At 46.6% G+C, this 71,752-nt stretch overlaps 2 protein-coding genes across 2 annotated transcripts in view; both read left to right on the top strand.

The window, feature by feature from the left end:
* The window catches only part of RANBP17 (RAN binding protein 17), a 220,383-nt gene extending 214,650 nt beyond the window's left edge, over positions 1 to 5,733 (top strand). The window contains exons 27-28 of the mRNA XM_063125294.1: positions 2,580 to 2,707; positions 5,071 to 5,733. Coding sequence (XP_062981364.1) covers positions 2,580 to 2,707; positions 5,071 to 5,167 — 225 coding nt within the window. The 3' untranslated portion in view covers positions 5,168 to 5,733. The remainder of the gene's footprint in view (positions 1 to 2,579; positions 2,708 to 5,070) is intronic.
* A 31,314-nt stretch (positions 5,734 to 37,047) lies between these two features.
* On the top strand, positions 37,048 to 45,871 carry TLX3 (T cell leukemia homeobox 3). Its single transcript, XM_063125856.1, has 3 exons — positions 37,048 to 37,471; positions 39,332 to 39,575; positions 45,657 to 45,871. The coding sequence occupies exons 1-3, from the start codon at positions 37,048 to 37,050 to the stop codon at positions 45,865 to 45,867; spliced, it is 879 nt and encodes a 292-aa protein (XP_062981926.1). The 3' UTR covers positions 45,868 to 45,871.
* Positions 45,872 to 71,752: the final 25,881 nt, after the last annotated feature.

Raw genomic sequence — 71,752 nt, 5'->3', positions numbered from 1 at the left:
TAAAAACATTCAAAGTATAAAACAACAGTATAAAACCATAATATAAAATACAATATAAAAGCTCAACCAGATAAAAACCAGCAGCAATGCAAAATCACAAATTTAAAACACCAAGTTAAAATTTATTTATAGACTGCTAAAATGCTTTGCATAACGTTATGCAAAGTATGGACTGGTTTTTTATACAGTAGATTTCCCCCCCTGGATTGTTTCTTTTAAATTTTTTGGGCCAATAATTTAGAATTTTTGTTAACAAATTCATTTTTTTATTACAATAGTATAATGATTATGCTATTTTTTTTAATTCCAAAGTGTTGAGTTCATTCTGCTTTTGTAGTTGTATATTCTTTTGCTAGAAGTCTTTTTATGTTCTAGTTCTAGGCTGCTTATTTTCTTTAACAATGCTTCTTTTTTTACTTTTTCCATGTGCCAATAGCTATTCTCACTGATGCAAACTCCACATATCACTGCCTTTAAACAATTCCCTATAATTGCTTTTGAGATTTCTGGAGTGTTATTGAGTTCTAAATATTGTGCGATTGTGGTTTGCATTTTTTCATGGGATGTTTGATTTAATAATAGAGATCAGTTTAAGGAACATATGTATATTGTTCTTCTGTCCCCATGTGCAACACTGTGCATACGGAGGCATGATCACAGGACGTTATCTATCCAACAGAGACTTGCTTTGAGTTTTGTAAAAGTGTTCTTGACACAAGGATGTAATCTTGTATGCTGTAAGTGTGAAGAGAAATGGGACTAATCTCTTTTTCCTGGGTGAAGCATTCTCCATGAGTCTATGAGGTCATAGTCTTCTAGAAGTTTAGCAAACTTGTTAAAATCTTTATTATTTTAAAGAACCTTTTCCCCTTTCCTATCCAGTCTTGGATCATGTATCACATTAAAGTGTATCCCCCCCTCACTCTCAATGATTTCTCCTGTTTAAATTCATTCAATCTATGGAGAATTTAATTTAAACTAGTTGATTTGAATTTGGAGCATATATTAATCCTATAGTTAGGTCTATGGCTAGATCTATTTTAGTGCTTTTTATTGATATTGAAATGCACTGAAATGCACTGGTGTGTATGAGGAAAGTTCCAGTCAGGATCCTCCTCACATGGAAGTGCTCTACATATGTATATCCCCTTCTCATGTGTGCCAATTGGCAGGATGGCCAGCATGGGTTTGGGCTAGCCCATGCAGTCCTGATAAACACCCCCCCCCCCCTTGCATTTTGTGAACATGTGGAGGAAGAGCTTCTCAACCTCCCTATTTTATTTATTTATTTATTTATTTATTTAAAACATTTATATCCCGCCCTATATCATTACGATCTCAGAGAAAAAACATACAGTGTAAAACAATAAATAGGCACAGTTAAAAACAAATTAAATCATGATCCAAGTTAAAACAATATATAATTTAAAAGCAATAGATACAGTTAAAACAGTTAAAACAATGTGCCAGTGAGTTTAACCATCAAAGGCTTTGTTCAAAAGTCATGTTTTTACTTGGCGTCGAAATGCAATCAGTGTTGGCGCCAATCGGGCCTCCCAAGGGGAGGGCATTCCACAGTCGGGGTGCCACCACAGAGGAAGCCCTCTCCCGTGTCCCATCATAGCGTATATGTTGCATTGGTGGGATGCGGAGAAGGGCTCCTCCAACAGATCTGAGGTCTCGGGCAGGCATATATAAGGAGAGGCGCGCTCTCAAGTATCGAGGTCCCAAGCCGTTTAGGGCTTTAAACGTCATTACCAGCACCTTGAATTTCGACCGGAAGCGTATAGGCAGCCAGTGCAGTTCCTTTAAGACCGGTGTTATGTGGTCCCTGTAAGATGTACCTGCCAGCAGTCTAGCTGCTGCATTTTGCACTAGCTGCAACTTCCGAGTCGTCTTCAAGGGCAGCCCCATGTAGAGTGCATTGCAGTAGTATAATTGGGAAGTTACCAGTGCATGCACTACTGTGGCTAGGTTGTCAACGCCTGTGTTCTTCTTCGTGGTCTCTATGCATCACACATATGGGCTCTGCGCCCGCGCGGAGACCTGAACCGGAACCTCAAATAGCTTGGTATAACATTTTAGGCAGGAACCATCCCCCAGCGCTACTGCGCATGTACACGCGGTTCCCGCCCATACCTCAGTTCTGAACTATCTGGCCTCAATCCAGAGTCATGCTGAAGTCCAATAGAAATAAATGAAACTTAACTTAGTTGTGCCTAACTTGTTCCATTGCCTTCAGTGGGACTTAAACACAACTAGATTGTTCTGGACTGTGGCCTCTGTGTTCCGTTAATCTTATTTCACCCTGCCCTCTTAGCACTGGGGCTTGTTGGACCCACATGCTTTCTGCTTGGCTTCATGCTATTGCCTTGATGCGGACTGATGTCTTAGAAATATCTGGGAATGCTTTCCAGTCATAAAATGGCATCATTCTGAACTGCAGCTGGAACTAGGCATTCATAGTCCCTAAACTGAGCTCATTTATACCCAGGGTTTGAAAAATCTCATCCTAAAACGTCTAGTAAATGCTTGTTTCCAACATGTTTATTCTAATTATTTCTCCTTTGTCTTCCCAGTACTTTAGTGAATTAAGAGTTGGCTTGATAAACAGTCAGCCTGCTGATAAACAAGAAGTGCTTCATCAGTGCTTTAGGAACTTAATGGAAGGAATAGAGCAAAACCTTTTGGTAAAGAACAGAGACAGGTAAGCTCACCATGTCCTGAACACACAGCTAAAGATAGAATGACAAAAAAATCTATAAAATAACCTTAAATAGAGACGTTTCCAGACAATTATTTTGCACAGAATAAATGCACAATTGTTCTGCAGGATCCAGATATTTTTGCTCAAACAGAAAATAAGAGAACTTGTCAGTGCTGTTGAATTAGGATCGCCATCAGCATGGCACTGAGAATAAATCCCAGGATGTGTTACCCTCCAGAGCAGATTTTGGCGCAGTGAGGGGGGCTGCAGGAGGCAGAACAGCAGGAGAAGTGTGCATCACATGAGCAGAAATCTGCTTGTGCAACTTTGGGTTCCACTCTCTGTTTTCAATGAAGCGTACTCCCAGGTAATTGTATATAGGATTGAAGCCTGACTCTCCATCCAATCCACCGAAATAAAAGTTACTTTTATCTCTTTATTTGGTTTTTTTAAAAATAGGCTTTAGGGACCATTCCAGTGTAATATTTTCCTACTTAGAAGAACGCAAGAAAGCATAACCTCCAAAATCCTCACTAACAGCAAGTTCCCCATTCCAGAACCGACGTGGTCTGCTGCTTTCATGTGGTTACTTTCATGTGGTCACTCCACTCTGGTAATGTTTTAATTCAAGAGATTAAAAGGGTGACCACATAGGACACACTGCTTCCCTTACTGCTCCTGAAGTAGCCCTAAATCTCAAAAGTGAGAGATTATTAGGTACTTCTCTCTGTCTGACCACCCATGTTCCTTTGCTAAAAGCCTTACGCCATCAAGGGTGCTTTTAGCCCTTCATCCCCCACATCAGATGAGGGATCTAATATGAGCAAATAAGGTCTAAACGCGGAGAAAGACAGACTAACATCAATGGGCTTGTTATCCTTACATTAGATTATTATTACTTGAGACAGTACTGGGGGTGGGAAGTCTTCATGAATTTTATGCAATTATGGGAATTAAAAAACAAAACTGATTTAGGCATACTTGCTTGTTTGTAATCACTTTAGTATTTTTGCAAAGCGCACTTTTAAGTCTGTGTTTGCACTTATAAGGCCTAGAATATTTTATATATATATATATATATATATATATATATATATATATATATTGGGGGACACACAAAAATGATGGGATTTTGGAATCCCTTTATCCCATTTCTACTCCTTATTTGGCAGTCTCTGAACTCTTCCCTCCATCCTGCATCCTCACCTGAAATTTGTACGCTTGTCACAGTTTTAAAACCAGTTTGATTTAGGATTGTAAATGTGGAGCTGTTTGTAAGATGAGGATTCTGTTGGGCCCAAAGAGTAGTGGTAGACTTTCAGCTAATACAAAAGCAACATTAACTCCACATAAATGTTTATCCCTATTGGGCAGATCAGAGGGAGGGACTTGGAAGTTTGCTCTTAATTTTAGAGCAATGCTGGTACAAATCCAAACCCAAGATATAATTATGGTTAAAACTGTAGTTTCTTCAGAGAGTTGGGCCTTCTAGACCTAAGGTTTATCTCAGGGTCATCCCTGTTCTTGTAAATGACACACAGGATATCCCGGGAGCAGGCAGGGACGACCCCGGGATAAACTTAGGTCTAGCTAAGGCCTTGGCCCTTTTCTACACCTGTCCACACAGGGGATCCCGGGAGCGGGCAGGGATGATCCCTCCATTTGCCTGGGATAACCCTTAGGTATAGAAAGGGCCTTGATGTTCGTTTGAAAGAGGAATCACTATTCATAGTGTATGTTTACATTCTTCTCACTCTTGCCTCTGGTCAACAGGTGGTGCAGGGTTTATTGTTTCAAAAGCTTGCAAAACCTATATTGTGAAAGGCGACAGTGTAGAAAGTGAAACCTCTTCAACTTCTCTTCTGTGAAAGCCCAGGCATAATGTGTTGAGGTAGAAATGGTCTGAGGAACAAGAGAAGAAAATAGATTTCCCTGCATTGTTTAACCAGATAATTTAGATTTTGGCTATGCCTTGTTCTGTTGGAATCACACTTTGGGGGCTTTTATTTTGTGAACCACATAAAGAGTTTCAGCTCTTGGGTGGTATAGAAATGTAATAATTTCCCTTCAAGTTCAAAAAAGAAAAGAAAAGAAAGACTCTGACCAAAACCCCTGCAGCAGACTCAGTTATCAAAATGTGATGACTGTGTCCAGAGGTACTACAGGATGGAGTAGAATTTTGATTAGGTACTGTTCTTGAAGGAGTTAATTTCTGACAGTTTGGTGGTAAAGGAGAAGTGTTTTTAAAAAAGAATTCTAACACCTTTTGCATGATATGTCAGGTTATACTAAGATTTATTTTTAATATTTCTCCTAAATGCTTTAATTGAAGGGTTACTTGTTTGGGGTCTTCTTGGTTACAGATTCACACAGAACATGTCCGTCTTCCGCAGAGACATGGCTGAAACCCTGCGCTGTGAGGGAGCATCAGAAACAAGCAGTTCAGAAATGATGAGTTGATGCTGATCTTGAAATGTGTTAAAATAATAATGAACAGACTTGGAAGGTTGGAGCATAACAATATATTGTTAGATAAATTTTGACTTTCATAGAAAATATTTTTTTAAATAACTTCTGCCTTTTTATATCTCTGGCATAAATGTAAGGATTTGTAGCACTGGGAATGATGTAAAATCCAACTTGGCCTAAAGAACCATTTTGAACTTCCTTATCTAAATTTCTTATTCCTTTTCTCAGTGAAATGGTGCAGATACAGTACTTAACCAAAGAACAAACTAAAATACTTATTCCCCACCCCACCCTTGAGATTGCATTTGCTAGTAGTTTTCAATTCTACAATTGAGCCAATAAACAGTTTCTCAGAGAACTTTAAAAAGCCAGATTGTCATCTGACTTTTTCTCTCATCTTCATCCAAGCCCTCTGAATGGACAGAGTGCATTTAAACAATGTGGCTATATGTAGATTTTTTAAAAGAGGGTTTTACATATAAGTTGCACTGTTGATAAGGAAAGTATTAACAGAATGAAAATTAACTCTTCTGTATTAAATAAATAAAGATGAAAATCCAGAAAGTGGTCCTTTGGAAAGCTTACAGATGGTAATACATCCTTTAGTGGAATGTGAATAAATCTTTGTTTCACACTCATGCCTCTTGAATGTTTCATTCCAAGTCCAAATGCCAGTCCCACAATTTGTGTTTGTGAAGTACTATATATGGCATTCTTTGAACAAGAGTTAAGTCAAGTGCCACTGTAAAAAGCTAGCAAATAACAGAACTTTCTATCCTAGGATATATAGTGTGTAAATAGCGCACAACACAATAAAGCAGATTCATCTTCATCTTTACAGGATTTGTAAAAGGTTCCGAGTTGTATGCCTAAATAATTGCTTTTATATGTTAAGGTTCATACTTGAGAGATCCACTCTAATTTTCTAGAACAAGTAATTCCCATCATGTGATCTCGTAAGAATTACTGGTGAAGTGTGCCAACCAGGTATCCTCCAAATGTTTGGGCCTTCAACTTCCATCAGCCGCAACCAGCATGGCCAATGGTCAGGAATGCTTTGGTCAGTTGAAAATGTCTAAAGGACACCAAGTTGGGGAAATCTCCAGATGCACTGAGTGTGTGATTTTTTTTTTAACAAATATTAAAGATTTCTAGTTGCTAGTATCAGAATCTACCATCAAAAGCTGGTGTTTGACTGTTATAGAGCACAGCATATCTTCAGCACTAGCAAAGTGCAATGTGAAATCCAACAGCAAGGATCCTGTGCATGTTCATTGCAAACTGTATTCTCTTGACTTACTTTGAAATACTTCTATTTTTAGAACAAATATTTGGTGGGTGCTTGTATTGCACACAGCCTATTTTGTACAATTAGCATTTATATCATTTCACATGTTCTTCTATGAGAAATTGATTCAGTTTCCTGAAAATCATGCTTCTGTTTATTTTCAAATCATTAACACATCCTTTGAATATGTGGTTTTTCTTTTTTTCCTAGGTAAGTAGCATTACATTAGTATTTCTTAGAAACACTCTCTCTCATAATGTCCTTTCCTTATTTTCCTGTTACGGATGTTACTGGAGCTAAATAAGACACAAACAATCTAATGAAGCAGCTATTTTATTTGGCTTTCACTTCACTAACCACAGGATAACAAAATGGGTCTAGGTTGCATTTCAAAGCAAAAATGACACTATGGTTCCACTAATTTATTTATTTACAATATTTATATACTGCTCCCCATTCAAGCGGTGGACAAATGGAATAAAATAATAAAAAGAGAATAAAAACACATTAAAAGTACATTTTTAAAAGAAATAAAGAGCAAAAAAACCAACAACCCTGCAGCTGGTCATTAAAGGAAGGCTTTTGGAACAATAACGTTTTCAGGAGGTGCTGGAAAGAATACAAAGTTGATACCTGCAGCGAATTCAATAGGATGGGGGCGACCACACTGAAAGCTTTTCCCCTGGTGGACTCCAATCGTACAACAGGTCTGTGTGGAATCACCAGAAACATGACCTCAGTGACCTGGCAGGTTGATACGGAAGAAGGCGCTCTCTCAGGTATCCTGGTCCCAAGTCGTTTAGGACTTTGTACACTAGTACAAGAACCTTAAACCTGACACAGTGAATTTGTGGTTTAATGAGAGGTATCGACCACATAATCTGCAAGCCATGAGTGTGCATGTTCAGGTATTCCAAGGAATACCCTTGATGTTCAGTAGGTGTGCTGGATTCTTTCAGCTCAGCAGTGACTTTGGCTGAATGTATGGAGGATAGCTGGGTGGCTTTTGACAGGTCACACATGGGCAGCCTAGAATCTCTGTCATCAGCAGATACATCCAAGACTTGCATTGACAAAAATAGTTGAGGACACTGTCCTTCCCACCCACCCCTCCAACCCCAACCCCCCTCTTTAAGCACTGGGGTTGTTTCAGCAATTGAGTGCATGCACGAACTTTAGGGATGGTTTTTCAAGGTCAGATAGCTTGAGAGGGAGCAGATGGCCTACTGCTAACTCCTCTGCCAACACACCTACACTCTGTTTAGGAGCTGTGGTTGATGATGCTGACAAAAGACCTCAAGCATCATTAGCACTCAACAAGCCCTAGTCCAGGGTGATGGTATGGACTGGAAAGAAGTCAGTAGCGATCCAAGCAAAGTATTCATTCAAATATATCTATGCGAGAAACACCTAAAACAAGCAGGTCTGCTCATCAGGGAGCCATAGTTGGACATGACACCTGAAGGGCATATGCATCTTAAATGGCTCAAAGTACGGCATGTAGGAGGGGTGCAAAGGAATCACCCCTTTTCATCAGTGAAAATCTCTAAAAGACATTTACTTGGCCTTAGGGCAGGGCAAAGGGAATCCCTTCGGATGGCTCTTGGAATTCTGAGCACAAAGCTCAGAACTGTTTAAGCCCATTCCTGACACACAGGGCTGAGTTCCAACACCACGAGCACAACATGATAAAATGAGCCCCAACCCTGATCCTCTTGAGTCACTGTTCCAAGCAGCATCATATAGACTGGCTAATTATGCACCTTTCAAAATTTTGGCGTTTGAATGTTTTATTATTTTCAAACCAAACCAAACAAACATTACAAAAAACAAAATCAAACAACATAAAAAACATACAATTCATACACAATTAAGATGGACTTCCAATTCCCTCCACAGCAAAAAATATGTAACAATATTTTCTCTTACTCCATAATTAAAATAAGAGTTTCCCTCTTCCGTTCATTTTAACATTTTCTTCTCATTCATTGAATCCACAGATAAACAAATTATTATTTTTCTAGTCCCTGCAAAAAGTCTATGAAAGGTTTTGTGGCGTCACACCCCACAAGTCAGCTTCCTAATGTATGTCTGCGATTGGTAAGTCTGTGGTGCTTAAAATGTTGACCTGAGTGGGTGGAGTTAGAATGTCTTAGGGGTGGGGAGGAGTGATATATAAGGGAATGACTGAGGAGATTGAGAGAGACTTTTAGGTACTTTTTGAGTTTTTAGCCTTTAGTGCTTTAGCTCTCTGTGTCTAGAGTACTACCGTATTTCTTCGATTGTAAAATGCCATCGATTGTAAGACGCACATTAATTTCAGTACCACCAACAGAAAAAAAACCTAAGACCACCTGCGATTCTAAGACACACCCCATTTTTAGAGATGTTTATATGGGGTGAAAAAGTGCATCTTAGAATCAAAGAAATAGGGTATTGTTCTGGAGAGTTTGAAGATCAGTGTATAGAGGGGTGTCTTTTGAGTGTGGTGTGCACATAGTTGATGTATATTAAACAATACTGATAATAAAGAAAGCTCAAGAGTGATTGTGTGAGAGTAAGGAAAGTGTGTTTGTGAAGAGAGAAAGGATTGGATGAGAGGTTTTAAAAAAGTTTTATTTTGAAACAAAGTTTGTGAACCTTAAAATAATTTTTTATTCAGTTTGTTGAACTACCACAAAAATCCCACGTGTCTCTTTATTTATCATCTGCAGTTATATACATTTAACACCCACTCTGACATTAAATCACCAGCAGCACATATAATTCACAGCGCTTTAGTTTATTACTGAAATCCTTCCAATGTAACCCCTTTCTCCACATAGTTTGGAGAAAAGCAGTGGTTGTCCCTCGCCTCAGGCTCCTCAAGTGGTGGGGCTTAGCTTGAGCAGGGAGTGTCCGCAGCCAGGCCTGTTGTTCAGAGCCTGTGTCGTGGCAGGTTTCCATTCAGTTATAAACCTAGATGTTGACTTTTCTCTGATTATTCCACCGTTCAAAATTTTGAATGCACAGCCATTCAATGCCCATCTCTTCCCAGCTAGTAAGGCTGGGAAATCCCCCTACATGAACTTTTGGTAAGCTTCTGCCAGTTGTAGTACACAAAACTGGAATAGATGGACCAAGGCACCATCTTGGATTACAGTAGCTTCATGGAAGTATCCAGATTACATTTACTTAAAAATTGGTATTTTGTTACTGCTGTTGAAAGATGAAGTCTTGATAACAATAAACCACTTAAATCCAGGGGTTGGGGAGAGCAGTGAGCAAATGAAGAAAAGTATGAGTTACTCACGTCAAAAGTGCTTTTTCTTTCTTTCCCTGTAAAGAACTCTGACTGCTATGCAAAGCCATTGCCTTTACCTTAAAAATCTGTTCCTTTACGTTGAAAGACTGGGATGAAAACTAATTGATCCTTAACATGCCATGGGAAGATAGACTGTTGGTACGTAATCTGCTGGTGTTCACAAATCAGTTGCTTTTGTTGGCTTAAACTAGCTTCTCTCTTGAAAGCTGAAGTTGAAAAGTATAGCCTTTTAACTCAGCACTCTGGATTTAATGCCGCTTCCTCATATATGGCTACAGGCTCCCTGGAGCACTGAAATCCATTGCTGAGATTCACTTTTAACTTGCAACTTCCAAATAAATAAGATCCTATATGAAACTTGTCATACATATTTTGAATAGCTTCTCAACCTCTGTTAAGAGCTGAAACAAATTCGAATTATATGGGCATATAAAGCAGGCCTACATTTAGAGATGGAAAGAGGGGGTGCTTGGTATAAATTTTACAGTTCCAGCTGTTGCCGTTAAATCTCTCTGTTGTCCTGAGGAACACTCCCAAAATTAGAAATGTCCACAATTTAATCTTTTCAATGTTTTATCTGTGCACACAAGTGTTTTAATGCCCTACTTTTACACAGCCCTTTTTCCTATGCCCTATTTTCTCCATAGCCATGGGCCAAGCGTAAACATTATGGAGGTAAAATAATTGAGATGGGGAATTATTCTAAAAGCAAAGGAGAACTAGGCCATAGTAGTTCCCTCTGAATTAAATATCTGGGAGCTTAAATTACAGCTATAAATTTAACAAATTGGGATTTCTAGTTTGAGAATAGACCTGATTCGCCCTACTAAACATCTCATAGATATGAAGTGGAAGCAAGCATTGACCAGCCTTGCATGCAGAGAAGTGAAATCATTGGTTATGTAGCCCAGTGAATGCCATGTTGCTTGGCTTTAAAAAAGAGGGAGGAATGATAAAAGCGAGAGGCAAATCTAACAATCTTAGAAAAATGTTCCCTGTTAATAAGGTTTCCTGCTTGCATAAGAATGCTTCAGAGGAACTCGGCTATGGGTGCGTATGCGCTCCGTAAAATAATTCCTCCTGACTTTTTAATGTTTTATTGTAGTGTGTGTTTATGGTGACAGCAAACCTTTCAAACTATCGAGAAATACCATGCTTCCTTGCCGTATTAAAAAATAATGGTGGTGTAGATTTTATGTACCTTAGTTTAGATTGCTGTTAAGAGCGCTTCTTTGACAATATTCTTTTTGAGGTTTACAGAAAAGCGTAATAAAATATGTAAGTTACATTTCTGCAAACAAAAGCCCCATAACATAAGTTATTTATAAGTGTGAGATCTAAACGGTATCACGATAAATAAACTCTAATGGATACCTGCGCCATCCACCCTAATGTAATTTGCCCAACAAAAGTGTTTGAAAACAAAGTTATATTTAGTAGAGAAAAAATCTGGCAAGGACTGAGTATTGCTGTATAAAAATACAAAGGATAAAATGGAACAGAGAAGTGAGTCGGCTTGGTGGGCTAACTGGTTTGTGTTAGATCTATACATTGACACAGACCTGTAATGCACGTTTCCCCTTATAGGAGACACCAACCCTATATACAGAATTATGGAGATCAGAAGAGCATCTTTGCTCAACACTATTGAACGAAGATTAATTCTAGAGAAGACAAAAGCGAGTTGTGGAGTTTTAGCATTCTTGCCCCGGGCTATGTACCCTTTGTGCAATGCTATCCTACATTTCCTTGTGGGGCACAGCCTCCCACCTTTACCCTAAAACAGGGATGAAGGAGCAGGTACGTAGCTTGGGAGTACTCCTAGATCCATTATTGTTACTGGAGGCCCAGGTGGACTCTGTGGCACGGAGTACTTGGGGTCAGCTTCGGCTGATCTGTCAGCTATGGCCTTTCCTGGACAGGAACAACCTAGCCACAGTAGTGCATGCACTGGTAACTTCTCGATTAGACTACTGCAATGCACTCTACGTGGGGCTGCCCTTGAAGAGAACTCGGAAGTTGCAGCTAGACTGCTGGCGGGTACATCTTATAGAGCCCACATAACACCGGTCTTAAAGGAACTGCACTAGCTGCCTATACGCTTCCGGTCGGAATGCAAGGTGCTGGTAATGACGTTTAAAGCCCTAAACGGCTTGGGACCTCGATACTTGAGAGAACGCCTCTCTTTATATATGCCTGCCCGAGACCTCAGATCTGTTGGAGGAGCCCTTCTGCGCATCCCATCAATGCAACATATACGTTATGTTGGGACAAGGGAGAGGGCTTTCTCTGTGGTGGCACCCCGACTGTGGAATGCCCTCCCCTTGGAGGCCCAATTGGCGCCAACATTGATTTCATTTCGACGCCAAGTAAAAACATGGCTTTTTAACAAAGCCTTTGATGGTTAAACCCACTGGCACATTGTTTTAACTGTTTTAACTGTATCTATTGCTTTTAAATTATATATTGTTTTAACTTGGATCATGGTTTAATTTGTTTTTAACTGTGTATATTTATTGTTTTATACTGTATGTTTTTATCTGTACTCCGCCCAGAGATCTTAGTGATATAGGGCGGGACATAAATATTATAAATAAATAAATAAATAAATAAATAAATAAATAAATAAATAAATAAATAAATAAGGCCCTCCAGCTATTGTTGGACTGCACTCCCAACATCCCTTGCTATGGGGCTAACCTGGCTAGGATTGATGGGAGTTGCAGTCTAACATTGTCTGGAGGACTACACGTTCTTTGCCCCGGCCTACTGCTGTCCTTGTTGAAATGGTTGCCACTCTGATTGTCAATATGAGGCAGGTAGAGCTTTCACCATAGAGATGCGAGATAGAGCAGTGTCTCTGTTGATAGAGAATCATGGCTACTGGCTTCATACAAGAATTGCAGGCATTGTGATAATTTTTAATCTTATCTCTATGTTCTTGTCTCTGTGCTCAGCTCAGGCTGGGAGTGAGGAAGGTTGTTTCCTGCCAAGTGTAGTCTTCTTCCATTTCTGCCACTATTTGTCTTGATGCAGAGATAGGCTTATACAAGTGGGCAGGGGCATTTGCTCTGGTAGAGGAGGCTCCAGGAACCATCTTCTTGGAGTTCCTTTTTCCTACAAGGAGAACCAGCAACAAGGTAGTACTGCAATTGGTAGATTGCTCATAGGCTACCATCTCTGGGCTGCTCATAGGCTACCATCTCTGAGCATTTCAAGAGATGGTCAGAGGCAGGAAGGGCTGATCTCCTGGCTTTGTCCTGTGTTGACTTGGCTTGGACAGTGATGCAAATGGAAACTTCAGCCGACCAGTGACAGGCCAGGCTGATGGAGGGAGGGAGAGAGGGGATGCCAGGAGATTTTAATTTTAATTATTTAGAAACTGTGAAGAAAAATGAAGCTGAAAGTGACGTTGTTCCATAATCACAACTGGGGTCCTGCAACAAAAAGTTACAGGGTGGAATTCAGGGTACCAGGCACTCCATTCTCTCCTCCCTTCCCACCTCCATGGCCACCACCATTGTTATTACCAGTGCTCCCTTTTCTTTCTCCAACAGACAGCATGCTTAATGGGCAGGAAATGCTCAGTCCTTATTGACCTGTTTGGGTGTGTTTTCCTTCATTTTAGTCTCGCTCGCTCACTCTCTTGGTGTGGTGGTGAGGTAAACACATTTGTCCACAATCCCAGCTACTTTCAGATATTTGATTTCTCTATTGATGTCTTTGGGAAGCCCCCTGTTCCTTCCATGGGCCATTTTTAAAATAGCTTCTCAGTGCGAACCTTGAACTGACCTATTCAGACAAAGAGAGGGTTCTTTCTACCCTTTTTCTATGTTTAGGTGTCATAGAATCATAGAATCGTAGAGTTGGGAGGGGCCTAAAAGGCCATCAAGTCCAACCCCCTGCTCAATGCAGGAATCCACCCTAAAGCATACCTGAAAGATGGTGTCTTCAAAATGGAATTCAGTCTTTGGGCTGAAAGAGGTTCAATACCCCCCTGACCATGAGGTTCTAGTACAAAATAGATCATACAAGTCTAAAATCTTCCCGCACTTCCTTTAAAGCACCATACTTATTTTCCATTTCATCTTGATCTAGCAGCAGGGTCAGCCCTCCCATGAAGCAGGCAGGGTGAATTCCCTGCTTAGGCAACAGATTGGGAGGGGGCAGTGGATTTTACACACACACACACACACACCAGCTGGAAGGGCCCCTGTGGGCACTGCTGCCATACCAGCTGCAGTCACCCACTGCAGCAAATGTCATAGTGGAAGAGTGGCAAGCAGGGCTCTTGGAGCAGCAGACACCATCCCCAGTGATCTCTCACTCCGAGCCCTCTCCCAAGGTAAAAGATCAGGCAGGCAGGTTCTCCAGAGATTTGGCCCAATTTCTTGCTTTGGGAGAGACCCCTGGATGCGAGATCGGGTGGGTGGGCTCTCCAGGCCTGAATGCCTCGCTTTTGAAGGTTCCTTCCTGAAAGCGTGGTATTGTGAGGTGGCCCTAGAGACTACCTGTGCTACTGTGGCGTGGTGATGTGCATTATAGAATCATATAATAGTAGAGTTGGGAGGGGCCTGTAAGGCCATTGAGTCCATCTTCCCATCTCAAGCAGCCAGACCTATTGTACCGCCGCTGGGTGTTTATTATTTACATTTAGGAATCAGATCCACACAAATGACCACAGGAACATGCACAACAGGGCGGGTTGGACTACAACTCCCATCATCCCTCACCATTGGCCATGTAGGATGGGGCCAATAGGAGTTGTATGTAGTCCAACATCTGGAGGAGCACAAGTTGCCCAGCCTGGTTTTCCTAATTTTTACTTTCAACAGCAGAGACAGAAGGTGGATACTTTGATATGAGGAGCAAACTTCCTTGCTTTTTCTTTAGGCTTTACAGAAATAGCACAGAAGTATGTTCCCACCCCTAAAATGCACCCATCTTTCATTTGAGCAAGGACATGTTACAGAGATACTCCAGTTCCAACCAGTAAAGGGAAGCAAAACTTTCTTATGCTTGCTTGTCTCATAGTGACCATGACCCCTGCACCAATGCTGAAGAAGGTTGCCACTTTTTTAAATTATTATTTAAAAATTTTACTGGCCTAGCTCCTATGCATTTTTACAGCAGCTCAACTTAGAATAATTAGGCCAGCAGAGCTTTTTTCTCACAGGTTTGTCTCCACACCTTGGAAAGCGCAACACACCAGTCGTCTGACGGAGAAAGGCACAGCAGCACAGTTGGGGCCGGCCCTACCATTAAGCAGAGTGAGGCAGTTACCTCAGTCAAGCAGCAGCAAGTATTGGACAAAAGAGATGTGTGCCAAATCTGCCTGCACTCTCCCCCCACCCCCCCCAGTTAGCCTTCAGGTCCCACTATCAAGACAGATTCACCTGCTGATCCAGTTGGCTTTTGCACACAGAATTGGAGGGGGCACCATCTTGTCCTTCGCCTCAGGCAGCAAAATGTCTTGGGCCAGCCCTGATCAACCGAGGCGATACATAATTGCACCTACAGAAATGTTTTGGTTCAAATGAAATTAATTCAAGACGCAGCCGTTGTCATTATTTCACCTCAGCATTTTCCTCCTACAATTGTTGTTGGTGTTCTGGGTTAATAACCACAAGCAGAGCTTTCTAAACAATTGTGTCAGGAGAAAGAAGTGTCTTTGTGTACAGCTGAAGACTACGTTGCACGGAAGGCTCCATTCGTGAAAAGACTACTATTCATTTATAAGGACTAACTGCAATTGGAACTTCATTAACGCAATTAGCGCTCGGCCAGTTATTGTCTCAGTAACACACAGGACTCTTAAATGGAAATATCGTGGAACGGGAACCTTCTCTTTTATTTACCCTCTCCCCTGCAGGGTGTGGTTTGGATCACCGTGTAAGCCACCTTGAGCCAGTTGAGAGAACAGTTCAATAGTTTCTTTAAAAATAAAAATAAAAACAAAGAGGGGGGGGGGAAACCCCAGTGCTCAGCTATCGGCATTAGCTCTAAACCTAAATCTGAGGAGTTGAGTTCGAATGCTGATTCAGCCATAGGCCTTGCACAAGAAAATATAGGCAACATAGTTGCAGGGCAGTCTTTCCCAACCTGGTGCCCTCCAGATAGCTTGGGCATCAACTTCCATCAGCTCCAGCCAGCCTGGCCAGTGGTTAGGGATCATGGGAGTTGAAGTCTAAAACATCAGGTTGGGGAAGGCCAGGGCCGGTGCCAGACTACTTTGCACCCTAGGCAAGGTGAGCTACTTTCACCCACACCCCCCCCCCAAAAAAAATGCCAACTTTGATTTTTAAGAACGTATGTTTCCTGGAAAAAATAAGAAGCACAAAACTTGAAACTGCTAAATTTATTTTAAAGTGCAAGAAATACATCATGCCGATTATAGCAAACAAATTGGAAAGGAACGTCTATGGGTCAAAAATGCATTATTCAATAGGAATATCACCTCCAAATCATCCCCCCCAACCCCCCTTTCGCGCGTGCACACACACACACACTCAGCATCGCTCACTCCAAACAAACACACGCATGAACACATGCATTCACTCAAAGACCCCATGATGCACCCCATTCACCCATACATTCTCTCTCTCTCTCTCTCTCTCTCTTCTGGGCGTGTAAGCCTATGCGGCAGGGTCTTGCTATTTACTGTGTAATCTGTACAGCACCATGTACATTGATGGTGCTATATAAATAAATAAATAAATAATAATAATAATAATAATAATAATAATAATAATAATAATAAGTGTTCCGGAAGTCCGAACGTGGAGCCACCCCCACCCCAGCGTCCCTGGCTTCGCTTTGGCTGGGCGGGCGCGGGGCGCCATCTCGCCGGGCCGGCTCACAGCCAACGCGCGTGAGTGCTGCGCTGTGCCTGGCGCCCGTCTTAGCTTGGTACTCTAGGCGGCTGCCTGAGTGGCCTCTCTGGTAGCACTGGCCCTAGGGAAGGCTGTTCTGGGCTAAATGTCAACACCGGTCCCCCCCCCTTTTTTGTTTTTGTTTTTTTGGAACTAGGAAGAGCAGCAGTGGCTATATTGCATAGGATTTCAGCCTAAGTCTCACCACACACTTTTCCCTTGTGGACCGAGTGCAAGGAAGAGACTCCGCTGCTGCTGCACACTCCTCAGCCCTACAGTCATCCAATGAGCATTTCTGGCCCATCTCTCTCTGTGTCATGCATGCGCACTGCCTGTCTGCCTTGCTCACACTGCCTGCCTCTGTTGGTGTCCTCTGGCCATTTCTCTCTGTCTGGGCAGCTGCCCTCCCCCATCCTGTCTCTGGCTCTCTGCACCTTTCCAGGCTAATGCATATATTGTTTGTAGCAAGGCTTCACTGCCACAAGTGAAAAGCAAGATAAGATGGTTCTAGCAGGAGGAGGCAAAACTGTAACCGGCAGAAGTTCCTTGTAATGTCAGAACATCTTTCTGACTCAAGAAAGATGCTTGTTTTCTCTCCTTCCATCTGATTCTTTTCAGGGAACAACATGTGGGAAAGAGTCTTTTATTATTAATTCATTTATTTATTACCTTTATATCTGACCTTTCTTCCATCTTGGAACTCAAGGGGGCTACATGCGGTTCCCAAGTGATCTCCCCTCTTAGCACTGATAAGAACCAGACCTGATCAGCTTCACCAAGGTGGTGGCCTCTTGTGTGTTCAGGCTAATTTGTTTTTAGCACTCTAAGGCAGGGTTGGGGGACCTTTATTGATTCAGGGGCTGGATGCTCCCCAAAACAATCCAGCGAGCTGAATGATGTCACCCCACTGACTTAACCCACCCAATCCTGCCTATTTTACCTTTTCCCGTTGAACAGCATGTGAAAGGGAATCTCTGCAGTTATCTCCAAACAGTAACCTGAGATAACAACAGGATTCCTCTTCCTTGTAGCAGTGTGCAAAGGGGAGTCCCCCCCAGGAGACTGGGTGGGGCTTGAGAGGGAAACTTCTATGAGTCAGTTGGGGAATCTCCACAGGCCACATTTGGCCCTCGGGCTGCAGATTCTTCACCCTTGCTCTAAGGCCACACATTTTTATATGTGGAAATAATAGAAGAGAAATTACATAATTGTTGTTTTTAAGGAATGTGTAAAGAAATGTGCTGTAGTAGTCAACAGGGAGTGGATTAGATGACCTTTGAGGTCCCTTCCAACTCTAGAATACTATGTCAGCAAAACCTTACTAAGTCAATAGAAGAGATTAGATCTTATCTGCCTGTTGCTACCTGCTTCATTCATCAGCAAGGATTATCTGGCAGTACTTCCTCCATGTTGAAATGGAAATCATTTCTTGTAATGCTATCCATCTTGCTGAGTCCTCTTTGCACTGCTGTTGATGCAATATATGCAACTCCATAGGAATCTCAGAGTAATGTAGTATCAATTAATGGTCCATTATTATAAAATGTTACCTGTCTTTTTAAAAGGTTTTCATGGTCTCACTTTCTCTTGATCTCCTTCCAAGAGCCTGTCCAACTCACCTCACCTCTTCATTTAAAATAAAATAAAATAAGTGAAGTATAAAATGACAGATATAATGGGTTTATATATGGCTTCAGCTGACATTCTGTCAAACGCTGAATAGGATCTACATTACAGCCAGCCTTAGAACTTCATTAAGGAATTGAATGTATGTGGATAGAGCCAGTTGTCTGGCTCTTTCTTATAGAAATGTTACCTGGCCAGGAAGGGTGGTAAAATACCTTGGCATTGACCTTGTCTGGAGCCCCTTCCATATGTTCAACTGAATATGGGCAAGATCAGGGTCGCACCTGCTAGTGACCACGGGGCCCATTTGCACATTCAAGGAAAGATGTGGTAAAGCCTACATATGTACAAAAATGGCATCTACATGGACAATAGGTGCATGCTTGTGGACCCTGCCTTTTCAAGGATCCATGTTTATAGGGAAAATCCAATGCATGCACAGTTGTACACATGTTTGATCTTTGCCACTGTCATCTGCACACACATATGTGGTCAGTAGCTGTGAGTAGGAGCTCTCCTGCTCTACTCTAAATACATGTTGAGTGAAGGGGGATCATGTGATTGGTGTACCCCAGGGGACTCCAACCTTTTTGAGTCAGTGGGCACATCTGAAAACGTGAGCACATACCATGGCTGCCCTGGTGGATGTGGCCAGTCTCAAAACACTCATTTCCTAGAAGGCGAACTGGTAAGGCTAAAAGAAAAGTAACTTGTCCAAGAACCTGAGTACAAGGCTGAGGCGGAACTGAAGTTCCAAAAGACAGAGACATGCTCTTGAACCCACAGTTTTCTGTGCCAACATCCATTTCATGGAAAACGAAGTGAAGCTCAGAAAGACAAGTAACTTGGCTGAGAAACTTGTGCACAAAATGCCAAATCTCACATATTTGTCCCCCACAAAGAATAAATATCTATTCCACAGAAGGAAATTTGGTGATGCTCAGAGAAACACACACACAAAACCCAGGCAAAATCCACAAAACCCCACAAAACCGGGCAAAAGTCACAGCACACCAAAACAACCAAATGAGATCACACATGCCCCACACTGGAACAAAGAAGCAACTTCTTCACCCACCCACCCACCCCACTACTGACAAAATGCCCCCTCACTCCCCACCGCTATCTCTACCCCCCCTAGGATGCTCCCTACCACCCCACAGCTTGTGGGTTCCCCCCTCCCCTAACCGGGCATGTTTTAAACAAAGTACTGGATTGCCATTTTTATTTTCTAAGGATGCCTGAAGGGTCCAAGGTGAAGGACAGTACATCACTTCTCATCATGCCAACTTCCCCTTAAATAAAAACAAAAAGTGAAAGTGCCTATGGGCGCATTGGTTCTCGCGGGCACCAGGTGAGGGATCCCAGGTGTATCTCAATATTACCAGTGTGTTATGTGACTAAGCCAGGGAGAAGCAATTCCCCTACATTGCAGTAATGTTATAGGACTCCACCCCTTATCTTTGAAGTGGCTAACACACTGGCTCCAACCTACCACAGAGAAATCAGTGGGCTTCTGCATACTTATCACGGTGTGCTGGATTGCAGTCATAAAAGTTTTGCTAAAGGGCAAAGGTTTCCTGCTGAGGTTTCCAGCAGAATCTCTCTGCAATCAGTCTGACAGGTGATGCTGTTTTCAATGGTTTTAGCTGCTGGAGGAGAGGAGGAAGAACTCATTGATGAAATGTGTGGATGATGCCAAGCTAGGAGGTCTTGAGACTACACAAAAGGGTCAGGGAATGATGTAGGTGAGCTGATTCAATCACACCTGCACTTGAGGATGAGCTATTGAGGATTTGTGTTATCGGGGATGGGAGGGGGGAGAAGGGGGGGCTTGACGCAGGGTGAGCCAAAAATAATTGAGGAGGATTTTGGGATGTTGGTTGATTATAAGATCACACCAAGCTGTTAGCATGACACAATTATAAAGAAGGTGAGTTCAGAAGAAACATGGATAGAGAAATACTAGTTGAATTCAATGAGACTCAACTCCCAGGTAAGTGGGTAGAGGGTTGCAGCCTTATTTAACCATGTGGAGCAGGGGTGGGCATCTTGTGGCCCTCCAGATGTTTTAGCCTACAATTCCCAGCACTCCTCGCCATTAGCTATGCTGGCTACAGCTGAAGGGATTGGCTGCCGGGTGGGTCTTGGGTCACCGCATAAGTTATCTCAGGCTATTTGCTTAGTTGGCCTCTTTCTGTATTGAATCTACTCTCTCTTTAGGCCACATTATGATCTGGATGGCCTAGACCAGCCTTCACCAACCTGGTATCCTCCAGAGGTGATGGACTACAACAGCGTGGCTGGGGAATGCTGGGAGTTGGTTGTCCACCACCTCTGGAGGATACCAGGTTGGAGAAAGCTGGCATAGGTCAATTGGTTGTAGAGGCTAATAGACTGAGGAGCTTATCCTTGTCTAAAGGGCTTTGGGTTAAATAGCCTTTCCCACTTAGATTCTGTACTACAGTAGGAAAAAAGGAAATCGCTGATTATTACATTTGTTTTATTATTTTATTATTGTTAATCTTTCATTATAATCATGCTGAAAGACCCCCAAGAAGGCACGTGTGTGTTGTCTTATCCCATAGGCTCAGGACAGCTTACAACACATTATGAAACATTCATTAGCATTAATTAAAATACAGTGAATAATTAACATGCAATCTAGATTAAAAAGGAGATTGAAACTATAAACAGCGAATAATTAACATGCAATCTAGATTAAAAAGAAGATTGAAACTATAAATGAATTTCCCTGACAAACCTCCATAAAATGTCTCCAATGTTATATAGTGCTACAGGTCATCTGTCTGTCCGGATCAAGAGGTTTCAAAACCAGTCAACTAAACAAGATGTCATTAGAACCCACAGTGCCTGCACCAAGACGAGGATTGAGTAGAGTAACAAAGATCACTCTTGATTCTTGGAGTTGAATCCAGTGTGAGACCTTAGAAACAGACCCACTGAAATGAATGGACTTAAGCTAGACAGTGGTGGTTTTTTTCCAATGGGTTCACTCCAAGTAGGACTAATGTTGGCTACAACCCAATGAATTCAGATTCTAGGATTTCCCAACCCCCTTCCCCTCCCAAGCACTGTGTTACCTGGTTCAACCCCTATGACATCAGTCCCCCCTCTGTGACATTAGTCCCCCCTCTGTGACATCAGAGTAAGTAAGTAGCAGCTAGAGAGCCAAGACAGAATAGAGAGGTCAGATATGAAACAAGTGCCTGATAACACAACCTCCCTGCTTTGTATGATTTTTGCTCCAAAAATGAAGGGGGAGACATTGCATTAACAGGCTGGCTGCATCAAACGAGATGTGATCTGTGTGACGGAGGGAAGGGACATAAGACTGCTCAGCCACATGGATTGTCACAACTCACAGGTTTGTATATTTGTTGTTCTATGTATAGCCCGCCTTTGTTCCTCTTGTAAGAAACCCAAGGTGGCTCACATGGTCCTCCTCCACCAGGGCACATGTAGGAGAGCTCAATTTAAAGGTGTGTGTGCATGTTCCTTTTCATGTGGCATCCACATGTTACTTCCTGTTAGGATAACACTGGCGTAACACTTCTGTTTCCCACAGCAATCAGAATGTGGCCATTCAAGGAAAAGTGCAAAGTTTTAAGATCTGGGTTCCAAGCCCGGGATCTATTTTCCAGGGGCCTGGATCTATCCCACAGTATCTAAGTGTCCATTCATACCAATGAAAGGTCTTTTTCTCAGCTTTACCACCATGCAGGAGGCAATCTTCAAGGGGAATTTCAGCTGGGGGTGGGGGGAGAATTTAACCCCTCTTTTCACATGCTGCAATGCCCCCCAACTCCCTCCCTGCATTGGAATTAAGCTTAGAAAGTATCTTTCCATTGGTGCTGATGGGAGATTATTCCTAAGATTAGCTGACATGCTGGGGGAGGTAGGGGTCCATTTCAGGGGGATAACAGTGGGAGAGGGAAGGGTTACCTTCCATCCACTGTGTACTGTGGGTCCCCCCCCAAAACCCTTCTGCATGACAATTAAGCTTGCGAAAAAGTACCATTGATACCCATGGACAGACTGGGCCCCAAATCTTGAAAGTACCTAGCTACAGCCCTGATGAAAACCTTAACTTGTTGTGTAGTGCTACTCAGAAATGAAAAGCTGAAGGATAAACATAATGGAACTCCACTCTCTTTCCACTCACAAACTATCAGAAGGAGTGGAGCACGTTCTGAAACTATGAACAGGCCCTTCGTAGTCTAGGGTTGCCTCCTGAAGCCATTGACTCCTTGAGGTATATCAGCTTAGGCTGATATACCAACTGCACCCTTATCTGGATGGAGATAGCCTAGCTACAGTTATCCATGCTCTGATAACCTCTTGTTTGGATTACTGCAATGCGTTATATATGTGGGGCTGCCTTTGAAAATGGTCTGGAAACTTCAACTGGTACAAAACAGGGCAGCCCGTTTACTAACAGGGACTGGCCAACGAGACCACATCACGCCAGTCCTTTTCCAGCTTCATTGGCTGCCAGTCCAGGTCCAGGCCTGATTCAAAGTGCTGGTATTAACATTTAAAGCCCTAAACGGCTTGGGGCCAGGTTATCTGAAGGAACGCCTCCTCCCATATGTACCTGCCCGGACCCTAAGGTCATCCTCAGGGGTTCTTCTCCATGAGCCCCTGCCAAAGGAAGTGAGGCAGGTGGCTACCAGGAGGAGGGCCTTCTCTGCTGTGGCACCCCGGCTGTGGAATGAGCTCCCTAAGGAGGTTCGCTTGGCACCTACATTATATGCTTTTAGATGCCAGGTGAAGACCTTTTTATTCTCCCAGCATTTTAACAGTCTATAAATAAATTTTAACTCGGTGTTTTAAATTTGTAATTTTGCATTGCTGCTGTTTTTATCTGTTTGAACTTTTATATTGTATTTTATATTATGGTTTTATACTGTTGTTTTATACTTTGAATGGTTTTAATTTTTGTGAACCGCCCAGAGAGCTCTGGCTATTGGGCGGTATAGAAATGTAATAAATAAATAAATAAGGAGAAGATGGTGCCTCCCTATTCTACATATCATAGCCATCAGACTCTCCATGGAATCTTATGTCTACCCAGGTGATGGGACAGTGTCCTCGGCCACCACACTTGAGGGCAGCAGCCTAGCTCAGGGTGTGTGACATACACAGTTGTGTCCTCAAGTACCTCACCACTGTTCCCTCACCTTTCCACCTAGCATTTGCTGCTACCACAACCCCCGACATCCTCTGCCTGACGCATCCACCTCACTCTGCCTTATGGGAGGGCCAGCCCTCGCTGGCAACATTTTCCCTCACCCACAAACCTTTTGAAATGATCAAGTATCTGCTAATCCTGTAATAAGACCTCAAAAGGAAGCAAAAGAAAATGCCATAACCTCGCCAACCAACTCCTTGTGTCACTGCAACTTTTCTTACAGGTGGGAAACTCCTCTTGCCAATGTGCATCCCAAAATCTGCCTTCCTGTAGCTGAAACCAATGTATTTATTTATTTACTATATTTCTATACTGCCCAATCACTAATGTGCCAGAATCACTGGATGGTTGAAAGTAATCCTCTGTGTGTGTGTGTGTCCTGTGTACAAAGAGGCTTTATGTACATGACTGGTGCTAAGGGGACTTCCGGCCTTTGCTTCACCCCTTGATCAGCTCTATCTATTCAGAAAACTCCTTTAAGGAAGTAATGTTGCCACCTGAAGCACATTAGTGAGGTCGCTACTGAGTCTTGTTAGCCCTGATAATGACAGTTACTGGCTGTGTACATCATTATAGGAGGGGCCTGAGCTCATTGGTAGAGCACCTGTTGCCCATGCAGAAGGCCCCAGGTTTGATCCCCACTATCTCCAGCTAAGGCTGGAAAAATTCCTGCCTGAAACTTGGAGAGCTGCTGCCAGTCAGTGCCAACAATACTGGACTAGATGGACTCAGTACAGGGCAAGCCTCCTATGTTCCTATTATTCCTGGCGGATGGAATACAGCTAGTATGAAAAGTGTTGCAATGCATTTTGAGGTAGTTGTTATGGTTTGATTTAAAAACAACAACACATTGTTCTGTTATTTCCCTCCGTGGAATAAACTCGGTGTCGGTACTGACCACAAGATTTAGTTCAGCCCCCAATTCAGTGATTCAGAAAACAGCCCAATTTGTCTTGGACAAATTCAGAAGATGCCTGCTTTGACTCAGGTCTGAAATCCAACTCTTCATGCTCCCACTGGCAATCACTGGAAATCAACAAATGGCTTCAACTTTTTTTTTTTCAGAACTGGATAAAATTTGCAGGTATAACTGGTCCTTTATTGAAAGAATTAAGCCTGTCATATCTTCGGCAAATTGGTGCAGGATATTCCTCCTCCTCCTCCTCTTCTTCTTCTTCTTCTTGGAAATGCTGTTGACTTTTTAATTTCTTGGCAGAATTGGAGGAAATTTGGCAGGATACTTGCCCCTTCTAAGGGGGGTCAAACATGTCAAGTTTTAGATGAATAGGCCAATGTATGCAAATTTCGGACATAATTTGCAGAAATTGAGATTGTAATATGTTTTGTGCAAATTGCAGATACAGTTTGTGCAAATTAAGCACATTATGGCCACAATTTGTGCAAATTACACAGATTGCGACTGCAATGTGCATAAATGGTGGTATTGGGGGATGGGGGAACCTGAGACAATTTCCCTGATTCCAGGCAAAAGCTGAGCCGGGGAAAATGCAAGCCAAGCCAGGGGTTCTGAGAAAATCCATCGAACCCAAACAGGGCCAGAAAAAAGAACATGAATGGAAATCCATGAGCTGACCTGATTCATACAGATCAAGTTGGGCCAGTTTGCGAGTTAGCGATCTGGAGTCTGGGGAACCAAGTTGCTGAGAGCTCAGCAAATCAGCCACTGGATACATGCCTCCAACGTCTCCCCCTCTGATTGGAGGTCATATAGGGATCCCCCCAACACCATTTGGCTGTGGCTTACAGGAGCCAGCTCATGGCCCTATCAGGACCCAAACGGCATGGGAAGGAGCAGTGTGACTTAGCTGCGGATGGGAAGAGTTGGCTCAGGTAAGCTGCAACTAAGTCCCTTGCTCCATGCCTCACTCTGCAGTGAAAATAGTTGTTTGTTTGTTTGTTGTTTTGAAAAATGAGTATGGGTGAATTATGTCATGTGAGGGGTGGGGCTTTGTGGTGGCAGCTTGTTCTTGGGGTGGGGGTGTAATCTGGCCCCTGGACCAAAAGTGGTTTCCCTCTCCTGAGGCACCACCCTCCCAGGTCCCAGAGATGCCACCAAAGCTATTTTAATGTCCTTGCTCCTGGGAGAGAGAACTAACAAAGATCCACAATTTATTATTTCAACATACCTCCCACAAAGCCTTGGGCTTAGGGAGCCCTGGGAGAACTGTTCACTGTGACTCGAAACTGGAGCTGCCATTGACAAAACTATGCCCCTCCTCTTCCTCCCCCATCTCCCCACCCTGCTGTTTCCCTATATGGATAGCTTGAGGAGAAATGTATCATTTTGGGGAGCCACACTCCTCGGGTCCCTCTGAATCCTGAATCTTCAGGAGCGTCCAGATTTAGATTTGGTCCACTTCGGCGAAACCCCGCTTCGATTCAGACATCTCTTGAATCGTCCTAACCCAGCCCGATTCAGTCCAGGGTTCAGAAAGACACCCTTACTACTCACAACCTCATTGGTTGTGAAATATTATATTGCTTAGAGATATTTTTAAATATGGTCAGTGACATACAAATCTATTAAAAATAAACAAATAAATTGTGTACAATCCTGACAGGCATCTCCATTGGTATTCCACCAATGTTGTAATTAGGGACCATTGGAGTAATGCAGAGTAAGCCTTCCACCAATGCAGGACCTTCCATATGGCTCAGACTACAGTTCCCATCAGCCCCAGCTGACATGGCCAATGGTCAATGATTTTTGGAGTTGAAGTCCAAAACATCTGAAGGGCACCATGTTGAAGAAGGCTGGAGCAATATACATTGAACAGAATGGTGCCCATTCATAAAATCATATGATGAGGTATGCTGGATCAGACCAAAGGTCCATCTAGTCCAGCATTCAGTTCACACAGTGGACAAACAGTTGTCCACATGAAGCCCACAAGCAGGGCATGAGTGCAGCCTCCTCCTCCTATCCCAGATCTCTAGCAACTGATGTACACAGGCACGCTGCCCCAGACCCATCTCACCCAATTATTCCTCTCACTCCCAGGCATAACTAGTCTATGGTCTAATCTACACCAAGCAAGATATTGCACTATGAAAGTGGTATGAAAGCGATATATAAAAGGCAGGAGTCACACCAAGCAGGATATGGTATGTGTCAATGGGCCCCAACAGTTATCAGTGCACTTCAATACTGCTATAACGCCTGGGTCCAGCTCCAGCTGAGAGCCTCCTCCATCCTGCTACCAACTGTCGCTGCTAAGGCCATCACAGGGAAAGGAAGCAGCTGCTGAACTTTGCAACTAAGAATCAAGTGCCTGAATTTGCTTCTTCTTCTTTCCTCCTCCCTCCCAATCCCCTTTCCTTTTGTTTCACATTTTTTTAGATTGTAAGCCTGTGGGCAGGGACCGACTTAGGAAATATTTTTGTAAGCCGCCTTGAGAACCTTTTTGGCTAAAGGGCGGGGATAAAAGTACTATAATAAATAAATAAAGCAGTAGTGTGGCTCCTGCCTTTTATATACCGCTTTCATAGCACAATATCTTGCTTGGTGTAGATTAGGCCATAGGCAAGCTGTTTGGAGGCAGCCATGTACTGCTGCACATCACACCCAATCTGGTTGCGTTCCTGCTCAGGCCACGCTTGCCCTCTGCTTTATTTATTTTTATTTTATTTTATTTATTTATTGCATTTCTATACCACCCAATAGCTGAAGCTCTCTGGGCGGTTTACTCTGAAGCTTCCTATGCTCCAGTGCCCGCCCCTTGGAACCTAGGCTCTGCCCTGGTGGAAAGCCTCTGAAGCCAACTGGCATGGGCCTATGATTTTGAGGGGGCTACTCAAAATTACCCCCTTGGCAAAGTTGCTTGATTTTTCTGTTGTTGATGAATTTGCCCAAAGAAAAGTGTGTAAAGCATTTCTGAATGTGAAGAAGTGATGTCTTATATACAACTTCAATAAAAGTGCTTGCCATTACCTTTTTTAAAATAAATTGTTCTAGTTCATATGTATTTAGAACTGATTGAAAAATACTTAATGAGCAGTTTTAAATGGGGCCTACATTTCCTCTCTGGCCTGGGCCTATTGCCAGCTTTGCCCAGCCCTGTCAGAAGCCCCTGCCACCAGGTAGGCACAAGGATGACATTTTGGAAGGATTTTTTGGCAGAGTTCCCAGGATTTTGCCTTCTTTCCCACTAAAGTGATCAACTTGGGATCTGGACCATACCACTTTGCATGGCACGTGGGGGCTCACGTGACAAAATGGGCTTCCATACTCTGCTTCAAGTTATCTCACATACAAAATGAGAACAGGAGAAAGCTAGATTAGTCAGCTCTTCTCTGACATGCTACTTTTCTATGTGTGGGGAAGTTTTGCTTTATTTTGTTTTTAAATGGGGGAGTATGTGTGTCCCACTCAGTGAAGTGGTACGGTCCAGATTCGGGCTGATCAGCTCATTAAGAACTAGTCCTAAAACTCACTTAATCCTAAACCTAACCATAAGCATAACCAAGCCTTTAAGGCCTAAGATTTAAGCTCTTCACTCCTTCTACCATCCCATAGACCACAACCTAGCTATCCACCGCTCCTTTTTATATTTATATTATCTGTGGATTAGGGTGGGTCTTGCATTTGAGCTATATAGAACTCATCCGAAGGCAAAGTCAAAACGATGCTGACAGAGAAATTTTAAGCACGTTTACTCAGAAGTGATTCCCTACTGAAATCAACTGAAATTACTCAAAAGAAAGTTTGTTTCTTTCTCTTTTTTTAATCAATGTGTTTTAACTGATTTGCCTTTATGTGTAATTAGAATGGTACATTTTATCTTATATTTTAGTGTTGCTACCCACCTTGAGCACTATATTTGTAGTGGAGAGGCAGGTTATACATTTAAAAAATAAATAAATGAGCACACAGAGGATGGCAAGCAGACTCAATTTCTAGAGTAGACTTCCCCAACCTGGTGCCCTCCATGTGTTTTGCCCTACTGGTCCCATCAGCCCCAGCCAGCATAGCCAATTGTCATGGAAGCTGGGAGCTGTAGTCCAAAATGTCTGGAGGGCACTCGGTTGGGGAAGGCTAGTCTAGAGAGGACCAGCGGCCCATGTAAATATAATTACTAGAGAAGCTAGTAAGCCAGGACAGAGAAGGTGTATTTTTGAATCACTCTTTTCTGTGACATTTCAGAATGCACCTCTCTCTCTCTCTCTCTCTCTCTCTCTCTCTCTCTCTCTCTCTCTCTCTCTCTCTCTCTCTCTCACACACACACACACACACACACACACACACACACACACACACACACACACATCCTTCTAAGATCTGCGTAGTGTTGCGTCCTGGCTCGGCCTCTTGGTTTGAAGGGCAGATTCCACGTCTGGCTTTTGTTTCCCCTCCTGCTGCTCCACCAGCAACATTTATCACAAGCCAAACTCAGTCTAGGGAGAAAAGCAGGTGGCTCTGTCTTAAACTCCCCACCCCCACCCCATATATGCAGGATCAGGCCGTGAGACCTTGGGGCAGCCAAGCAGCCAGACAGGACCATCACCAGGCAACTGGGACAAGCAGCCTACCTTGCCCACTCTGCTGGCATCTCGGCTCCCCCTCCTGCTTTTGGCTGGCCGTGAGGACCAAACACACCCACATAGTCACACACCCAGTCTCCCTCTCCCTCTCCCTCTCCCCACCCCCCAGTGTCACATACAGAGAGGAAAAGTTACGCACAGAGAGAATGCTACAAATACACTCTCTCTCTCTCTCTCTCTCTCTCTCTCTCTCTCTCTCTCTCACACACACACACACACACACACACACACACACACACACTGTCACATAGAGAGAGAGAGAGAGACTTTCTCTCTTACACACAGATACACACGCACACACAGTGCCACTCACACTGAGTCTCTCCTCTTTCACACACACAGGTTAGCGCAGGGGCCGTCTTCCCCATCAGCCTATAGATCTGGAGTGAGTGAAATTGACAAGAAAGATGCCAAGCGGATGGTCAAGTTCAAAAGTGTCTGTTCCCTCCATTCCTCCCCTACTGAGACTCTTCTATTTTATATAATTTAGAGATTTCAGAGGAGGGGGTGGTGGCAGGGTGGGCTGGGAGGATGATCCAGCAAATCTCTTGAGACAATCCTGCACTAGGACAAGAACCTCACCTCCTGCGTGAGTTCGTCAATTGCTGCAACCAGTGATACCAATAATGTGATAATGATGTTATTCATAGTAGTATTATTATTGGCCTGGGTGTGAAGACTCCCAAATGCAGAGTGCTCTCCTACTATGGCATCAGCTGAGGGGAGTGAGTGGACGTCATCCCAATGCCCTGCCATGTTAACTTCTGTCTCCCCCCTCTCCTCCCCCCCCCTTTCAAACAACAACAACCATTTTAAAATCAGGCTTTTTCTTTTGGATTTCATGGGATACTTTTCTTTTTGCATGACGGCCTGATATTTCTTTCTCTGCTCTCTCCAACGCCCCCCCCCCCCCGCACTCTTTCAGAAAATTAACAACATCTACAATCTCTCTCATCGGCAGGAAAGGCAGGGTGGAAAAGTTCACAAACGGAAATTAGCTTTAAATGTCTGGATTTATCATAGTGAACAAAATATATCAGTGCAGTGGGTTTTTTTTAACAACAGAAAATAATAATAAAGAACACAATGAAATAAAAAATGGTGCATAAATCGTGTGTAATTTAACGAATTAATCGAATGATTTCATTGGTTTTAATAGGCTAGTAAAAAAGCCTGAATACGGTTTGCAGGATTGGGTCGTTTACATGCGTGTTTTATGCACACAAGCGACAATATTTTACAAGATCACCCTATAAACTACCTTGAAGCGTTCATAATTAAATATGTGAAACTATATCGCTTGCAATAAACTCACCTGATCGTGAACGGAAAACATCTCTTTACGGGATGTGACCCTGTAAGGACCAGCAGTTCTTGAAAATTAATTCACACAAGTTTATTGTTCAAAGTGGGGGACGGACGGACCCGTGCAGAATAGTGGCATTTAAGAATACCGTTGATCCTGAGTTATTAATTATGAAATATAATTAAAGTAAAAACTACAGAACGTCAACATATTAAACTTAAAAAGCTGATATTAAAATAGAGTTAATATTTAATAAGGTAGACATGCCTTACAAGGCTGTGTGAGTTTGATAGACTGTATAAGTTAACTGTGTAAAGCCAGGAGAGAGAGAGAGAGAGAGAAAATTCCCCCAAAGAAAAATGTATTGTTTATATGATTATCAAAGACTCTGTGATATATTATCCTTTTCGCCCAAATAATATAGATATCTCTTTTTTTAAATATAGTAATAAAAACATACTAGCGCCTTTTAAAACCCACTATTACTTACCACCCCTTTTCATATTGTACTATCAGAGACACTTTGGAATTGGTTTAAAAGCACATCATTCATTATTCAAAGCTCATCTTTGCATATTATTCCAGCTCAAGTCTGCCAGGCTCCCTGTGAAATCGTTCACAAAATTGATAACAGCAGACACACACACGCAATAAAAAGATAGCCTTGGGCACCCGAGAGCTGCCATTATGCAGATCGAGCTGCAATTTTCTCTAACAAAGCCTGCCCTGGTTCAGGACCGGGGCCGCTTTATTTTATGTGGGCGTGGGCGTGGGCGGGCGGGCGCGCGTGTGCCCGGGCGTGTGGCCGCCCTCCATTCAAAAGTCAGGCTCCGGCCCGGGGAGGGGGGCGGGCGGGCGGGCGGCGGTGCCGGGGGGCGCCTTCGGAGGCAGCCGCGCGGCCGCCTCGGGGCGCCTCTGCTCGAGGCCGGTCCGTGGCTGCGCCTGCTTCGCTCTCGCCTCGACCCGCTCCGCCTTGCCTGGCAGGGCGGCAGCTTGCTGGTATCCTGCAAATCCAATTAGCGCCGCTCGGTAGGAAACTCAAACTAATGATCAGGCCGCTTAGACGCGCCGCGAGAGCAAGTGGAGAGAATCCAATTAGCTCAGCCTCCCAGACGGCGGCGGCGGCGGCGGCGGCAGCTTCCCCAAGGCGGGCGAGCGGGCCAGGCCTGCCCACGGGCGGCCGGGCGGGAGCCGGCCAGCGGGCCCGGGCTGGACCAGCCGAGAAGACGCCGCCCCGCAAGGGATGCCGCAGCAGACGGACAAGCATCACCTACCTGGACAGGTGGAGGAGGGTTGAAGGCCCAGGCCAGGGGCCCGGCTTTTGCCTCCCCCACTCTCCGGATTCCCAGGCGCCCTCCTCCTTCCACACGGCCTTGTATCCCCCAGCTGGGTGGGGAGCTGGGTGTGCGCGTGTATGAAGACGCCTGGACTTACGCATGTTGATTTCACGTTAAATGCTTAGAACCCTAAGTATGACTGCAGAGGCTCCTGCCTCCCGCCCCCCCTTCCCCCCTCTCTCTCACACACACATAGTCCTGCCCTGCCTCCAAGTCCCTCGGCGGTCCTCTGTTGAGCAGATCCTTGGATTGTAAGATCCTCCCGGCAGAGACCTGACACATTTTGTAAAGAGCCATGCACACTGAGGCTGGTAAAGTGATAATGACGATGAGGGTAATATTAGTAATAATAACGCCATTACTTTATATCTGTATATACACGTATCTGTAAACATATACATGAAAAGGCTGCCTGGATACTCCGATGTACCTACATGTATGTATGTATACATGAAAACATTTGTTCTTTGGTTTGCACTCTCTCTGTATGTATATGCGTAATACATGCACACCCGCACATTGAACTGTGCTTTCTATATACACCTTGGAATAAACACGGCCTGTCCTGTGCATGAAGAGATCTGTGTTTGTTCTACGATTTATGACACAGAGAAGGTGGTATGAGGAAGGCGCAGTCTGTGCGACACAGACGGTGGACCTACTGGCTCCGGCCGCTTCAACGGGGAAGGGGCGGTGACGCGAAGCACCTCGCGGCCGGCCATTGAAATGAATGGGGGGAAGCCCCTTGGCCTGGCTGGCAGGCGCTGGGAAGGGCCTCGGAGCTTCGGTCCAAGAGCCAAAGTCTGAGCCAGCCCAGAGAGGTCAACAGGTTATTTGGAAGTGCATTCGGGAGAAAGAGGGGGAGAGAGAGGGGGGGGGAGAGAGAGAGAGGGCAGAGAGGGCAGAGAGAGAGGGGGTGAGAGAGAGGGGGAGAGAGGGGGGGAGAGAGAGAGAGAGGGGAGAGAGAGGGGTGAGAGAGAGGGAGAGAGAGAGAGGGCAGAGAGAGAGAGGGGGGGAGAGGGGGGAGAGAGAGGGAGAGAGAGAGAGGGCAGAGAGGGCAGAGAGAGAGGGGGTGAGAGAGAGGGGGGAGAGAGGGGGGAGAGAGAGGGAGAGAGAGATGTTCATCTCTGGCCACTTCCCGTTCGTTCTCTAGCGAGCGGATCGTCTGCACCTCCTCGCCGTGCTTCTTACCGCGGCGCTGAAAGCATCTCCGAAAGAGCAGCCGGGCTCCTGGGGAATGAGCAGGCGCTGCCTGAGACGGGTCTATTTCCCCCCCTTAACCGGATTATCAGGGCAAGAAAGATCCTTCACATTCCATCTGGGCTGCCGCTTAAAAACATCCGCCTGGAAAGAAGCGGGGCTTTAATGGAGAGGCGCTCGCCAGGTCGGGCAAACGGCCCCGAGATTACCTTGGGCCCCTTCCCCGGGATAAAGTACCTTCTCGAGCCCGCGGCCTGGATGGATGGATGGAAGCAGCCAGCGCTCTCAGCTCGCCCCTCCCTCCCTCCCTCCCTCCCTCCCCTCCTCTCCTTTCCAGAGGCAATATGACTCCTAATGGCCATTTAGCATCCCTGGATCACCTCTCCCTCCCTCCCTCCCTCCCTCCCTCCCTCCCTCCTCCTCCTCCTCCTCTCTCCAAGTGGGCCAAGGAGCTGCTTGTAAAGACAAAAACAGTGGCTCACGGAAAAGATGCGGGCAATTGTGTTTCCACGGCCCTCCCTCCCTCCCTCGCTTTCTTCTCCAGCGCCAGTCTGGTGACTTGGACCCTCCATCAGATGGTGCCTTTGAAAGGGGGCGCAGCGCGATCCGGCCTCCGTGTCGCCTGGACCCCTTCTCTCCCCCCCCCCCCGCCTCCACTTCACCTGAGCCTCCTTTGGTCCGCCTGTTCATCTAACGCCCTTGCAAATCCGGAAAGGCCGGCGGGGACCGCGGGTAGGGTGCAAGGAGGGGCGACGGGAGGCCCCCTCCCCTCCGCCTGGGAAAGAGCCTGGCCGCCTGGCCGTCGCCTTCCTTACCCTCCAGTTCAGGTCGACCCCATTTCTTTTGTTCTCTTTTCCTTCCTCTCTCCCCCCCCCCCCCCCAACCTCTTAGTTACAGTTTTTGGAAAGTTTCCCGCAAAAACACGCCTGAACCTCGCCCCCCCCCGCCCCACTCCTCCTGGGGGAGAATGTTGGGGAGCAGGCGAATGCCAACCGAAGCCCTTGAACCAGACTGGGCTGGCAGGAAGTTGGCACCCTTTTGCCTTCCAGCCGGATCTCCTGATGGGGAGCCGGCGGAGAAAAGGCCTCGCAGGGCCCCGGCCCCTCCTAAGTTGGGGGCTGGACTTTTCCCCACCCAGCGGCCAGGGAAACGCGCCCGCCGGAGCTGCCCCGCTCAGCCACAGGCCGAGATCCGAGCACCGCGTGTCCCTTTCCCAGCGCCTAAGACTGCTTCGAGCCTTCGGAAGCGCCCTACCGCGGGAGGCTGGTGTCTCCGATGTCAGTGGGGCAGGGAATCCGTTCTGGCTTTCAGTTAGAACCAGTCCGGACTCCAAAGGAGCTGTCCAAGGTCATGGGCCCAAGCAGCAAAATAGGTTCGACACTTTGGAGAGCTCCTTCAAAGCTGTGACTGAAACCCAGAGCGGATTCACAGGCCCACGGATATCGGAGCCACCAGCCTCCACTGCTCCCTACAGTCAAAAGTAACCCCCCCCGGCCCCACATACACACCCACGAGGATTTCCTTCCAAGCATCCCGGGTTAAGAATGGAGGTGTCCCCGCGTCACTCTCCAAAACCACCGACAATGGGACGACTTGGCAGGCGCCCTTCCCATTCATTTCAATGGGACCCGCTTGCTCTTAAATGTACCTGAGTGATCGCAGCCTAAACCTGTCTTCCAGGTAAGTCCCTAAGGCAGGCAATCGCAAGGTTGCCCCACCCCATCCCAGCCACCGCCAGCCGCCCCCCACCTCGGCTACTCCAAGCCCCCGAGCGGGGAACCCCTTGATTTCAATTCCGAACCCGAAGTTCTGGTTATTAAATAATCTCTTGGTCGTTTCTGGAAGGGAAAATAAAATAAACTGCCTGGCTCAATTATTTATCATTGTGTACAGGGAGGTGTGTGTGTGTGTGTCTGACAAACGGGGGGAAATAGCGTGGTGGTGTGAAAACAAATACTGCGATATGGAAAAAGTGTCTTTTAAAAAAAAACCCAGCCCTAAAAATTCGAAGATGCCCCTGTCTTCCCTGGGAACGATCCGAGAGGAGTCGAACCAGATGGAGCGAGCGCGGGGCCAGGGGAGAGGCGGGAGGAGGCGTCCCTTTCCGCAGCCTTTCCGCGCAGTCAGCCCAATAAACTCCACAGGTCTGTTTGCATTTACTGTTGCCATTTAAATTATTCAGTGTGTTGCGGTAATTGAATCCTAAGCTTTAAAAACTAATATACTCCCCTCCTTGTCACCGCGTTCTGAAATCACGGAATCAGCCCTAACAGGTGCTGATCAAATACTATTACATTCTATTAAAAGGAAAATTCTATTCCCTGTTTTCATTTCCCTTTATAAAGGGGGAAGTAAGTAAATGCATTTGAGCGTTATTTAATTTTTAACGCTTTTAGTCCAATTTGGACGTTAGGGAGCGTCTCCAAACTCATAGAACTAGGCGGCGTGTGGCGGCGGTTAAGTTTGGTGGACACAAATTAATCCAAAACGGAATCCCTTCTTAGGCTGTTCCCTCACTTCCCCTCCCAAACTCTCGGCAAGGGAGGCCGTCCTATGCAAACGCCATAGCCAGGCCGCGTGGAAGAGGACGAGGCGGAAAGGAATCGGGGAAGAATAAAAATAAAACGCCCGCAAAACTGCACCGGGAAAACGGATTTCAAGCGGATTTCCAATTGGGGAGACTCCGCCAGGCAAAAGCAGAAGAATCGGCTGATTTTCTGAAATAACGTATGCCTATATCTGGGTGGGTGTGGGTGTAGACAGACACACACCTACATACATAGATAAATAATCTGAGTTAATATGAGAACCTTTTCTCTCTATTTTTGCTGGGGGAAAGGGGAAGTATCTAGAAATTCTCTTATTCTCCTCTTGAGAATGGGGGAAATTTATCCCTCCCTCCCCCGAGATTTGAGTGGGGTGCACACAATTGTTTTAAACAGACCGTTGCAACCCCCCTCTCTGACATCTCCGAAAACAAACGCGCCTCTGTGTGTTTTTAAAGTGACCGAGTGTGATGTTAATAGCCCTTGGGTTTTTGTTTTTGTTTAAAAAATTAAACTTTTTTATTCTGAATATCAACAAACAAAACAGAAAATAGCCCTCGTTAAAGAGAACGGTGACTCTGAAACCCTTTCCCGTGATCAGAGCGAGGCTTGATCACTCCTGATAAATGCACGTTACATGGCCCGTTTGTCTGAGCATGTTTACTCGGAAGTAAGCTCCGTTGGCTTCAACGGGAATTACTCCCTGGTAAATATGCACAGGTTTGCCGTCTTAGGGATCCCCCTAAGAATGGGAAAGGGGGCAGAGGGAAGGGACATAACTCTGCTTTGTTGCTTTTATAAAGAAAAATAAATCAGTTTCTTGTAAGTGAAAGCGGACAGTTCCAAAGATTTGGGGGGGGGGGGCTGAGAGGGAGAGAGAGAGAGAGAGAGAGAGACAGGGCCCAAGACATCACCTATTCTTCCCCCCCATCCTGCTCTGAGCCTTCTTTCCTTCTGCATGATGTTTATAAACAAAGAACTGTAGGAAAGAGTTACATCGATCCCAAATTAATCCACCGAGGAGGGACGAACCTTGATATTACCAGCCTGGAATTCTGTTCAACGAGCATATTTGTTAATGATTCCAAAGGGTGGCAGAGGGAGGGGGAGGGGGAGGGGGAGGAGGGAGGGAGGGAGAAGGCTCGCCTAGTAATTGCTAAGGTTTGTTCAATTTCATATCGCTAATTTCCAAAGACAACAATCGCAGATGCTCTTTGCAATATCCGCCCCGCATTATCTTAGCTAATAAATTTGACCTATTGTGCGTTTGTTAAAATGATGTCACCATGGAACAGTCCCTAAGCTCCTATTCCAATGAATTAGGCCTTTATTGAAAGCCAGGAGCCAATGGGAGGAGAGAGGCTTGTTTGTGGTGGCCAATGGCAGCTGCTGGAGAGAAATTAGAAGCAGAAACTCAAGGTTTGGTTCAAAAAAGATGACACAGAGCCTGTCGGGCTGGACCACTGTTGGCAAAGTTTCAGTGCGACATCTATACAAACCGGGACCTTACATGGATCTACTGTGAAAGGCAAGGGAAGCGTTTTTATAGGGGAATTCTGACGGTTTTTTCCTCTCCCCCCACCCACGTTCGAGCCAATATTTCTATTCACCAAGGATGGATCAGCCAACGAACACGCAGACACCGCATCAACACGAACCCATCAGCTTCGGGATTGATCAGATCTTAAACAGTCCTGATCAGGAGAGCCCTTCCCAACCAGCCCCTCGAGGACCAGACGGCAGCACAAATTACCTGGGAAGCCCCGTCAGCAGCAGAACGGGCGCCCCGGCGTACGCTTCCCTCCCGGGCACTTTCGCTGGCATCGGGGGCCCCTTCGAAGACTCTGGATCTTACAGTGTGAATCTGAGCTTGGCTCCATCTGGCGTGATCCGGGTGCCAGCTCATAGACCCATCCCTGGGGCAGTGCCACCTCCAATTTCTAGTGCCATCCCAGCCATGCCAGCTGTACCCAGCCTTGGCAGCCTCAACTTCCCTTGGATGGAGAGCAGCAGGCGGTTCGTCAAGGACAGATTCACAGGTAAGCGCCCGGGTGGGCCGGGCGGTTCCAGACACCGCCCAGAGGAAGGAGACTGCGGCCCAGAGGGTCCTGCTGCGGCGCGGGGAAGCTCGTGGCTTTGGGTTTGCTATTGTAAATAGGTGCTCAGCCTCCTATGGGGCTGCGGGGTGGGTGCGTGGGGGGGGGGAGGCGGGGAAATAAACAATTCTTTACGAAATAAATAAAATCCGGAGCAGTTCATCATTTTGCTCCCAGTTGCAAACCTCTGTGCAAATCGGGGTACCAAACGGTGGTTTCCCGCTGTTAGGTGCCTGGACGAAAAAAGCGACGTACAGCCGGTTCGTCTCGAGTTCCGATTTCGCTTTTGAAAATCATGACGGCCCGGAAAACCGCTACTCACGGGTTTTAATGGATCCCCATGTCCTCAGAGCCCTAAATCTGGGGCTGGTGTATTTAAATGGCAATATATAAGAGCAGAAGGAGGCGTGTAAATCGCCGCGCCTAATCCGATTACAGAATTGGTCGGTTGGGCGGGCGAGCTGGAGAGAAAATTAAAGACTAAATGAAAAACCTGTGGCGGTGATTTAAATACTTCCGAATCAAAAGCGGATTAGATGATGGATAAGGAAACGGGAGGGAAATAGACAGGGTTAGAATGACCTCCTAAAAGCAACCCTGAGCCTCGGGTTTTCCAAGGTTATCGAAGTGCTGTGTCACTTCAAGGTGAAGGCATTTGTGTTTGTGTTTGTGTGTGTGTGTGTGTGTGTGACAGGGGAAAAATATTTATCTGAGGTCAGTGATCATCCACAAAACTCCGATCAGAAAATATATGGGAAGCCCTTGTACGTGTGGTATAAAATTCAAATTATTGTTGTTATTGTTATTATTATATTTATTATATTCAACATTTATTTTATATTATTATTATTATTATTATTATTATTATTATTATTATTATTATTATTATTATTATTATTATTATAATTATATTAGCTTTCCGGCTGGGTTAGATCTCCAGCCGTATTTCCAATTCGGCCATTTCCCACCGAAGCCTGATCTGGCCCAATACAATGCGAATTGTTCAGCATTGAAGATTCTCTCCCCATACGAAGCAGTTTGTATTCCCGGAAAAGTGCTATAAAAATGATAAATAACGAGAAAACGAAAAGTATTCTCTCATGTACACCGGTTAGTATAACTCCTGCGTTGGAGCCTCGTCTCGATCGATCGCTTTCTTCAAGGGTGTGCTTAGCCTATTGCTGTATCCGATTTGCTCTTGTAGCCACGGGCGAGATGGGTTTTTTTAAAAGTTGTTGCTGTTGTGGGTTTTTGTTTTTGTTTTGGGTCTGGGGTTTTCTGCCGCAAATGCCCTGGACTAGGCGCCCCCGCAGGCAACAACCCACCCACCCCTCGCCTCTACACGAATTGATCCGGATCCGCTCCTATTCTGTCTCCACGGTCTCAAGGGAGGGTTTGAAGCCCCCGCATCACCCATAAGGACGGGCTGGGAAATGGGCGGAACGAGGCAGCCTTTTTGCCGCCCGCCCAGATAGCGAGCGTGGTTGCGGGGTGGGGGTGGGGGAGGGGAAGGATGTTGCGGAACAGCAGCGAGAGAGAACGAAGCGGATCCGTGGCTGAGCGCGCTTGACCAGGGCAGGGCGCCTCCGGCCGCCGGGGTCGGTCGAGGTCAGCGTAGCCTGCTTGGCAGGCGAGGGCCTCCCCTGAGCGGCCGTTCCTGCCCACGGAAGCCGGGCTGGGCTGGGGAGGGGAGGGGAGGGGAGGGGAGGGAGCCTGGCCAGATGTTCCGGAGGAGACCCCGACACACACACACCCCGCCGGCCGGCCGGCCTCTCACCTGCCGCGCTTTCTGTGTCGTCGTAGCGGCGGCGGCGCTCACCCCGTTCACGGTGACGCGGAGGATCGGGCACCCCTACCAGAACCGCACCCCGCCCAAGCGCAAGAAGCCGCGCACGTCCTTCTCCCGGGTGCAGATCTGCGAGCTGGAGAAGCGCTTCCACCGGCAGAAGTACCTGGCCTCGGCCGAGAGGGCGGCGCTCGCCAAGTCCCTCAAGATGACCGACGCGCAAGTCAAGACCTGGTTCCAGAATCGCAGGACCAAGTGGCGGTGAGTCCCTCGATCCGGGGCCGGCGGGGGGGCGGGGCGGGGGCGGGAGGTGCCGGCTTAGAGCGGGGGGGGGGCGTGTGCGTGTGGGGGAGGGGGAGGGGGAGCCAGCGCCCAGAGGCCCGGGCCGCCCGTGCCTCCTGCGCCCGGCCCTTCCACCTCGGCCTCGCCGGGAGACGGACGTCGGCGCCGGTGCTGAAATGGACAGCGGAGCCCTCCTTCCACGCCCCGGCAACTTTTCCGAGTCCGGAGAGGGCGGCCTGGAAGCCGAAGGAACTCTGCACATGCTCCGACCGCCCCTCTCCTCCTCCTGGCTCTTTCTCCACGTCCTTCCCAGTGCTGCGGAGCTGGCCCTCGCCTCCCGGAAGCCTCCGGCCCAGTTCAGGCCTCGTCTTCGGGGCGCTCGCGCGCTCTTTCTCCGGCCTGCGAAGGGCCGGGGACGCCTGGGCCTCTTCGCTAGGCCGCCGGCGCCGCCTCCTGCGAGGCCCCGGGCCCGCTGGCTTGGAGAAAGGAGGCCCGTGGAAGGCGCGCGGAGGACGGCGGCCGCGCAGTGCTGTGCGGGCCCCTTCTCCCGGGCCGCGCCTCTCCGAAGTCAGGCCCGGAGGCCAAGGCAGAGCACGGCCGGGCCTGTCCGCGGCGCGCACCGACCCGCGCGAGGGCTCAAGGCCGGCGTCGCCTCCCTCGTGGCTTTTGTGCCTTCGTCGGGCTGGCTTTCGAAAACCGGGGACGCGAGGATGGGAAGGGCCCCGCGCGGAGCCAGGCCGGGAGGGGGCCGTCGCTCTCGGGACGCCCCAGCCCAGGAACTCGGGGCCCAGGACAGGGAAGCGGTTCCGGCAGCCCCTCGCGCGTCACGGCTGCTCCTGGCCGGGAGAGGCGGCGAAAGAAACCGCTTAGGGAGGTCGCGCGGACGCGGATTCCATGTCCCAAAGGCCCGCGGGCCGTCTCTGCTCATCACGGGGAAGATCCGGGGCTCTGGGCGGAGTGGTCGCACCCCAGTCTTCGGAGGGTCGGGGGCGATCTTACTTCATGGCCCCGTCGGGGTCTGGGCCCCCTCCTGCTTAGTCTGCTGCCCTGGACCTTGGCCGCCAAATCCCACCCTGCTGATGGCACCACTGGACGCTGACCAGCCCGGCGCGTTTCATTCCCTTTTTTGTCCCAGACACGCAGAGCTACGGAGAAAGACGCTTCCAAAGGCCAAATAGAAGCGCGGGAAGGGGGGGAATTTTCTGCGATGAAGTGGTCTGGGGAGGGGGCGGGGAGGAAGAGGATCGATCTCCTCCGTGTGCCTAAAGGTTCCAATTCAGAGGGTGCTTTTCGTCAAATAATAATAATAATAATAATAATAATAATAATAATAATAATAATGGAATCCGAAGCACGAGATTCAAAGACTCCGGTGAAATAAGGACTTAGGGCATCCCTCATAGTCAAAGAAGAAAGACGCTTATTGCAGTGGGGGCTGGGGGCTGCGATTTCGGTGGGGCTGTGAACCATCCCCAAATAGGTTCAGTACCTTGGGCAGCTCCTTTAGACTTCTGCCTGGTTCTGGTTGAAACCCGGAGTGGATCCACAGCCCCACTGACAGCGGAGCCTCCAGCTTCCACTGTTCCATCGAGGCCAGCCTGCAAGCAAAGAGATCGCCGGAGCTGGTGGCAGCAGCAGGCTGTCCTGGACCCGGATCCCGGAGGGCCACCGGCTTCAGAGCATACGAACGGCACGGCTCCCCCCTCCATCCCAAGCCATCGGCTCCCAAAGAGGCCGCGCCTCTCTTTCGCCCTGGAGAAGACAGGCCCACCGAGGGGAGAGCTCAGAAGCTGCGCTCAGCTACAAGGGGCGCCCGCGCACCCTTCGCTCCCAGCAAAGTTCGGGGCCCCATTGGCCCTGTGTTCTGGGGCTGGTAGCCCGGCCAGCTCATCTTGGAGAGCTACAGGAGAGATTTAAGGCGCCATCCTAGATATACGCTTTACTGAATGTCAGCCCCGTTGAATTCTGTGGGGCCTACTTCTGAGTAGACCTGCCCAGGGAGGCGCGCTAAGCCTCCTCCACCTGAATGCCTCGCAGCCCGATCGCGAGGAAACGCCGCTGACTTCGTGGAGGCTTCCTCCCGAGTAAAGGTGCGCAGCGTTGCCGGATCTGCTGCGGCTGGGGAGGGGCGGGGAGGTCTTCCTGCTGCGTCGCCCGCGGAGGTCCGGCTCTTCGTTTCGCACCTGCAAACTGCCACGCGGATCCCCGCTCTTATGCAAAAGCAGCAGCACGGATGGGTCGCCCTATTCGACCGCAAAGAAAGTTTGCGGGCGCTCGGATAGCAGCGGCGCACGTGCTGCCATCAAGAATACGAATGAACGCATCCTTGGTGCGATTGAAAAAAGAAACGAAGCTACATTAAATGATGAGGATGAAGAAGAAGATAATGATGATTATTCTAGACGGAGGTGATGTGCTTTGCCAAGTCATGCTGTCTTTTACATCATCATCATCATCATCATCATCATCATGCATACTTATATGGGAGCAAGACCCATTGAACTCAATAGGACATACTTTCGAATAGACGTGCCTTAGATTAAATTACCGCTAGCCAAGTTGTGGGTTTTTTCGGACAATGCCTGGTCTTTCTTTGTAGGGTGAAAAAGGACTGCTGTCTAGTCGTTGAATAACTTCCAGGGGTTTCTTATAGTGCGAATGTGGTTCATTTGCCGCCCTTAGGTAGGGAATGGTGGAGAAACGAGAACTGGTCGTGATTTTTCTATTCCCCAACCTCTACCTTAAAATACACACCCATACGAAAAAAATAAAAATAAAAATAAAATCCGGCTACTTCATAATTTGCAAAAATCAAATTGGAAGGACCCCTGCCTTACCCCCGTTTTAAACCCATTGACTTTTTATGGGTGTTTGTGTGTGTGTGTGTCTGTGTGTGTGTGTGTGTTGTTTTGTTTTGTTTTGTTTTGTTTGCCATAATCGTTAAACAAAAGAAGTTGGGAGAAAAATCCCTAGGAAAATGTGCTGCATGGACAAAGAGTTGACCTAAGGCAACTCCTTCCTACGTTTCACTTCAGTCTGGCTAGAAAGAAATATCCATCGGCCTGAAGCCCTTTAATTAAGCCGTTGAAAAGACAACAAGAGTTCATAGGAACGAATCCCGTCGGTGTTCCATCCCGAGGATGTGAATACATTTAATTTTGTTATTAATCTGGGCTGGGCGGTAATGGAAGGAGGCGAGAGATAGAACTTCCTTCGGTAACCATTACAGTTTGTTAGACAATGAGGCAAAAGCCCCCCTCCCTTTATATATGTATATATTTAATATTGTAAGGGATTGTTTTTAACATTTTAAGAATCTGAGAATGGAAGGATTTCCTTCACTCTCGCCCAAAATTACTTTAGGAGGACAAAGCACATTTTCTTTGGCAATTGGGTGGTACAGAAATGTAATAAAATAATAATAAAATAAATAAATAAAATTTCCTTCCCCAGCAACGTGGGAGCGCCCTTATAAACATTCTTTTTTTGGGGGGAAATTGCCTTTGTGTCGATGGAGCAAACTCGTCGTCTGCTGGGCTTTACCTTAACGAAACGAAACAAAAAAGCCGATCCCATTCGAAAATCCCGTTTTTATTTTCTTTTGTTTCTCTTTTCTCTCTAACCCCCCCCCCATTGCATTTCTTATTTACACTAACTTTTGAATCTGCATTTTAATATTAGGCAGAGTTCGATTAAATCCATATTTCCCGGAAGTCTTCAGAGGCTGTAGGCAGATTTCAAAGACCACAGAAAAGAGTGGGGGGAAATATATATGTATATTTGTATGTGCGAACACACGCACACACATGAAAGCAACGAACACTGAATTTACTCGCTGATTTTTAAAATGCAGTCCGAAGAGATTCACGGTGGAATCTAGAGAAGAGCGGGAACGTGAGTAACCCGTAGCTAAGCCAGGCAGCGAAGGCGGTTCAAGCGGCCTTAGGTCGATGTACACTTCCTAGCTAGCTGAGTCCCGTGAGGCTTACTTCTGAGTAAACCTGCCTCGGCGGGCGCCCACCACTAGCTCGTGTCTCCGACAGCCACACGCCGCTGAAACCGGAGGGAGTCCTCTTTGTAACCCAATCTGACTGGCAGGTACCATGTTAAGCGCGCTTAGTTACTCGGGAGTAAACTCCAGTGACTTACTTCTGAGTAAATATGCATAGGATTCTGATCCCGAACACATCGCCTTGTTCGAACGCTTCAAAATCGGAGTGATTTCCGAGGTGCTCCAGGCGTTGAAGGGGCGCGCGCGGGGGTGGGTGGGGGAATCGTCGGCGGAATCAATGAATCTGGGGCACCCATCAGTTGAAAGTCCAGGCCTTGGGGGATTTGGCTAGCTATACTCACCACCCTGGCTCGGGTGCCCCTTCTCTCTGGATACGCCCTCCCCCTTACAATGCTTTCCAAATTGTGAGGGAGCAACTGGGATTGTTTTTTGGAACGTGTGAACGTAAATGCCGACCCCAAGTTCCGTGTACACCAAAACGCCAGCGTCTGTTTCATTGCGGCTCCTGTTTTTCTGCTCAGACCGAGGCTGGGCCACTTTCCGGCGGTGAAACGATTCCTGGGAAGGAAAGGGAGGCCTGAAGGCCGCGATCCACAAAGTCGTTCCCGCGTGGTGAGCGAAGACGGTCAGGTCACCCGAGGACACTCGCCTTTCACAGCCTAGAGAAAGTCCATCCTTTTGATCTCAAGGAATCTCCGAAACCTCGAATTCGGGCTTCTGAACCGGCTAAAAAAGTCAAGCAGCCCGGCTTATCGGGTTTGCGGCTCTTTCTGGCCGCGCGTTAGTTTCCCCTGCAATCCCTAAATCCCCAACGCGAGACTGACAAAACCTTCGGGGAAACGAACCCACTTGCAAATCGGGTCTGTCGAGATTGGCGGCTGAGAACTGCTGGCTGTTTTGTTGTGTTGTGTGTTTTGGGAGGGAGGGAGAGGAATCGGGGATCGTGGCCGCTTTTAGAGGTCGGGTACGTTGCTCTGCCTGGGAGGGAACCGCAGGGTCCTCCTTTGGGGCGGATCCGCGGAAGGGACACATGCTCAGAAATAGCAGCAGCGACGGAGCGGGGAGGCTCCCTTTCAGCGAGCGAGAAGGATCGAGCCCTTTCTGCTCCTTTGAAGCGCCGCGGCGGGTCGGGGGAGTGGGGTGTGGGGCGGGGGAGGCGGAATGGGCGCGTGTCGCCTGCAAAAACAGCCGGAGGCGATTCCTTCACGCGCGTGTGCCTTTGAGAGACGCAGAGGATCCCCCACCCCCGTCTGAAGATCTGCCGCCATCTGATCGCCTCTGCGCCAGCTGGACGCGCTTTGCCGTCTCGTAAAGCCCTTTGGCCTCGAATGAAGCCCCCGTCAGTTCCGAAGGAGACGCCTTCTCTCCCTTAAAAGCCTGTATGGGGGTGTGCGTGTGCGCGGGTGTTTTATAAAGGACCTTATTTCGAACCAGGGGGCACGATCCCGCAGTTACGTACCCACTTATCCCGGCATAAACCCCGTCGCGCTCAATGGGTCTTACTTCTGAGTAGACGCGTAAAGGATCGCGCGGTTCAACCGGAGAGCGCAGAGGATCCAAAGGCGCTGCGCCCGGGAAGGAAGCCCCATGTTGAACTCGCTGGGTGGGAATTTACTTCCGAGTAAACCTGGGCCGTGAATAGCCCCGGAGTGGAGGCGCGTAGATTGCGCTGCCAAAGGGCTGGGCTGGGATCGCGGGGGCCGGAAAAGGGCGCGCGGTGGGTCGGGGGTGGGGTGGGGTGGGGAGAGTTAGCGCTCCAGGCAGCTCCGGGGCCATTCTTGCCTCTGCGCCGCAGGGCCTCCTCTCAGGCGGGTCTTGCCCCCCCAGGTGGCGCGCCAGCCCTGCCTTGCGCTGGAGCCGTCGGGCTTTTCCTCTTCCTTCGAACGGGGCCCCGACGGGCCTTTGCCCCGAAGTCCTACCCCGATGGCGCCCCTGCTTGGCGGCCGCGGAAGGGCGCGGAGGTGCTGGCGGCGGGCCGGGGGGTGCGCGTGTGCGTGTGCGCGCCTGGGACGGACCGACGGGGCCTGACTTGTCCTTTGCCTCCTTAGGAGACAGACCGCAGAAGAGCGGGAAGCCGAGAGGCAGCAGGCCAGCCGGCTGATGCTGCAGCTCCAGCACGACGCCTTCCAGAAGTCCCTCAACGACTCCATCCAGCCCGACCCGCTCTGCCTGCACAATTCGTCGCTCTTCGCGCTCCAGAACCTGCAGCCCTGGGAGGAGGAGGGCGCCAAGATCCCGCCCGTCACCTCCTTAGTGTAACGCGCCGTGCCTGGGCGGGTGGGCCGCGGAGAGGCAGCCAGGCAGGCACCCTCCTCCACCTCTCCCTGCATGAACGAACCGAAGGCCTAGGCAAGGCGGTGCTCTGACCAAACGGACATGTTACCCGCAAAGGACCCGGGTCGGGAGCGCCCCAGGCGGAGGAGATGGAAGGGGCGATCCCACTGCTGACACCACGTTCCTGCCTCTGTTGCCGATGGACCCAGCCAGGCGGAGCATCCCTGCCCCTTGGTGGGGCTGCATGGATGGGCTGTGTGAGGGATGCCCTTACCAGCCACCTTCTCCCCCTCCCCCTCCCCCTCCCCCAGCCACCCCCAGGAATTGCTTTCTGGATGGGTCTTGCTATCATGCTCCTTCCAGCCCTGAACGTGTCAGAGGCTTTGCACAAACCTCTCTCGGTGAGGAGGTGGAAGGGGAGAAAAACATCCCTTGTCTCGTCTCCCCCAAAATGCGAGACACCCTCTGGCCTACTCCTGAATTTCCCCAAGGTGATTGACTGGGTCGTAAAAACACACACACACACACAAAACCTGAATTTTGCCCAGGGGTAAGGGAGAGGCTCCTGGCTATCCTAGAAGAGAGGTGGGAACGCCCCGCCCCGCCCCGCCCCACCTCTGATTGTCCCTCTGGCAGGGTTCGTGTCCCTCCTCCCCCCTCCAGTGCTGGGTGGTGGCAGAAATGTAATCTTTCCGGGAAAGGCCTTGCCGGATGCCCAAGAGAGGGGCCGCATCCAGCTGCTGAGGCTGTGCCAGTTTCCTAATGGGAGGGCAGCGGCGGCAGCAGGCGAGAGGCATCAGCGCCGGCCCGGCAGGCAGCGGCAGCATTGCCTAGCGGTGCCCCTTGCTCGCCTCCGCCTGCCTCGCCCCCCTTGGTCCATCAGGGGAACATCAAGAAAGCAAATGGAGTCGCCTTTTCTTTTCTTTTCTTTTCCTTTTGTAAGAAATGTGAATAATTTAATTTATTTATGCACCAAGATGCCAAGAACTGTTAATATGAAAAGAGAGAGAGAGGACTTCGCTTATTTATATGGAAAGCAGAACAAATATTTTAGGTTGATTCTAGAAAGGGGGGGTTGTGTGTGTGTGAAAGGGGGGGAAGAGGTTTTTGTCCACCTCTGACTTTTACCTTGGATGTTCCATCATCCAGCCCAATCCCTCCCCGTGAAAAACACTTAGCAAAGGGAAATAAATTTATTCTCTTTAGAAGAAATACACACACGCACCCCCCCCCCCTGTGAAGCTGAAAAGCGGTCCGCCCCCAGCTGTCCCCCAAGCGGAGTTAATGCCATCCGTAATTTATTCGCCACGGTAATAAGGGCTCCCCTTTCACGCAAATGCAGCCTCCAGTTTTTCTCCCCCACCTCCCCTTCTGGCAGGAAATGAACATGGGGGGAGGGAGGGAGGGTGGGATGGGCGAGCGAGCCAGAAAATAAAATCGAAAACACCCCCCCCGCGTGCTGCCCACCCCCACCCCCGCTCAGCCGAAGCCCAGCCGCAACTGAGTGTAGAGAAAGCGCCTTATGTTTCATAATTAAAAAGAAAAATACTAAGGAAGAGTTGAGGTTGATCCAGACCGTGTATAATACTTTGTACTTGCTGAAATGTGTAAATAAATGTTTTCTTTAAAAATGTTTCTGGTCTGAGGTGTGATTAAGAAAGGCCAGCAGGGAATGTCAGAACTTGGTGGCCTTGATGCCTGCCAGCTCTGGCTATTTGGCTATCACTAGCCCGCGATGGCTTCCTCGGACTGGCATCGGCTGGCCAGGGTCCCTGGCAGAGAAGGGTCTTCTTCCCAAACCCCAGCAGGAGATGCCAGGGACTGAACCTGGGGCCTTCTGTGTGCAAAACAGGTGCTTTATCACTGAGCTATGGTCCCTTCCCATTGGTGTGTGTGAGAGAGAGACAGAGAGAGAGACAGACAGACAGACAGACAGACAGAGACACACACACACAGAGATACAGAGACAGAGAGACAGAGATCAAAGCACAAAGCTTTATGCCAGCTTTGAAAGGTCCTCTCCTTCTTCTAGGATGCCCAGAAACAAGGGAGGGACTCCAGAACTTTACATAAATGTTTTCACCTTAATGGCCAATGTTAAAGCTGCTATTACTACTACTACTACTACTACTACTACTACTACCTTTTCTGCCCATCAGATGTTCGATTACACATACCCAATAAAATCAAAGCAGAATAAAAGCAAAAAACAAAAAAACAAAAACAGGCCAACACAATGGTCAAAGCCAAAGGACTGGCGAAACAGTACAGTTCTCATCCCCCCTGGTGTCAAACCCACCAGAGATAGATCCAACCTGACCTGTTTTGGGAGAGAGTTCCATAAGTAAGCATTCCCCCCACCACTCCTTTTCCCAAGAGGAAGCCCATTAGGAGACAGGAGGAAGTAGTAATCTCCTTCTAGCAGGTTTTTTTTTGGGGGGGGTGCAGGGGTGGCCAGAAGAAGCTGGAGCCCTGAGGGGAGTTTGTCAGGACCCTCCTGCAGCAGGGTTTGTCCAAGACATTTTCCTGTCTGTGGTAGACAAGGTCCCCCCCTCCCCTCAATAACAATTCCATGTACAGACATTGACTAGTTGGCAGCTGAATCTTACTTATGCAGGTGATGGGACAACTTCCTCCACTGCACCTGACAGCAGCAGGCTGCCTGGAGGGGGGCACACAGTGCTGCCCTCCCAACACGTCCTTCCTGACCATCACCTCTACATCCACCACCTGAAGCAGCCTCCTCCTCACTTTGCCTACTGTCAGGGTCAGTGGCATTCTGTTTTTTATATCATGCCAACTGCAGCTGCCATTTTCTCCTGCTGGCTCCTCCTGGTTCCCCACCTTGCTGCCGTTGAGCACGGAGCCACTGCTGGACATCGACGGCATCCTGAGTTCGGAAGGTCTGACAGCGGATGCTGCTGGTCATTAGGCAAAGGACCAGCTGACCAGGTTGACATGATGTTCACTTTTGCTTCTGGGATCTGCGTCTCATCTTGCACGAGTGCAATCCTATGCATGCTTAGACAGGGAAAAAGCCCTACAACTCCAGCATTCCCCAGCCAGTATCAGAGGCAGTATGCTTACATACACCAAATGCTGGGGCACATGGGTGGGAGGGTGCTGTTGCACTTGTGTCCTGCTTGTGGGTTCCTGGTCAACAGCTGGTTGGCCACTGTGTGAACAGAATGCTGGATTAGATGGACCCTCGGTCAGATCCAGCAGGGCTCTTCTTATCTTCTCAAAGTTTTAAAAATGTCTTCAGCAGTTAATGCAGGAAAAAGAGGAAACACTGCTACTCTTAAACTCGACTCTTAGCTCCTGGGCCTAGGGTTCACTGAGGCGGTTGATATGTATCTGGGTTTTACCTGTTCAGACTGGGGTGTGTGTGTGTGTGTGTCACATGACTGAATGTTCCTCTTAGATGGGGAAAAGTATCTGCACTTAGAAAGCTAGCATGTCAGGAAGAAGGTGAAGCCTCAGATTACCTTCTTCCCATGCCTCGGAGGAAGCCCCCAAAACAGCCATTAGTGGTCTTCTTTCTGCAGATGGGGATGGAGGGAAGTTACCCTTGGAGCTGATGTCAGGAACTATTGACCATCAGATAACAGCCTTGAACGTCACAGAGTTCCCCATCCTTGAAGGTATAGAGGAGGAAAGCAGGAAAATACGTGGGGCAGGCAGAAATGGCACAAAAGCACAGGTAAGTGCGTGTACTCAACCAGATGTATTTTTTATTTTTGCCCCTGAAGAAGGTGCAATTCGAAACACGCTGGACTTTTTTGCTTTTCTTTTTTTGCTAGTTGTGATTAAAGCTTTCCATATAGCTCAGCACCCTTTGGAGACTTTGCCGCCTCTTTAGCTGGAGACAGGGAGGAAAGGGGTCTCCATTTGCCAGAGTTGCATGGAGGAGCTACCTGATGAGGGCGCTCTTGAGCACTTGCATGCGGTCCCTCCAGTTCAATTTCTGTGAGTGGGTGGGTGTAGGTGGTGATATCACCAGAGTTTGTTGTCCCTTGACTTGCAATAGGAACTTCAGCCACTTGAAAGGCTCATCTTCCATCTGAAGTGGACATAATGACTCTCCCTTCCTGCCCTGCTCCCTTGTTCAAGCAGCTGTCCTGATGTTATTGCAGTGGCGGCACCAGCGGTGTGGTGGTGGCAGCAGGGAGGTGGATCAGGAGATCTCTTTCCCCTTCCTTCTCTTTCTTTCCCACCCCAGTTCATGAACCACCACTAAGGTAGCCTTCCAGGTACCAGGAGTAGCACTGAGCCAAACATTTCTTCCACTTTTCCATTCTCATTCAATCTGATCAAAAACAAATGGCTTTCAAAAAGAAATTAAAAGGGGAAGAACATTTTGAAGATATTGTCATGGGTTGGGATCAGGGTTCTTGTGCTTACTTTACTTAGGAGGTGCCCGGGGAGTGTGCACGAGTGCCCTGTTTTTCATTGTAATCATCTCTCCTTATCTCTGCAGCCTCCTTGGCTTCCCACACTTCAATTCCAGCCCAAGGGGAGACACCATGAGGGTGGAAAGAGAGGAAAGGAAAGGAGGAGGAGGAGGAGAACGGAGCATAGAGAAAATTTGGGGGCAGGGGGAGAGGAACAGGTAAGGAGGTTTGAGGGTGGAAATCATGAGCAAACCTAGAACTCTTGGGAACAAAAATCTCTCCTCCACCCCAACCCCAAGAGCCCTCCAGTGTTGCTCACAACTGCAGGCTGCAATCGTACTTGAGCCTGGAGGAGTTTGCCTATTCCTAGGTGTCAGTGAAATCCAAACACTGGTCTCCTGCTCGCTTCCCTATTTGCGCCTTCATTTCTTTAAAGGAGGGTTTCTTCTGCAGCCGTTCCTCCAATGTGTAAAGGGGTGTATGCATTGAGAAAGGGAGGAAGGGGATGAAAAGAAAGAAAGAGGAAGATGGATAGTGAGCCCGGAGAAAAGCGAAAGGCGGAGAAGGAGAAAATGAGAAAAATGGGCACGGGAAGAATGCATAGGTGAGAAGGAGAAATGCAGGCATTGTGTCTTATGCTGTAGGTTCAGGTTAACGGTGCGTCCCTGAGCCGGAGACTTTTCTGGCCACATTTGCTATAATACTCCTTTCCTATCATTTGGGTAAATATCTTGCAGACTCCTGCATTACTGTAGCGTGGAAAGTCAGACCTCCTGAACTCTTGCCTATCACAGAGCTGCAAATGGAACTGGAAGCTCAGTGTGGTTAGGGCCGGGCCAAACATTTTTTTGGGTGGTGGTGGTGGAATATGATGTAGCCCAGCTTTCCCCAACATGGTGCCCTCCAGATGTTTTGGACTACCACTTGCAGCATTCCTGACCATTGGCCATACTGGCTGGGGCTGATGGGAGTTGAAGTCCAAAACATCAGGGGGACGGGACTCCCTGATTGGGAAAGGCTGATGAAGCATAGATGTCCATTCTTATCTACATATCTATATTCATAAGAGGCACCTAATCGTTTATTTTAAAACAAACCAGTCTTTTGAGGTTGCAAAACAGAGGAAAGAGAAGTCAGGGAACATCCAACAAGAATACAGGCAATGCTTACTTATGCCTTCTCTCCTCCACCAAACCCTCCATGGGAAAAAAATGGGGACCATAACAATATAAAGGGTTCTTGCTTCTCAATCATGTGTAATTTGAACATTTCCCCAGTTGCTTGAACTCCAGACCTCTTGCGATAAACTGCATTTATTTTGTTTCATTGATCTCTGGATCTCTGCCATATGATCCATCTCAGACAGGATGCTTCTAACCCGAGAAACAAACCTCTGGACATCTTTAAAACCATACTTTAAAAGAAAGAAAGAAAGAAAGAAAGAAAGAAAGAAAGAAAGAAAGAAAGAAAGAGATCTTGCCACAGACATTCTTTCTATTCCCTGAATCTGTCAGAGATATAAAGGGTAACATTTACCGTGGCCTAAAGTACAAACCAAGCCATATTTGGTACTGGGCCAGATACAGGGCAGATCTAAGATCTTAAACTGGTTTATTAGCTATCTTTCTCTCTCTCCCCACCCTCCAACCTCAGAGAACCCTGGGAACTGTAGGCTACAGATTTTTAACATAGATTTTTCAGTGCCTCAAAAAACTACAGCTCCCAGGATTCTTTGGGGAAGCCATGGCAGCCATAATTAGCCTCAAAACAATATGTTTTCAGTGTAGATATGCACATAAAGATATAATATATCTTACTTCTGTATTTTGTGGTTAAATTAGGGAGGGCATTTCACTTTGGTTCTGACTATTGGAAGTTAAAACCCTCTTGGTGTCAAAATGGTCAAATTCTGTGCATTAGGATTCAATGAGCCAATTCTGATGTGTAATCATTTTTGCGCATGCATGCATGTGCGCGCACACGCACACACAGAGCTCCTGAAGTGATTCATTTCTCCAGAGCCCAACTCAGTTTAGCCTCTGCTTGCTTCAGTGCCTTGTATCCTCTGTTCCCCCCCTCAAACCTCATCCTCTATTCCCATTCTTCTCCTTAGATTCCCCTTTCTTAGTCCAGCCTTTCTTCAGCCTCCTTGGCTCTGGGCTCCCTGTCCCTTAGCTTCCCTCCACATCAGGACCTGCCGGTCCTCAGCCTGGCCTTTTGTGATGCTGTAATTCCCATCAAACTGGCAACATTCTCTTCCCTCAAAGAAACTGAATTCAAACTGCATAGTTCTTTGAGCATCTGAATATTGCATGCCACCAGATCAGATCAGCCAATCAATGCTAGGCAGTTCACTGTCACAAACTCATTACAATATAGGTGATGGAAAATGACATTCTTGCCATTTCTCCTAGAAAAGCTTCATCCCACATACCTGCTTCCCTCAGATTATCCCCGTAGAGCTAAGCTTTCGCAGTTGTAGTTGTTTTTGCTACCGGGGCGACAGTGATCCTTTGCTTACCAGGAAGTGAGTACTTCACAATCAAAGCAGATTATAAAGTGGAAAACTTCTGAGTCCTTTGCATGCAATTCGCAGTGATTACACAGTATAACGCAGGTGTGATAAAGCTCAAAGCCTTTAGGTGGTGAACATCACCTAATTCAACCCATAGAGATCCTAGCAGCAACATGCAATAATGCCTAGGGAAAGCATGTCATACTTTTTCATATGTCCTCACATTTCTCAAGCCTTACTTTGAAATCTATAGAATTCCTTTAGCACTTACATACAATATCTAACTGTGCAGTACTAGCTATGTTCACTCAGAAGTAATGCCCACTATGTTCAATGGACTTACTCCCTAGTAAATATATTTTGGGCTGCAGCCAATGTTGATCATGTACTAAAGCTTTTCATTTGGCTTAGTTTGGTACTTTGCTAATGCAATTCACCAATGAACAGAATTCCCAGATATTTATAAAATACATTATTATTATTATTATTATTATTATTATTATTATTATTATTATTATTATTATGTCCTTTACTTGTAACTTATTTTAAAAATGTCTAAAATATCTTTCATCCAAACAGATTTCAGGATGGTGTATAAGACATACAAATTGAAAATAGGAGGTATAATACTATAAATACTAACACAAGACACTGAGAGGCAGCATATTATAAAAATAAATAAATACAACAAGCAACAGCAATACATTCAATTAAAAATGCCTAGGCACATAGAAATGCCTTAACTTGGTGCCAAAAAGATGTTGGCACCAGTTGAAATTCATTAGGAAAGGCATTCCAAAGTTGGGGCACCACTACAGGAAAGGTCCTCTCTCCTTTGTGTATATGTAATGGACTTCTCCTACTAATGATGCCTGACAAAGGGCCTCATTTGATGATCTTAATGCATGGGCAGGTCAGAATGGGATTCCCAAGACTGCTGGATTGTATCATGCAGTGGCAGCTAGTAGTCTTTGGGACTGGTGAGGTGGATTGAGTGGTAGTCCTAACAACACTGAGTAAGCTTTATGGCTGAGTAGTGGATTTGAATGTAGGTCTCCCCAGACATAGTCCAACACTCTGACCAGTATACTACATTAACACGCTCCTGTTTTCACCCCTTCCTTAGCATATCATCAGCTCTTCTACTTGAAAGGTACCCCACAATCCTTGTAAACCTATATCAAGGTACTATGGGTTTGGTTGGACATCCTTTCTTCAGCTGATGGCTGGCTAATAGTCCAGGATGATGCATCAATGTTTCATCAATGGAAACTAATGTCAAGGAGATGTCCCCCTCCCTGAATGGTCCATCTGTTTGAAGGGGGTAAGGTCTGAGACCAGTGATCTGCAGGGCGTGTGTGCATTTAAGATTGCAACCTTCAGCAAAATGTGCTCATTGTTGTCAAAATATTTTCCACCCTAGGAGGCAGCGAGGTCAAAGTAGCAGAAGATGTTGGCATTCAAATATCTTTCGATATGTATACTGCACAGCCCTCTTAGAATTGTAGGGCAAGGATCTGGTGTGAATCTAGTCTCCATTTCATTACTCAAGTCCATCCTGATTCAGCAAAGCACTTCATTACGTTTAACTTTAATCATGTGCTGAAAGGGTGATAAAGCGCCTGCTGGAATAAAGGTGGACTTAAAACAGATATGAAAATGCTTTCCTAAGTCAGACCCATCACCCGCATAAGAGGTTTGTTGATGTAAGCCAAACTGGAGCTTCCAACATTTTCTACTACAGCAAGCAATCTTTTAGATACACGTGAGGAAATTCATTAATGGCTTCTTCACCCGCACCAACCTCAAGTTAAGGCTCAGTTCTATGCACGTTTAGACAGAAAAAAAGTCCTACAACTCCCAGCATTCCCCAGCCAGCATTTCCCCCCTGTCTAAACATGTATAGGATTGCACCCTTAACCTCTCATAGCATCCCCTTGATCACTACAGGGAGAAGGAAATGCTGGATAGTGTTCAATGCTCTCCACTTCCCTGAGCAGTAAGGTCATAGACAGCCTTAGGATTGGCCCAGGCCAAATAGGCCTGGTTACAGGGCTTGTTGTAAATTTCTGTGATAGCGACCAGAGGGTAAGGCCTAGGAGTGGTGTGAAGCCAGAAGACCAGCAGGAACAGGAAGACCTGTGAGATGCTGAGTGAACTCCAGGAAACTGGAGGCTGGTGGTTCGATGTCAGTGGGGCCATGAATCCACTCTGGCTTTCAATCAGACTTTGGCCTTAGCTAGACCTAAGGTTTATCCCAGGATTGTCCAGGGTCGTCCCTGCCTGCTCCTGGGATCCCCAGTGTGTCATTTGCATGAACAGGGATGACCCTGGGACGATCCCGGGATAAACCTTAGGCCTAGCTAAGGCCTTAGTCAGGTGCTGAATCCTAACCCCAAAACAGGCACAGCGCCTTGGATAGCTCCTTAGGAGTTCTGAATGCAACCCAGAGCGGATTCACAGCCCCACCGACAGAAGAGCCACAACACAATTGTTAATCCCTTTCCCCCTCCATATCAGAAATAAATAAAGTGTGTTGATCAGTCTGGGGCAGCAAAAGGAAAAGAAACATAGGAGGAAAAAGGGGGGCATGAAAAGGGGAGGCAGACACTGGATCAGTTTGGATGGGTGGTGAAAGGAAATAAAGAGGGTGTAAGTTAGGGTGACCATATGAAAAGGAGGACAGGGTTCCTGTATGTTTAATAATTGAATAATAAAGTGGATTTCAGCAGGTGTAATTTTTATGCATGTTGCACTTGGTGAAATTCCCTCTCTGTCACAACAGTTAAAGCTGCAGGAGCCCTGCCCTCTTGACCAGATACAAAAGAGGGCACTGCTCCTGTATCTTTAACTGTTGTGATGAAGAGGGAATTTCACCAGGTGCAGCATGCATACAAATGACACTTGCTGCAATTCGCTTTATTATTCAACTGTTAAAGATACAGGAACCCTGTCCTCCTTTTCATATGGTCACCCTATGTAAGTGGTACAAGAGATGCAAGAGGAGGCACATTGCTTGACAGGGATAAGGAATACTTTGATTATGAAAAAGTCACAAAGAAAGCAGCCAAGTACTGTAGTAGGTGCAAACTGAAATTGACATAGCATCAGATGAGGAAAACAAGACAACTGGTCTGGGTTCTGGATCTGCTCCTGAGCTTCCGAAAACCTTATTTAAAGATCCAGCCACCTGGGGACATCTGGACAGGTTGTAAAGAGATTGATTTGTGTGCAATGGCTCACCACCCAGATCTGCAAGCTTCCCCCATGATTTCGCCAAACGTTCCTTACTTACATCGGCTTCCTGAAAGACTGTGATGAATAGCGAGAGTATGAAAACGGACGGGTTCATTTGGAGCCACGTGAGGCATTTTGCCTGTTCTGCTTTCCACGCTGTCTCCTTTGAGATCCAAACAAAAGTTGAGCCCCTTATCAACCCAGACTCTGCCATAGGGGTGTAAATGATAACTGGAGGCGAGACAAGTAACTGCTTCTCATGCCATATGACTAACTTCTTTCCAAATTTGAATGGGTGTATCAGGTAGGCCTTAGCTAGACCTACCTGAAAGTCCAGGGGAGAGGAGGGGAGACCTCGCATTGCGATTAGCATGAGATCTCGCCCTCGCTTACAAGTAAGGTGAGACGACCTCAGGAAGAGAGGCGTCGTGCCCGCTATATTTTTTTTAAAGGGGACAGAGCGCACGAATGCTTGTGTGCAAAGGCAAGTTTTTTTAAAAAAATTAACTACTTTCCCCGCTCCCCCCACCCTACCCCTGATGGGTGCAGCTCCTGGCTCCACGCGAGTAATCGCACAGAGCCGGGTAAACCTGCGGAAGCGGGCCACACACTCCGCGGTCTCGCGCTGAGCCCGAGACCGCAGCAAAACCAGGCCCAAAGGGGAGGGCTGTATCCCGAGGCAAGGGGGGATGATCCCTCCCTGATCCCGGGATCCCCTGTGCATCATCTGGACACACAGGGACGACCCCGGTGTTCGCACTGGGATATAGCCTGGTCTAGCTAAGGCCTAAGATTCACCAGATCAAGAGACAAAGCAACAGCTTTAAAGGACAGGCCCCACTCAGTGACAGTTTTGCAAATCTTTACCAAGTGCTTTGGGCTTCAAGAATTAAAGTATATGGATAGTGATCCCAGAATATTCTGTTTGAGGCATTTGGCCGGGTTTCAAGTGATCAGACATGGAATGGAGGTTTGAACTCTCCTCTTTTCTCCACGGCCTTAGCCCTATAGATGGTTTGTCTCTGATGAAGCAATTTGCGAAAACAGGATTTTTTTTTTTAAAAAAACAGTAGCCTGCTAAAAGGATTAAAAACACCAATGAGACTAATGGATTATAAACTCTGATGACACTTCTTTGTGTGTTAACACTACTGATTTATACTGTTTACCACATTGCATTGTTTTGTTTAAATACTGATGAGACTTTTTCGTGTCTCCACACTTGTGGATTGTTATTATAATTGTATGACTTTGCATGTGAGTATAACTCTCTTGTTACCTGTTATGATTCCTTGTGTTATTATATCATTGTATTTTTTGTTCCTGTTATGAAACTTCTGTCTGTTATAACTGTTCACCCCTTCTTTGATGGTATTTTCTTATACAATAGTAGTTGTGTGCCATGTGCACGTGTTGGTTGCATCCTCTTTTGAGATCCAAACAAAAGTTGAGCCCTTTATCAACCCAGACTCTGCCATAGGGGTGTAAATAATAACTGGAGGTGAGACAAATAACTGTTTCTCATGCCATATGACTAACTTCTTTCCAAATTTGAATGGGTGTATCTAAGATTCACCAGATCAAGAGAGAAAACAATGGCTTTAAAGGACAGGCCCCACTCAGTGACAGTTTTGCAAATCTTTATCAAGTGCTTTGGGCTTCAAGAATTACACTACAGTATATGGATAGTGATCCCTGAAACATCACTCAAGCCAGACAACACAAATATGGTATCAAAGAATATATATTTATTGCTCAAACAGCCTAAGCTTTAGCTAAGATGAGGCAGATCACAAACCTTCCTAAATACACACGTTATAATCGCTAGAAGTGCAATGAAGATACAAGATACAATATATTCAATTCTACACACTACAATGCATCTTCAGCAACAGGTACTGGTCATCTTCAGCATTATTTACAGTGGAAAGATTTTGTCAATGTTCTTGGTGGAAAAGAAGCTACTGATAATGCTCTTGAAAATGCATGTTCAGAGAAGGAAAAGCGGTGTAAAGTGTTGCAAGGTTTCACAGAGCAAAATTTGCCATTCCGGGGATTATATCCTAGATCAGGATGACTGGGGGCTGTTTTTCTACTGTAAGGGTTATGAGTAATACAATCAAGATTTGAACTTCCACCTTGAAAGTGTTATGGGGCATCAAACAGCTGGAGAGAGCGCTGCAAGCCTACTACATGCTCTGGTTTAGTTTGCATGAGTAATTGAGTGTGCCAAGAACATACTAAGTACAATTCTCTATGGAATCATCATATATGGAACAATTGAGCAGCTGGTAGAATCATAGAATCATAGAATAGTAGAGTTGGAAGGGGCCTACAAGGCCATCGAGTCCAACCCCCTGCTCAGTGCAGGAATCCACCCTACAGCATACTTGACAGATGGTTGTCCAGCTGCCTCTTGAAGGCCTCTAGTGTGGGAGAGACCACCACCTCCCTAGGAAACTGGTTCCATTGTCGTACTGCTCTAACAGTCAGGAAGTTTTTCCTGATGTCCAGCCGGAATCTGGCTTCCTGTAACTTGAGCCCATTATGCCGTGTCCTGCATGGTATTTATCATACAACGTGTACTTTAAAAAGAGGAGAAAATGGGATGTTTAAGAATAATTTCTGAAAATGGTGGAATGTGATAAAAAAAAAAAGAGTAGGCTGGCTGTTCCCCCACTCACTGTTTTCTCCCCCTGCCCCAAACATTCTGTGACTACTGAGCATACTCACCTCTCATCGGACTGGGATTTTTTTCTTGTCCCCTTAGTATTTTTTAAAAATTATTTCTGCAAAGCTCATACCACCCTCTTTTACTCACTGCCACCATTTTGGCTACAAAACCCATCAGCATTCGCCCCCTGAGTACACTCGTACAGGGTGTGATTAAAGATGACAATAACTTTTGAAAGTGAGCAGGAATCTTCCCTTTACTCTTTCTCTTCTCCTGTCCCAATTACCCAGCACAAATTACAGGCAAGCTTTTCCAAGGCCTCAGCTAGACGAGGGAGTGAAAGGGCAATGATCTTGTGATTTTATGATCATGAGATCGTCGCCCTCATTTACACGTGGTGCACAACATCACAGCCGCCATTTTGTTTTAGTTTTTAAATGAGAATTATTTATTTATTTTATTTATTTATTTATTACATTTTTATACCGCCCAATAGCCGAAGCTCTCTGGGCGGTTCACAAAAATTAAAACCATCATTAAACAACCAACAAGTTAAAAATACAAATACAAAATACAATATAAAAAGCACAACCAGGATAAAACCACGCAGCAAAATTGATATAAGGTTAAAATACAGAGTTAAAACAGTATAATTTAAATTTAAGTTAAAATTAAGTGTTAAAATACTGAGTGAATAAAAAGGTCTTCAGCTGGCGACGAAAGGAGTACAGTGTAGGCGCCAGGCGGACCTCTCTGGGGAGCTCATTCCACAACCGGGGTGCCACAGCGGAGAAAGCCCTCCTCCTAGTAGCCACCTGCCTCACTTCCTTTGGCAGGGGCTCACGGAGAAGGAGCGCACGAGTGCTCATCAGCAAAACAGTAAGGTTTTTTTGGTAAATTAATTTCCCCGCTCCCCCCCCCGATGGGCACAGAGCTCCTCAGACGCTCCCGGCTCCCAGTTCTTCATGGTTACTCATGAGGAGCTGGGACGAACCACAATGCCCAGCCACAATGCCCAGCCACATCTCGGGATCAGCCCAGGACCGCGAAAAAAACGGGTTAGAAGGGTAGGGCAAAATCCCCGGGAAATGGAGGGATCATCCCTCCCTGCCTCCAGGATCCCCATCTGGATGCACAGGGACCCTAACCCTAACCCTAACCCTAACCCTCATCTAACCCTAGCAAGTTGAAAAATAATAAAAGAGGATGTGTGTGGCCAAGCCATAGTGCCAAGTCTGTGAAAACCTAGACACCTGAAACGTGACATGCATATGAAGGGAACCTTAGGGGTATGCACCTCAGGGTTATTTGGTTTTTAAAGCACATTCATTAATCTAAATTAATTTCAATGTGTCCTTGGTTGAAGCCTGCAGTAACAACTTCAGCCACTAGGGGCAGACTTCCCTAACCACAACATAGCTTTGCAGTCCATACAGTTTGAAGTCAGGGGAGATCAGTAGACCGAGGGACAGAGTTATGCACCCTGTCTCCTTCCCCTGCTGTGGGGCAGCCCCCATCAAGTGAATGGAGTGGACCGACCCATCCCTCAGGGGGCCTAGGGGTGCCAGAAAGCATGGGCTCAGTCAGGGCTGGCACAATATTCCGACAGTTATGTAAGTTTGCTTGAAATCTTTGCTGGATCAAATTAAGAGCTATTTCACCTGTGTGAAGCCAAGTATGTTAGCTAGTAATTTATCTGGCAAGAATCCTCTTTAAAAACAGTATTTTGACTGGGGTATTCTGCATTCAAAACTGAAGCATGATTCTGAAAAGCACTGTTTTTCTCAACACTCATTTGCTGTGGTTCTTTCTGCACGCCGATCCAAAAACCATGCCATCAAGACCAGCATACAAATCCCTCTCCAAACTTTGGAATACGCGGTGTATAATCTGCAGCTCTCAGCTTGTATTTTACATCCCGGCATGATGTGCTTCTAGGTAATGCATGCCAATAAAATCTGTATAGGAAATTGTTTTTCTAAGTGGATCTGAAAATCAATTGGTTATTAGCTCTTCTTATTCTTCTTTGCTTTGCGCTGAAAGTCCAATACGGTTCGATGGGGAAGCTGTACAATATTTGGGATCTCAGTGCACAAAAGTGTGTTGCGTAGCTTCGTCATGATTTAATATATTTATGGCCAGCATAAATAGGACTGAAATTTACACCCTGTATGAAAACAGACAGATTGCATATCTTCAGCACTACCAACTCTGGGGAACAATTATTTACAAATACGGGCCATGATTGTGCAATATATAAACTACCGTTACGTTATTTAAATATGTTGATTATCCAGTAAGTTCTCTGTGCTACCTCGTGAGAACCCTCAGCAGATGCTGCCTTCGTCTTTAAAAAATAAAATAAAATAAATCCTTCACATCCATGAGGACTAGAAACGAGCCTGGGTTTTGTTTGCTTTTCTAAACCTGACATTTTGAAGAATGCAAGAGAAGCAGTCATCTTAGCACTAGAACCCAGATTTCATGACTGAAGATATGTTCATATCCACTCAGATAAAAACTTTATGTACTGAAGAGCTAATCGCCTTGTAACTAAGTACATGTCTCCACTAAACAGGTAAACTCATTTTAACCACTATCTTTTCTCTCTCTCTCCTTGATGCATTCTGGGAAGTGTAGTTCTCTAAGAAAAAAATCTCTTAACAACCCATCCCAAGTACCTTTTAGACTGATTTATTCAGTTTTGTAACCGTTGATGTTGATGTTCCTGCTCAATTCCTACTGAAGTCATATTGAGGGATGCATCATACAAGATGATCCCCTTTGTGTAGGAAAGCCATGCGCACAATAGTGGATATCATCGCATCGGGCAAATTACACGTGTCTGTTTTGTGAACTGTACACGAAGAGGCAGTGTGGTGCAGTGATTAGAGTGTTGGTCTGAGATTTGGGAGATCTGGGTTCTAGTCCTGAATCGGCTAGGAAGCTCACTGGGTGATTTTGGGCGGTCGCTGACTCTCAGCCTAACCTACGTCATGGAGTGTTGTGAGGATAAAATGGAGAGGTGGATCATGTGAGCCGCCTTGGGTTCCTTGCAAGAGGAAAAAAGGTGAGATATAAATGTCATCATCATCATCATCATCATCATGTCACCAGCTTCCTATTATATATGCATTAGAAATGTGTTGCAGATTATATATTGTTTTTCTACAAGGAACTGATACCCATGTATTTATTTATTTATTTATTTAGCCCCCAAAACCAAAGCTGGGCAGTTCACAAAACCAAACCGAAAACACAATAAAATAAAATAATAAAATAAAATACAACATATAAGCATAAAAAGATTTACAACAAAACAAAACTAAAGTAAAAATAAACCAGGGGCGTTGCTAGACGTACCGGGTGTTCCGTCGTTGAGGAGCGGTGAAAGCGGCTTTTCCCGTTCAGCCGTGACGCCTCATCATCCACACCTGCCTTCGATTTGTGGTGGAAGTTTGCGCCGGTTGTGCTGCTGCCGCCGCGAGAACGGTTGCGCAGCCACACCGGCCTGATTGCCGCGGCTTTTTTTTTCGCTCGCTGCACGGTTTGCGCACGTCCGAAAGACCGCAAACTTGCGCAGCCGTCAGCGATGCCGCCGCCGGCCCTGGCGGCGGCAGCGGCGGCAGTGCCAGTGCCAGCCGAAGTGCTGCTGGTGCTGTTGAGGGTCAACATTGATGCGCTCACTTCCTGATGGGGGTCGTGGCGGGTGTCATATGACCCGAGGTCAATCGTCTGCATGGCCACTCTGTGCCTACATCTCCCATCATGCCTCTGAGGTGTCGGCGGCGATGATCGCCTCTGTGCCCTCTGCCCCATCCCAAGGAGCCAACCCACATCTGGCCGTAGCCATGGCAGCAGCCCACAAACAGCTCTGCCCTCTGCCAGCCTGGTACCCACACTAACAGGCAGCGTACAGCACCGCCATTATGCGGCCACGGTAGCTGCCCACCGCAAGGAGTCACCAGCCACTTTTCCGGTCCTCCGTTCCTGCGCAAACTGTCACTGGGGAAATAAAAAAAAAAAGCCGCTCCGCCGCGCTGCCCCAGCTGCCGGACTGCGCGCAAATGGCGGAGGCGGCTTGACCGAAGCCGCTGACCACTCCCCCTTAGCACGCCTTTTCCTGCCCAGTGCGGACCGCAGTGACCTCACATCCTCCCACACGTACTCCGAATTACCGCGGGACAGCAGGAAAAGGCGTCCTAAAACTCACTTTTTTAAAGTCGGGAGAAAGAGGCTTCACCGCGGGATAACGGCGGATCCTCGTGAACGTCATCTGGAAGCCTCGACGTGACTGCGGAAGGTAACGCGCGCTAGAGCCTCGTCTAGTAACGCCCTAAGGCCTTAGCTAGACGAGGGGTTATCCTGAGATGACGCACAGGATGACGCACAGGGGATCCCGGGCTCAGGCAGGGATCAACCCTCCTTTGCCCCGGGATAATGGCCCATGTAAGCGGTTTTTCCTGGCTCCATGCGCGATTACTCATGAGGAGCCGGGAGTTGCGCCCATCAGGGGCAGGGTGGGGGGAGCGGGGAAATGAATGTAAGTTTTAAAAAAAACCTTACCTGTGCACACGAGCATTCGTGCACATTGTTCCTTTAAGAAAAAAAAAAAATGCTAGATGCCACGGCTCTCTCACCTTGCCTGACGTCTGTACTAGGGCGACAGCCCACGATACTTGCATCGTGGGCTCTCCCCTCTTCCGTCTCAGACTTTCTGGTAGGTCTAGCAAAGGCCTAAATAAAAGTCTGCGGCAGTGCAAGGATTTGAAAACACACTAAGGGTGCAATCCTATGCATGTTAAGACAGAAAAATGTCCTACAACTCCCAGCATTCCCCAGCCTGCCATGCTGCCTAGGGAATGCTTTGGGTTGTAGAACTTTTTCAGTCCAAACATGCATAGGATTGCATCCTAACACATTTTTGTTCTAAACTGAAAAACTAAAAAGCCTGGGGAAATGGAAAGATCTTCACCTGGTGCCCAAAAGACCAAAACATAGATGAACCTCTCCGTGGAGAGCGTTCCACAGCTGATTTGCCACAAGTGGCCAGTCCCGGTTAAGAATCTCAGACCCTGCTCAGACGACATGCTAAACCACAGTTGTTAAGCATTTTGAGCTAAACATTATGGCTTAGTGTGTCATGTGAACCACGGCCATAGCTAGACAGAGCTTTATCCCGGGGCAATCCCCGAGATCGTCCCTGTGCATTCACCTGAAGCATAGGGGATCCCGGGATCAGGGAGGGATGATCCCTCCCTTGCCCCGGGATCTTGCCCTACCCTTTGAGCCCGGTTTTTCCGCAGCCCCAGGCTGATCCCGAGACCATGGAACATGTGGCCGGGTGTCGCAGTTTGTCCCAGCTTCTTGTGATTACTTGCAAGGTAGTGGGAGAGGGAAACTTTAAAAAAACAAACAAACAAAAAAACCTACCTTTGATCGCACAAGCACTTGTGCGCATCTTTTTTTCTTAAAAAGCAAAACAAAATGGTGGGCGCAATGTCCTCTCCCTCTGAGGTCATCGTGCGCTGCGTGTAAACAGAGAGGGATATCTTGTGATAAAAATATTGCGAGACCTTCACCCCTCCATTGCGCTAGACCGGTAGGTCCAGCTGAGGCCCATGACTTAACAAGGCGTATGAACCATTCCTAACCATAGCGGCAGGGCCGGTGCTACCATAGAGGCCACTCAGGCGGCCGCCTAGAGCGCCAAGCTAAGAGGGGCGCTGGGCAAAGCGCAGCACTCACGCGCGTTGTCTGTGAGCCGGCCCGGCCCGAGGATTCAGCTGGGCCTGGGCAGGCGAGATGGCGCCCCGCGCCCGCCCAGCCAAAGTGAAGCCAGGGAAGCTGGGGTGGGGTGGCTCCACGTTCGGACTTCTGCAACGTGCCCGGAAGACAGAGGGAGAGAGAGAATGTATGGGTGAATGGGGTCTTTGAGTGAATGCATGTGGAGTGAGTGATGCTGAGTGTGTGTGTGTGTGTGTGCACGTGTGTGAGTTGGGGGGGATGTTTTGGAGGTGATATTCTTATTAAATAATGCATTTTAGACCCATAGACGTTCCTTTCTAATTTGTTTGCTATAATTGGCATGACATATTTCTTGCACTTTAAAATAAATTTAGCAGTTTCAAGTTTTGTGCTTCTTATTTTTTCCAGGAAACATATGTTCTTAAAAATCAAAGTCGGCATTTTTTGTGTGTGTGCGTGTGAAAGTAGCTCACCTTGCCTAGGGCACAAAATAGTCTGGCACCGGCCCTGCATAGCGGCTACATAACCACAGTTTAAACATGCTCACTAACTATTTGCTGCATAAGGGTTAGTGGCCTAACCTTGGCTTGCTTAGCGTGTTGTCTGAACAGACCCTTACTGTCCTGCTTTGTACAGGCTGAAGCTTCCAAACCATTTTCAAAGGCATCCCCATGCATAACTATTTCAGTAATGCAAATAAGAGGTAACCAGAGCATGGATAACTGTAGCCAGGCTAACTCTAGGGGTGTGTGTCTATACATTCTATCAACCCCGTAGTGGCTGTGCAGTGGTGCTGCATTGTTTAAACCACACAGCCACCAACGTGCAGCCACATTGGGATTTCTTGCCCGAAAGTGTGTGTTTTCAAAGTACCGATTTATGGTGCCTTTACAGAAAAAGCTCCAATCGGCTACTGGAGAAAGAAGCTGTTGTTTTGTTTTTAATGGAAAAGCTCATGAACGCAGGGCAGTGGGCAGGCTTTTCTGGCTGGATAACTCATGCTCCCTCCTGCCCCACCTAGCTTTATTGGTTTAGCCTCACAGCTTTTGAGGTGATGCTCTTCAAAGGTGTCATCATCATATAGACACCCCTAGGAATTGATTTGTGTGAAGCAGCCATCACAGTACCTCACAATTGCATATCCTGGTGCAGTGCTGGCTCTGGGTTTGAGCACACCCACCCACCCAAGTGCCCTCTGCTGGCTCTCCTCCTCTGTCCATGACCTCCTCCTTCATCAGTGGCTCCCTCAGTGGGCTTACCTGATGTAGGTGGTGCCATCTGTGAATTGCCCAAGAGAACACGCATCACCAAAACAGAGGACAACAGAAGATAGTGTGGTGTAGTCAGTATGGTGTAGTGGCTAAAGTGTTGGACTGGGAGTTGGGAGATCCGGGTTCTAGTTCCCACTCAGCCATGGAAACCCACTGGGTGACTTTGGGCCAGCCACAGACTCTCAGCCCAACCTACCTCACAGGGTTGTTGTTGTGAGGATAAAATGGAGAGGAGGAGGATTATATAAGCCTCCTTGGGTTCCTTGGAGGAAAAAGGAGGGATATGAATGCAATAAATAAATAAATATTGATTTGTACAATATTTGCACATACTAGTTTGTATGAGTTCATGCAAATTTAGAAATTACTATTATAATTTCAATAGAAATACAGTACATCTCACCAAAGCATGGAAGACAGAGCAGGTGGCCTGTATGCCTTGCCCAGTCGGCTGTCCAGGTGCTGTGGATGGGCAATTTCAAGGCCCAGCTCTTCCTTCTGATAGTGCTTTCTCTTTACACGAGAGAGGGTGTCTTCAAAATAGAAGATTGTCCTCTGTAAATGAGGACACTTGGCCACCCTGCACGTGGCAGGGTGTAGCCACCTATTTGATTTCCACAATGCCTCAGATTATTGCTAGATCAGGTGCATTGTGGGAAATTTAAATGTTGGCCTACAGTTCTGGACCAAATAAATAAATAAATAAATACACCCCCCACCACCAAAGAGTTGGCATTAGCAGTGGACGCTTGCACCTGACCAAGGATGCCAGCCAGATGGAAGCACTGGCTCAGTCCTGATCTATCTCATTTACATGTATGCTTATGCTAGGCCTGTATTATTAACATGGGCCTTCCGCTATTCCGTCCCTTAATTCTGAATGCCCTTCTGCTTGCAGAGAAATGTCATGTCTCCCAAGGTGTCCAGCAATCTAGGCAGGGTGATATTATACGTAGTAAAAAGTACAGCAGCAGACCTGCACCGTCTCAGTAGAAAGAGAGGACAAGAGCGGAAGATAAATCTCTATTGCTCACACTGGCTAGATATCACAGCTGCCAACCAAGGGTCAAGGTAGGCCTCATAACCTCTTATATGGAGCCAACAGCAAGCTACTTAAACTCTGTAGGGCGGCCACTTCTGCCCAGCCGCCTCCCAGCCGTTAGGGACCTTGAGGTAGAATCCTCAGGTCCTCCCGAATGTCAAACTCCTTTTGATTGATCCCATTCATTTCGGAGCCATTGCAGCCTGGCATGTGCCACATCCAATCCATTAGTTGTGTGCATTCAAAATGCACTTAAGATTTTATTGCTTCTAGTTCTGTGTCATCAGCAAAGAAAGGTAAAGTTGATCTTCATCTAAATCACTGTCACGGATTATTGCGATTGATTACAACAAGCAAAGAGAGCTTTTTCAAGTTTAAAAGTTATGCTCCTTTTATTTCCCCAAGTAGTAATCTGTGCTGTTTAAGTTATTGCACATGGGCTGCGTCTGAAAATACTGTGTATATTACATTCCTTGTTCAAAACATTTCCTTTAGTGTTCGCTTCTCTCTCCTGCCCCCACCCCAATTCTGTACATTGTTCTGCTTTTATTCTCTTCTTGTTTTTGCCTTGTAAGACAGTTACTCAGAAAGGCCCTTTGAAGATTTTCCTGAGTAGTTTGCTGGCATCTTCTGAGTGGGCCACCGACCTGAAGGCTTCAGATGTTAAGCCAAGTTAAGCCAACCTGTGCCCTGCAGATGTTTTGGACTACAATTTCCATAACTCCTGGGCATTAGTCATGCTGGCTGGGACTTATGGGGGTTGCAGTTCAAAACACCTGGCGAGTACCAGGTTGCTTTTCCCTGTGGGTCTTTGAAAACACAATGGGTGTTGTTCAAGGGAGGTTGTGGGCTCTCCCACACTAGAGTCATTCAAGAGGCAGCTGGACAACCATCTGTCAGGGATGCTTTAGGGTGGATTCCTGCATTGAGCAGGGGGTTGGACTCGATGGCCTTGTAGGCCCCTTCCAACTCTGCTATTCTATGATTCTATGAAGGACAGATGGCAAAACTGGTAGGTGAAACCTAAATGAAGGCAGGATCTACACGACTGCTTTAAAACTGTTTATAATAGTAGTGACAACTGTTGGGGCCCAGGACACAGTTTTCAAAATGTTTTCAAAGTGTCATATCCGGTTTGGTGTAGATCTGCCCGAAAGCAAAACCGTATCAGAGAGAAAACATTTGGGAATTGGTGATAAAAAATATAGGAGCTGCTTTATACTGAAATGAAACGGAACAACTGGTTGGGTACACTGGTGACAATATATGCGATGATAATAACAATTTGATCACAATAATGATAAAACAATTTAAAATTATTTAATTTTTCAGTCTAATTAAAACACACATACACACACAGTATAAAAACAATGAAAACAAATGCACAATATGTTGGGCCCAATATATATGGGAATTCTAAAAGATTAGTGAGACAGGACTTGCCTGTCTCACTATATGCAACATGGCTTATACAAAGGCAAGTCCTGTCTCACTAATCTTCTAGAATTCTTTGAGTGTCAACAAACATGTAGACAGGGGTGATCCGGTGGACACTGTTTACTTGGACTTCCAAAAGGCTTTTGATAAAGTCCCTCACCAAAGACTCCTGAACAAACTTAGCAGTCATAGAATCATAGAATAGCAGAGCTGGAAGGGACCTACAAGGCCATCGAGTCCAACCCCCTGCTCATGGAATGAACAAACTTAACAGTCATGGAATGAGAGGAGAAAGAACTGAAAGCAGAGAGTAGGAATAAATGGTGAATTCTCCTGATGGAGGGAAGCAAATAGTGGGGTCCCACAGGGATCGGTATTGGGACCAGTTCTTTTCAACTAATTCATAAATGATCTGGAATTAGGAGTGAGCAGTTAAGGTCACTCCTAATTGCCAATGACACCAAATTATTTAAGGTTGTTAAAACACAAAGGGATTGTGAAGAGCTCCAAAGGGATCTCTCCAAGCTGGGAGACTGTGGGCATCCAAATGGCAGATGCAGTTCAATGTAAGCAAGTGTAAGGTGATGCACGTTGGGGAAAAAACACCCAACTTCAAGTATAACCTACTGGGATCTGAGCTGGCGGTGACCGAGCAAGAAAGAGATCTTGGGATTGTGGTGGACAGCTCGATGAAAATGTCCACCCAGTGTGCGGCCGCTGTAAAGAAGGCAAACTCCATGTTGGGCATTATTAGAAAAGGAATTGAGAATAAAATTGCCAGTATTGTACTACCTTTATACAAATCTACGGTGTGACCACACTTAGAATATTGTGTACAGTTCTGGTCACCACACCTAAAAAAGATATTATAGAGCTGGAAAAAGTGTAGGAAAAGGCAACTAAAATGATTAAGGGGCTGGAAGGTTACATCAACTGGGACTGTTTAGCTTGGGAAAAAGGAGTCTAAGAGGAGACATGATAGAGGTGTACAAAATTATGCATGATGTGTAGAACATGGATAGGAAGACATTTTTCTCCCTCTCTCAAAATACTAGAACCTGGGATCATCCCATGAAGCTGATGAGTGGGAGATTCAGGACAAATAAAAGGAAGTACTGCTTCACACAGCACATAGTTAAATTATGGAACTCACTACCACAAGATGCAGTGATTGCCACCAATTTGGATGGCTTTAAAGGGGGTTGGATAAATTCCTGGAGGCAAAGACTATTAATGGCTACTAGCCCTGATGGTTGTGTGCTATCTCCAGTATTCGAGGCAGTAAGGCTGTGTGCACCAGTTGCTGGGGAACCTGGGTGGGAGGGTGCTGTTGCACCATGTCCTACTTTGTTGATCCTTGGTCAACAGCTGGTTGGCCACTGTGTGAACAGAGTGCTGGACTAGGTGGACCCTCGGTCTGATCCAGCATCAGGGCACTTCTTATGTTCTTATGATGTTACATAGATAGTTTGAAGGCAATGGCTAGTTTGATGACATGGAGAATCACATTTCACTGGGGCCATACGAAATCAGTAGGCCGCCTCCTGACTCCGCTGTCTCCTTCGATGCTTCCCATAATCACTTTTGGGAGCTGTGTGTGCATGTGGGATGAGAGTACAAGGAAGTGGCAGGAGACCAGTGCTCAACCCTCATGGTAGCTTCCGTCTGGTTTTCCTCTTGAATTGAAGGTGTGTTTCCCACCTCTAAAGGTCTTGTATTTTAAAGTGGGAAAGTAAAGTAAACTATTAATAATTAAAGAGCCCTCAGGCCTTTTATTTGGATTGAGGTGGGGGCTGAGGGACCGTTCTATTTTTAAAGTGGCCCATATAATGCTGTTCTAGTGATATTATCCTATGGGGCTTTGAGCTCAAATTTTTATCAGATAGAATAGTGAGAAGACTGAAATGAGAGTGGGGTGGCAAATTATTGTGGTGTGTTTTGCTGAGGCGCCATGTTCTCTGCCAGCTATAATATTCCTGGGTTGTTGTTATGAGCAACTAGGTGCAGAGGGATTTGCCTCAGAACGGCGGTGGGGAACCGCAGATCCGGAAGCCAAACCAGGCCTTTTTGGGGTCCCAATTCAGCCCTCCAGGGTCCCCCGGAAGGTCACCCTCTTTTTCCTGTCTCCATCCCCATCCCCCCACCCCCAAATTATTTGGGAGTTCCCTGGCTTTGATGCAGTTTCCCTCCCAAACTCTGAAAGGTTTCTCCTAAGGCTTAGTTCTTGGCTGTAAGAGCTCTAAGCTAAAATGAAATGTTGTGGGGTGTGTGTGTGTGTGTTTCTTCCAATTTTTGGTTCCTCCCCCTTTGCCTTTGGCTCCACTCACCACTGGAATGTGGCCCCCGAGAGCTTCTCCAAAATTGAATTTGGCCCTAAGTCTGAAAGAGGTTCAATACTCCTGCCTTAGAACAACTACATCAGGAGGCCATGGGTTTATGCCTGCTTGGACCTGTGTTTAACACCCAACAGGCTTCGTTATTATTTATTACATTTCTATACAGCCCCATAGCCAAAGCCTTCTGGGCAGTTTACAAAAGATAAAGCAGCACATCAAAGAAAGTACAACTGGCGACAAAAAATTGCACGGTGGAGTGCTCTGAACAGCCAGCCAGTCCCATGTCATCCTCCAAGGTACTCCATTCCATTCTCCCTCCACTAGCTTTTCTGTTCCTTTCCACAACCATCTGTCAGCCTTCTATGGCTGTTGAGCATGCTCAGTCCTCATTCAGTTGTCTGGGTGGGTGGGTGTCCTCCACCTTTTGGGTTTTTTCCACCAGATTTTTTTTTGGTACTTCTGCAAACTTCAAGACTTTGCTGAGCCTGTTGACATCTCCCTCTTGTGTGGGGGTGGTACCATTTTGGCTACCTAAGCACTCATGTTCGGACATCTGAAACACAGGGATTGGTTTTCTCATAGCCATGGCAAAATCTTGGTAGGCTGCCATGCCCTGTGCCCTTGAGGCCTGTTGCCAGTCAAATGTTCATTTCCTTCCAGGTTAAAGACTTAACGTGCAGACAGTCTTAGAAATTAGTGCTAAACAATATGCATTTGCTCTGCGGGAAATCATTTTAGGAGAGATTTTGGGGTTTTATATACCTTTTAGGCTGGATTGGTAACTTATCTAGGCAGGACAGATCATTTACCAGTAGAGAAAATACAATAATTTGTTGAAAGAATGCATGGCCAAAGAAAATTATCTGCCTTTTCATTTCAGCTAACACAAGTTTGGCCAGCTCAGGATGAACACATGGAAGGAGAATAATAGCTTCTTTTTTCCTTTCCTTTTTTCTTTTTGGAGACAGAAGGTACAGAAGCCCTTTGAAGAGCTGGCACTCTGCAGATGTAGTGGACTACAACTCCCATGTCGACCAGGAATGATGGGAGTTGTAGTCCAACCCATCTGCAGGATGCCAGGTTGGAGAAGGTTGCCCTAGAGAGTCAGCAGAGATTGTGCTAGTCTTGGCTGGAGGCTGCCAAGCTGACATCTGCACGGGGTGATAATAGCATAACCTGACAATTTAATTGCACGTTTGGCACTTGGCAGCACCTG

Source organism: Elgaria multicarinata, chromosome 4, assembly GCF_023053635.1.
Source record: "Elgaria multicarinata webbii isolate HBS135686 ecotype San Diego chromosome 4, rElgMul1.1.pri, whole genome shotgun sequence".
NCBI classification, from domain to species: domain Eukaryota; kingdom Metazoa; phylum Chordata; class Lepidosauria; order Squamata; family Anguidae; genus Elgaria; species Elgaria multicarinata.
This window is presented reverse-complemented; position numbering and strand designations above follow the sequence as displayed.

Excerpts from the sequence above, each read along its gene's own strand:
- TLX3 (XM_063125856.1), top strand. The coding sequence starts at position 37,048 with ATGGATCAGCCAACGAACACGCAGACACCGCATCAACACGAACCCATC. Across the intron at positions 37,472-39,331 it reads CGTCAAGGACAGATTCACAG|CGGCGGCGGCGCTCACCCCG; the intron begins GTAAGCGCCCGG and ends GTGTCGTCGTAG. Across the intron at positions 39,576-45,656 it reads AATCGCAGGACCAAGTGGCG|GAGACAGACCGCAGAAGAGC; the intron begins GTGAGTCCCTCG and ends TTGCCTCCTTAG.